General features: G+C 39.7%; 3 protein-coding genes across 10 annotated transcripts; 1 reads left to right on the top strand and 2 right to left on the bottom strand.

Moving 5' to 3' along the window:
- The first annotated feature begins 411 nt into the window (after nucleotides 1-411).
- On the top strand, nucleotides 412-9,801 carry LOC142858530 (leukocyte immunoglobulin-like receptor subfamily B member 3). Its single transcript, XM_075987904.1, has 15 exons — nucleotides 412-680; nucleotides 978-1,262; nucleotides 1,403-1,705; nucleotides 2,398-2,694; nucleotides 3,006-3,290; nucleotides 4,019-4,321; nucleotides 4,930-5,226; nucleotides 5,450-5,752; nucleotides 5,871-5,935; nucleotides 6,829-6,979; nucleotides 7,293-7,368; nucleotides 7,449-7,486; nucleotides 7,730-7,782; nucleotides 8,985-9,125; nucleotides 9,216-9,801. Exons 1-15 carry the CDS (start codon nucleotides 491-493, stop codon nucleotides 9,324-9,326), a joined length of 2,898 nt encoding a protein of 965 aa, XP_075844019.1. The 5' UTR covers nucleotides 412-490; the 3' UTR covers nucleotides 9,327-9,801.
- Nucleotides 9,802-31,630: 21,829 nt separating this feature from the next.
- Nucleotides 31,631-61,034, bottom strand: LOC142831877 (leukocyte immunoglobulin-like receptor subfamily A member 5). 7 transcript variants are annotated; one of them, XM_075942306.1, is made up of 8 exons: nucleotides 60,826-61,034; nucleotides 60,639-60,674; nucleotides 60,174-60,458; nucleotides 59,750-60,052; nucleotides 58,143-58,430; nucleotides 57,704-58,006; nucleotides 54,796-54,846; nucleotides 31,749-31,977 (listed from the first exon to the last, which is right to left on the bottom strand). In XM_075942306.1, exons 1-8 carry the CDS (start codon nucleotides 60,857-60,859, stop codon nucleotides 31,862-31,864), a joined length of 1,416 nt encoding a protein of 471 aa, XP_075798421.1. In that variant the 5' UTR covers nucleotides 60,860-61,034; the 3' UTR covers nucleotides 31,749-31,861. The 7 variants fall into 7 exon arrangements, with proteins under 7 accessions (XP_075798436.1, XP_075798430.1, XP_075798421.1 ...); XM_075942321.1 differs by lacking the exons at nucleotides 54,796-54,846; nucleotides 57,704-58,006; nucleotides 58,143-58,430 and adding exons at nucleotides 35,281-35,494; nucleotides 35,635-35,919 and having other exon boundaries at nucleotides 31,631-31,839; nucleotides 60,826-61,021; XM_075942315.1 differs by lacking the exons at nucleotides 54,796-54,846; nucleotides 57,704-58,006; nucleotides 58,143-58,430 and adding exons at nucleotides 35,195-35,494; nucleotides 35,635-35,919 and having other exon boundaries at nucleotides 31,631-31,839; nucleotides 60,826-61,020.
- On the bottom strand, nucleotides 36,418-37,490 carry LOC142832148 (leukocyte immunoglobulin-like receptor subfamily A member 5). Of its 2 annotated transcripts, XM_075942430.1 has the most exons (4): nucleotides 37,292-37,490; nucleotides 37,097-37,132; nucleotides 36,632-36,916; nucleotides 36,418-36,510 (listed from the first exon to the last, which is right to left on the bottom strand). In XM_075942430.1, exons 1-4 carry the CDS (start codon nucleotides 37,323-37,325, stop codon nucleotides 36,446-36,448), a joined length of 420 nt encoding a protein of 139 aa, XP_075798545.1. In that variant the 5' UTR covers nucleotides 37,326-37,490; the 3' UTR covers nucleotides 36,418-36,445. The 2 variants fall into 2 exon arrangements, with proteins under 2 accessions (XP_075798545.1, XP_075798546.1); XM_075942431.1 differs by lacking the exon at nucleotides 37,097-37,132.
- Nucleotides 61,035-72,089: the final 11,055 nt, after the last annotated feature.

Genomic DNA, 72,089 nt, shown 5'->3' with positions numbered 1-72,089 from the left:
ACCATTGGGACTGAAGTAACTATAATTTGTGAAGGTCCCTCAAATGCCCAAGAATACCATTTCTATAAAGAAGGATACCCAGATTCTCAGGTACCAACAAGTCATAAAGACACAAAGGAAAAGCACAGGATCTTTATCTCATCAATTGAAAGTCATAATGCAGGCCAATATTCCTGTTCCTATAAAAGCCCTGCTGGCATATCAAAACAAAGTGATACCCTGGAGCTAGTTGTGACAGGTGAGAAGACCCTTCCTGAACACTGAGATCTACCTTTAAGAAAGGAATTTATTAACTGTGCAGTTCTTTTCAATCCCACAACAGGAGGAACAATGTTAGCCAAAATAATTCACTTAACAGGATTCTTCTTTCATCTTAGGAGTCCACTCCAGCAAAGTCACCCTGAATTCCCTGACCAGTCCTGTGGTGATCTCTGGAGGTTATGTGACCCTTCAGTGCTCCTCAGAAGAGAAATACAACAGTTTCATTCTAATGAAGGAAGATGAGAAATTCTCCATGGCCATGCCAGTACAGAACACAAACAGTGGTGTTTTTCAGGCCCTGTTCCGAGTAGATCATGTGACTCCCAACCAGAGATGGAGGTTCACATGCTATGGCTATTACCAGAACAGCTCCCATCTGTGGTCAGTGCCCAGTAACTACCTAGAACTCCTGGTCTCAGGTAAGGAAGCTCCAGAATATCCTTGAATGATAATTGCCCTGGAACAGGATCACTGGGAAGGACCTGATATGTGGTGGGTTAATGAAATCATGCTCCTGTGCTCAATGTCACAGAGCATATGATGTTGATATAAAAAATAGGGATGGACATAAGCAGTGGAAACACAGCAGTTGAAGGAAGAATGGGCTCCTCATATGTCCTTCTACTGTTGCAGACCTTCTTAAATATTATTTGAAAATTTGACATTCACTGTAACTGTTCAAAATGCCCAACTCCTTCTCACTTATTTTATTGCAGGGACCCTTCAGAAGCCCATCCTGTGGGCTGAGCCAAGCTCTGTTATCAACATAGGGAAACCTATGACTATCTGGTGCAAAGGGACCACGAAAACACAAGTATACTTTCTGCATAAAGATGGAAGCCCAGCTCCCTGGGAAGGACAACCTTTTCATAGGCCTGATACCAAGGCCATGTTCTCCATCACATCAGTGGAGAGGCATCATGCAGGGCAATATCACTGTTACTGTTACAACTCTGTTGGGTGGTCAGAGCACAGTGACACCCTAGAGCTGGTGGTGACAGGTGAGAAGACTCATCCCACCCCCAAGACCTGCTTTGATAAAAGGGATATGTTCACTTTGGGTTCCATTTCTCAAACCCCAGAAGAGGGGCAAATGTATACCTCAATGAGTTCACTGAATAAGCTTCCTCTTCTCACCTAGGAGTCTACCTCAGCAAAGTCTTCTTATCAGCCAAGAACAGTCCTGTGGTGAAGTCACGAGAGTATACAACACTTCAGTGCTCCTCACAAGAGAAATATTATAGTTTCATTCTAATGAAGGAAGATCAGAAATTCTCCAGTACCATGCCTTCACAGAAAACAAACACTGGTCTCTTCCAGGCCCTGTTCAGAGTGGGTCCTGTGAATCCCAACCAGAGATGGAGGTTCACATGCTATGGCTATTACCAGAACAGCTCTCATCTGTGGTCAGTACCCAGTAACAACCTAGAACTCCTGGTCTCAGGTAAGGAAACCCTAGAATTTCCTTTGAATGATAACTGACCTGATACAGGACCACAGGGAAGAACCTGAAGTGTGGAGGGTTAGTGAACTCATGCTCCTTAGTCCAATTTCACAGAATGTAGAAGACAACAGGATCTGAGGTGCAGAAAGAAGGGTGGATAATAACAGTGGGACTTAAGAGTCCATGGAAATCTTGAGTCCTTATGTGTCCCTCTGCCTTTGACAATAAGCTTAAGTGAACTTTGTGCAAGTGTCATAAGAGATGCATCTCATTTTCTTCAGCTTTGCGGGGACCCTCCATGAACCCACCATCTGGGCTGATACAGGCACTCTGATCACATCAGAGAGGCCTGTGACCATCGGGGTGTTAGGGGACCTGAGAAACACAAATGTGTGTGCTATGGGACAGACAGACCCAAAAGAATAACACAATAAGGCAAAATTCATCTTCTCATCTGTTACAAAACTGAAGGCAGGGTGATATTCCTGTTACTCTTACAACTCTGCGGTCAGGTCAGAAGGCAGTAACACACTGAAGCTGGTGGCGACTGGTGAGTGGATACACAGGAATCATATGGATCCCCAGATGTGACTTATTAGAAAAGTCTGTTATTGTATACCTACTCATTACTAAAGTCTTGGGGACAAATCAGACTGTGAACCCATTTAATATTCCATGTGTATCTTTTCTAGGTTTCTACAAAAAACCCACCCTGAATGCACTGCCAAACCCTGTTGTAACCTTAGGATCATCTGTGACTGCCTCATGTAGCTCAAATAATAATTATAATGGGTTCATTTTAATCAAGGAAAAGCAGTTCTTCAGCTTCATGGACTCACAGCGTGTATATACTGGGCAGTCTTCAGCCAGTTTCCAAGTGGGTCCTATCACACTCAGCAAAAGATGGAGCTTAAGATGCTATGGTTATTATTCAAGAAACCCTCAGCGCTTGTCAGAAGGGAGTGACATCCTGGAGATTCTAGTCTCTGGTGAGGAAGCCCAAGCCTCTCTATTGATTGACAGGGAACTTGAAACAGGATTCCCCAGGGAGACCTTAATGTGTGATCAGCACAGGAAGAGTCAGACCCATTATGCCACTGTTACAGCATGCAAACTGTGGGAGTCAAGACACAGAAAACAAAGAGTGGGGTTGTGAGAATGGAACTTGGGATGGTCAGGAGAGAGGCTGATATTCAGATGGCTTCATGGCTCCTTCTGTTATTCAAGGGTCATCTACAAGTTTCACATTCACCGTACAACTGTTTAAAGTCCCACATCCCTCTTGCCTACTTCTTTGCAGGGACCCTCCAGAAACCCACGATCAGGGCTGAGCCAGGCTCTATGATCACCTTACAGAATCTGGTGACAATATGGTGTGAGGGAAACATGGAAACCCAAATATGTTTCCTGCATAAAGAAGGACGCCCAGCACCCCGGGGCAGATTAACTGCACCAGTCACTGATCGCAAAGCAATTTTTTTCATCTCATCCATGACAGAGTATGATGCAGGGCAATATCGCTGTTATTGTTACAACTCTGCTGGGTGGACTCAGCACAGCGACACCCTGGAGTTGGTGGTGACAGGTGAGTAGATACCGAGGGTCACAGTCTTCACAGTTTCCTGTGGGGGCCACTGCAAGTTCTGCTGCTGGTAGGGAAATGGCCCACAGCAAGTAGAAGAAAATCTCAGTTCAGGCTGGCATAGTAGTTGTTGGTTCACAAGCTAAAAAGTCTGATTCCACATGGTTTATTGTAAGCATATTTAAATGCAGTACAATTTTGAAAAAGAGATTCCTGATGTAATTGAAACTCCCGTGAATAACTATGCACAATTACACCAAAGCTCAACTCAAACACATGTGACCATGAATATAGGTTCTATAGCTTAAGGGCCTTCAATCAGGTGCAGTCCCTGAGACAGTGTAAATATCAGCAGGCTATGAGGTACATGTGACATCTTCTCTAAGGATGGGCATTATTAACTAAGAGATAATGACAAAGTCTAGGGAGTAAGAGTCTAGGATAAACACTCTGGGGGATTTAGGTGGGTCTGGCTCTATAGATAGAAAGGTTACCTAATTATCAAAAACCTCCACTCCTAGCTTCTTGATGGAAAACAGCTATTTATTTTCTCCATTGGACCATCATCCTGCATGAGTAACATTCCTGGTGTCTCCCATATTATTTGTCAGCATGAGTACATTGGGCCCTCTACATTTTCCCTCAGGAAATAATCTCTCAAACATTTTCATTCACAGCCCACTTGCTGGAGACAAAGGTATCATTTCACAGACTGCATCCTTTTATCCTAGGTGTCCACCCTGTTAAACCTACTCTGTCAGTTTTTCCAAGTCCTGTGGTGACCTCAGGGGTGAATGTGACCCTCCAATGTGTCTCATCAAAAGGATATGATTATTTCATTGTGACTGGGGAAGATCAGAATTTCTCCAGGTCCCTCAAGGCACAGTATAGACACACTGGACAATCCACAGCTCTGTTTCCTGAGATCCCTGTGACATCCAGCAAGAGTCTGTCCTTTAGATGTTATGGATACTATACAAATGCCCCACAAGTGTGGTCAGAGGCCAGTGACCATCTGGAGATCCATGTCTCAGGTGAGGAAAAAGTTTCATTCACACAATTGTTTTCTGACATGAGAACCCTTTATCACCAGTTCTAGCCCCCTGAGGATGTTTACAGTTATAATGGCTGAAGGGAGTTCTTGATTATTATGATCCAGATCATGAGAGACCATGATACTGTCAGAGCAGGACATGAGGGTGATTTGTCTTAGTTAGGGTTTCTAGTGTTGCAATGGAATACCATAACAAAAAGCAAGTTGTACAAGAAAAGGTTTATTTGTATTAAAGTCTTACAGAACTGTTTATCCTCAAAGGAAATCAGTAGAGGAACTCAAGCAGGGCAGGAACCTGAAGTCGTGGAGAGGTGCTGATTACTGGCTTGCTCAGCCTGTTTTAATATAAAACCCATGATCATAAGCCCAGTGATAGTACCACACACAATGGGCTAGGCCCTCGTGTATCAGTCTCTACTTAACAAAATGTCATACAGGATGTGTAGCCTAATTTTGTGGAAGCTTTTTCTCAGCTGGTGCTTCCTCTTCTCTAATGACTCTAGCTTATGTCAGTTCACACAAAGCTAGCCAGCACAGGAATGTTTAGCAAGAGCCAGATGGATGACTATCTACATATCCTTCTTCCAGGGTTATCCAAGAAGCCCTCCCTGCTGACCCAGCAAGGACCTGTCCTGGCCCTTGGAGAGGATCTGACTCTCCAGTGTTGCTCAGACATGAGTTATGACAGATTTGCTCTGTCCAAGGAGGGTAGAAGTGACCTCCCACAGATGTCTGCCCATTTTACACAGGTGGAAGGGTCTCATGCCAACTTCACCTTAGGTTCTGTGAAATTCTCCACTGGTGGCCGGTATAGATGCCATGGTTCATACATCTCCTCTTCCGAGTGGTCAGCCCCAAGTGACCCTTTGGACATCCTGATCACAGGTGAGGAACATAGTGCATTCTCTCAGGGACCCAGACTCTGAACAGGCTCAGCTTTGGGGATGCCAGTGGTTGATGATCAAGATGATGAAGATTATCTCAGGAGGAATAGATCTTGGGATAGAGGAGTAGATGAATGGCATTCAGAGAAAACATAGAGACAAGGTAATGAATGAGGACCTCAGAACAATGACTATAACCCCTCACTCAGTCTTCCTCTCTCTAGGACAATTTCTTGTCACACCCAACCTCTCAGTGCATCCAGGCACCACCGTGTCCTCAGGAGAGAATGTGACCCTGCTGTGTCAATCATCAATCCCAATGGACAGTTTCTTTCTGTTCAAGAAGGGTGCATCCCATTCCTACATGCATCAACTATCAAAGTACCAAGATTCACAATATGAGGCAGAATTCCCCATGAGTGCTGAAATCTCAGCCCTTGGGGGCATCTATACATGCTTTGGTTCTAATAACTCGTCCCCTTACCTGTTGTCACACTCCAGTGTCCCTGTGGAGATCATAGTCTCAGGTGAGATGATTCTGTAATGTGTGAGATCAGATGGTAATACTGAATACTTGACCTTGGAAGCTCTTGACAGGGATGGGAATAGGGCTAATCATAAAGGGCTCCCTAATCAATGATACAGAGGCAAACTGGAATTCCTTAATTAATGCCCATTTCAACCTCTTCAGCAGGATTCAGAATGTTCAGGTAGGCAGCTGGAAGGTTATGGAGAGGGTTCAGTGTAGACATAAGACTGAGAAGAGTTGAGATAATTAGACCAGGTTTTGATTGAATACATCCAATTGCTAACATTTTCCTGGGGGCCCCAAAGCACACACCATAGATTTTCCTGTCTAGGGAGATTTTTCTATACCAGAATGGGAAAACTCTCAGCACCTGTAAGTCTTCATTTACATACCAGCTTGTATGTTGATCAGAATACTGGAATTCAAGCAGTGAGCACAACATGATCTCTATAACCAAAAAGACTCACAGGCTAGGATGTAATAAAGTCATCCTAAAAAAGAGTGATATTTGAGATTTTTCCTAGGAGAAGTATATAAATGAAGGCAGGATGTAACTTCGCATGATTTCCCTATCCCATCCATTCTTCACTTCACCCCATGGAGTCTGATTCAAACAAGTTATAGGGTAGTTACAGTCATTTCTGAGAGGTTCATATGGCCAAGCCCCTCTACTGTGTGATTCTACAAGTGTAAATAGGAGAGCCCTGGACTAGATGTTAAGTTTCTTTTAGTGCTGACTTTATCTGTGTCTTTCTCACAGGGAGAAATTCTCTAGAAACCACTTCTGCAACTGTCTTGCCCCATCTGACTCTGTGATGGTGACATTGTGTAGGGGTATGTGACACAGAGAGTTCAGGGTACTCAGGCTCCTTCCTTACAGTTCATGCAGCTTAGTTTCGTGTAGGGAATAAGGTTGGAGGCTGGATTTCTTAGCTTAAATCACACAGCATTGTGCCCTCCTGCTCTGCGACAAGCAGGTAAACTGACTGGAGTAATGGGAGTCAGTCTCACATTGCATAGCTATGAGAGTAAGCGATAGTGAATACAAAGACTCAGTATGGCCCTATCACACAGTTCCTCGTTCATTATGTGTCCTATATCCCAGGGCTGGCAAGATATTCGAAGATTTTGATTGGAGTTTCTGTGGGATTCCTCCTCCTGCTCTTCCTTCTTGCCCTCTTCCTTCTACTCAGACTGAGACACCAGAACAAATGCAGGAAGGGAGGTGAGTAGGGTGTGGGTGGTCTTGGTTTCAGGGAGTAGTGGGTACTCCCTATTGGATTTCCAAACAGGGGCTCAGTGCAGTCTTGGGAAAGTCCAGACAGTGACATGTCATCTTAGAAACACTTCTCTGAAACTCAAATCATCAATATGATCTTGAAACCTGTGAAATATCAGGTATCATGTGAGACATTCCATATCCTGAAACATATGAACACATACACATATGCAATGAGTTGTAAAGGCCCCTTCCTTCCTTGAAAGTGCTAGGTAAGGATGCTCCACCCTCTTGACTGAGACTCTTCTCTTTCTTGCAGTCCAAACAGAGACCAACTTGCAACATCCTGCAGAAGCTCCAGAGCCAGTGATCAGGGACAAAAGCATCCAGATGAGGTAACTCAAGGCTAGCAACCTAGACCTACAAACCTTCCTGACTAACCTCACTGCCATTTGACATTCTCCTTTCTCCCCAGCTCTAGACCAACTGCTGGAATCCAGGAAGAAATCTTGTGTGAGACAACTATGGTCCCTGGGAGGGAGATATCTGAGATCTCAGCATTAGACGGGTGGTAGAGGTTCTGGGTAACTTCTCTGAGCCACCAAGTCACTATGGACCTTTTCCCCCAAACTTATTATGGACCCTTCAACCACATTCCCTTTTTTCTGTTGCTGTCTGGGAGAGGCCAGGTAACTGGGGCAGTGAGAAGTCCCAGGAATTTGGCCATGGGAAGACTTGTGTGTTCTGTTATGACAGATGCTGCTGTGAAGGGCACAGAGATTACAGAGCATGTGAAGCTGGCCATTGTGGTAAGATTCTTTTCCTCACTGCTATGAACTTATGACTCAGTTTACCCTGGGATCAATCACTGTCCTTTTTTCAGTCCTCAGAATTATGCACAGCTGGCTTCTTGATTCCAGAAGCCCCTGTCCTCTGTGTACTATGACATCCTCCTTGCTTTGTTTAGTTTTGAGCATATGACCCCTACATTGTGACTCCTCAGCATCAGACTGTTTACTAGCAACTTCCTGAGTCTCAAGACAATGTGAGTGTCTGAAGCTGTAGCTTAATGGTAACGTGATTACTTTGGATGCATAAGGCTTAATCTTTAGCAATAAAACTAATAAGTTAACGAACAAAACACAAGAATATATAAAAACTCTGTACCTGACGATGTTTTTGTGTACATGTGTATAAACACAGACTATGATAAAAGTCAACATTTGATGGCTTCTTTTATTTTCTGAGACTGAACCTCTGAATGATACCGGAGCTCATTGATTGGCTAGATCATTTGTATTGAACCTTGGGCACCATTCTATCTTCCCCAGTGCTTGGGTTCTAGGCATGTACATTCTTGCTTGGCTTTTTAAAATTATGGGCACTGGGTAGCAAACTCGTTCAATAATGTTTGTTTAACAACCACTATGTGGCTTGACTCCTCTTCCTAGTTCTTGAATCTTATTCTTGACAAGGCTTACTGTGGGGATGGCAGATACAGCAGATAACAGAATTCCCCATTCACCAGGACAAACTCTTGGGTATAACAGGGAGAGCGAGCCTTGCAAATTTCTTGAGGGAAATGAATTAGAGGAAATTAGTTGAGGTTGATTTGATGATCTGATGGGAACAGATCATCAGTGTGAATTTTAAGGGAGGGCTGAAAAAAGCCTTCTGAGGAGAGTGTAGAGGCTACTACAAATATGTGATGGACTAGCATATCTCAGCAGGATGTGGCAGGTGCATATGTTATGTCAGAAGGAAAATCCTCTTTCCAAAAGTTGGAGCCCATTAAGTGAGGCCACCATCCAGGATAATACATCAGAAATTCAGGAAGGAAACTGTTAGGCACTTAGAGTCATTAGGAAGCTCCAGGAGACCCCACCAGCAATGGCATCGTTTGAGTTAAATGTCTATAGTCTTACTCTCCTAATCCATGGAAATTGAGTGGGAGTAGAGCATCTGGGGTACCAGAATACATTTCCTGTGATTTCCTTTCTCTTTGTTGCAGAGCCAGCATAAGGAAGATCACCCCAAAGACTTATATGACCAGGTTAAACCTTCCAGATTCAGAAGGGCAGAGCCTATCTCTCCTTCCCTCATGCCAAAGGGATTACTAGAATCAAAGGACAGAAATGCAAAAGAAGACCAAGTAAGAGATGATCCAGTGGGTCCTAACCTCTCCAGACCCCCAGGATCCCAGTGCTGAATATAGAACTTACTCTACCTTCTCCCACTCCAGATTGCTGCAGTCAAGGAGCCCGATGAAGTGACCTATGCCCAACTGCACATCATGACTCCTAGACAGAGGCAGCAGAATGTCGCATCTCTCAGGCAGAAAAGTTCAACTTGAGACACTTCTCTGTTCTTTAAACATTCAGGGAGATCTAGTCTCTATATTCAATGGAGGAAAGAGTACTCAGGGATGTCAAAAAATTATATCTGCCTCAGGTGAACAGCAATTTTGCAAATGTAACTTGGGGATTTTGGGAACTTTGGGGACTCACCTGATTCTGAGACAGAGATGAGCAATGCCCCAAGCATTTTATAAATAAGACAAATACTTGGTCAATACTCAATAGATAAAATGAAAGACAATAGGAGTGAAGGAAGTTTCTGGGTTTTTCTGCTTTTCTTTGTTTTCTTTTTACTTTTGAGATTATAATTGCAGCAATTCTTCCTTACCTTTCCTCCATACAGACATTCCCATAGACCCTTATAAACTCTCTTTCAAATTTATGACCCTTTTTCATTAATTGTTATTGTATATACATGTAAAAATGTATACACAAAGTTCAAAAATATTTTCTCTGAATATATACCTATGGTCAATTATACCTCAATAAAGCTGTAAATTGAATGATGAAATAACCATAGACCATTGTGCTATGAAAGTGGAAAATTCAGAACTAGTAGGAATAAGCAGTAATAAGGGTCCCAAGTAGTGACTGGAAAGACCAGGGACAAGAACTAAAGACAATAAAAGAAATAATTGGACTAGAGGTTCTTGAATAAGCCAATGTCTCAAGCCAAGCAAATATACTAAGAACTACTCTGTCTTGTATACTATTTGCAATGGGAAAATGGTCAAGGTTAGCAGAGAGACAATCATACAATATTTGAAAAGAGAACTTGGAAAACCTCAAGCATATTCCTAAGGATGATAACCATAACCAAGAAGGCAGAATCCTGTCCTCAGAAGCTGCAACATCCACTCCTGAAAAACACTGGCCCAAACATTACACTTGTCTCCAAGTCTGATCTTGGACAAGAACACAGAACTAAAGTTACCATTGTCCTTTCATCAGATCTTCTTAGAAAGTCTTGGGTTATTATGATTTCCTGTACAGAACAGTAAGTAGATCAAAAAAACTTTCTAAATCTATGACTTCATCATTACATTGAGGATATACAAAGAAAATAACAACACATTTCAAATTAGAAATAAGGATATAAATAATACACAAAGCATTTACCAGTTAACGCATGGTGGAAATCCCAGCTAATTACAAGGCTGAAGCAGAGGAAACATAGTATATGCCTCTCTGATCTATATAACAGTATGAGAGGAAAATTTGCATGCTGACATCGATTCTTTATGTTTCATAGATGGAGCCTTGTTAGTTCCTTACTACTATGTAAAGGCAGAAATAAAGAAAATAAAGACTTCCTAAAACTATAAAAATGGGTGCGAGACATACCCAAACCTGTGAGACACTATGACAGTGATGCTAATAGGGAAGTTCACAGTATTAAATGCCTTCATAAAAAATTGCAGAGATCTCACATTAGTAACCTAACAGCACACCTGAAAGCTCTAGAACAAAAAGAAGCAAATATACCCAAGAGAAATGAAAGCACAAAATAGTCAAAATCAGGGGTGAAGTTAATAAAGAACACTGAGAAAACTACAAAGAATTAACCAAATAAAAGCTTAATCAATAAGATAGACACAGCCTTATAAAAACTGAGAAAAAGAAAGAGAAAATACCCAAATTACCAAAATCGTAACAACAGACATAAATATGACTAGCTCATGCTTCAAAAACATGTACTTCACGAAATTGGGAAATCTAAAAGAAATGGGCAATTTTCTTGATAGATACCACTCAGCAATCTTAAATAAAGATCAGATAAACAAATCAAATAAACCTATAACTGATGTGGTATTCCCCTCTGTATGCTGTGAATACCATTGGTGAAAAAAGAAACTGCCTGAGTCTATAGCAGAGCAGGGCAGAACAGAGGAAGGGGAAAACTAAAGTGAGTACTAGGAGCAGGAAGGTGGCATTTGGAGAGAAGCCATGTAGCTCCGCCAGAGACAGGCACTGGTTGGAATCTTGCCAGTAAGCCATAGCCATGTGGCAATGCACAGATTACTAGAAATGGTTTAAATTAAGATGTAAGAGTTAGCCGGTAAGAAGTTAGAGCTAATGGGCCAAGTGGTGATTTAATTAATAAAGTTTCTGTATGGTTATTTCTATTCTAGGTGGCTAGGATGAACAAACAGCCTCCTACTATATTCCCCCAGGGAAATACAATCAGTTATCAAAAGTCTCCCAACCATAAAATGAAAGAAAGAAAGAAAGAAAGAAAGAAAGAAAGAAAGAAAGAAAGAAAGAAAGCCAGGCCCTATGGTTTCAGGGCATAATTCTCCAGACTTTCAGATAAGACTTAATGTCAGTACTCTGCAAATTATTCTTCATAATAGAAACAGAAGGAACTTTGCAAAATTCATTTTATGAGGCCACAGTCATCCAAATATTCAAGCCACACAAATACCCAACAAAGACAGATAATTACAGACCAATATTCCTCATTAACATAGATACAAATATATTCAATAAAATAAAAGCTAAACTACAAAACACATCAGAAGATAATCCATCATGATCATGTAGGCTTCATTCTATTGATTCAGGGATGTTTCCACATACAAAAATCTGTCAGTATGATCCTGCATATGAACAAACTAAAAGAAAAGATATACTCATCTCGTTAGATGCTTCAAAAGGCTTTAATAAAATCCAACATCCCTTCATGATAAAGTCTTTGAAAGATAAAGGTTATAAATGACATACTTAAACATAATAAGGATAATATACAACAAGCCTATAGTCAAAATCAAAATTCAATGGAGAAAGCTCAAACAATTCCAATTAAATCAGGAATAAGACAAGGTCCACTCTATCCATATCTATTTAATGTAGTACTTGAAGTTCTATCCAGAGCAATAACACAACTAAAAGAGATCAAGTGATACAAATTGGAAAGGAGAAAGTTAAATTCAAAATTTACAAATGTATACTATCATATGATAGTATATATAAGTGATACTAATCATTCTACCATGGAAGATCTACAGCTGATATACACTTTCAGTGAGGTGGAGGAACAATTTTAAAAAGTTAGTATCTCTCCTATGTGCAAATGACAAAGAGAATAAAAAAGAAACCAGGTTAAAAAAACAATAGCCAAAAAAAACCAAAACAAAACAATAGCCACAAATAATAAAAAGTTTCTAGGAGTTGCATTAACCAAACAAGTGAAAGACCTGTATAATAACAAATAAGTCTTTGAAGAAGAAAATTGAAGATATCAGAAGATAGAAAGATATCCCATGTTCATGGATCTATAGAATCAACATAGCAAAGATGGTCATCCTATCAAAAGCAATGCAATGAATCAACACAATTTCCATTTAAATTCTAACACAATTATTTGCAGAACTTGAAAGAATAATACTCAACTTTATATGGAAAAGCAAATATCTCAGCCTAGCTAAAATAACTCTATAAAATAAAAGAACTTCTTGGAAGTATCACCATCCCTGATATCAAACTGTACTACAGAGCTGCAATAATTAAAAACCTGCATGGTATTGGCATTAAAACACACACATTGATGTAAGGAATCAAACTGAAGACCCAGATGTAAATCTACATACCTAAGGACAATATATTTGTGATTAAAATATCCAGAAATATACAATGACAAAAAGAAAGCATCTTCAACAAATGGTGCTGGTCTAACTTAATTTTGGCATATAGAAGAAGGCAAATAGGTCCATATATATCACCCTAGATAAAACTCAAGTGCAAGTGTATCAAAGACCTTAACATAAATCCAGATACACTAAGCCTGATAGGATAGGAAGTGGGAAATATCCTTTAACTCATTGGCACAGGAGACAACTTCCTGAACAGAGCACCAATTGTGTAGGCACTAATAGAGACAAAATTAGATCACTGTTTAGAGGTTTTTTTTTTAAATCTGAATCTGTCTTTAATGTATATCTCTATCTTTTTCTGAGCACATGAGTCTTTAATCTGCTGAGTGATATGGCTAGGATTAAAGCTACAGCTTTGGTGACTGTCTTCACCTCATTCCTTAGCTTTCAGAAAGTAGTTTAATGATGGAGGTACTGGCAGGAGTCATGTTATTGCTACAACTCTGTGGAATTTTGAGGTCCTGCCACACTACCAAGAAGCATGCCACCAGCTGCTCATAAACACCATTTAAGTGTTTGGTTACAGGGCCTCTTAAAAGAACTGTGAGGCTTTTGCTGCTAATATTTAGTCATGAAAGCTCTCTTAAAGGAGCAACGCCTCTGCTTGCCACTAGCAAACAGAGCCAACCATAGAAAAGATGGTTACCACGAAGCTGTGCTTCACTCTGTTCTTGTCTGTCTAGAATCCGTCTTTCTAGAATCCACCCCCCATTTTTTTAGAACTTTCTCAGACTTTTTATGTGAAAATTCTCACCATACATTTGGGTGCCATTTGTAGATGGAAGTTTCTGTCCCTCCACCCACCCCGCATCCTGCAGCTGTTCAGACCCAAAGAAACACACAAAGGCTTATATTAATTATAAGCTCTTTGGCCTGTTGTTCAGACTTATTACTAACTACCTCTTATGACTTAATTTAACCCATAATTCTTATCTATGTTTAGCCATGTTGCTTGGTACCTTTTCTCAGTGCAGAGTCCTTATCTTGTTTTCACTGTGTCTGGTGGGTGACTATGTCTCTTCCTTTTATCTTCCCAGAATTCTTTTATTCTGGTTATCCAGCATATACTTCCTCCTTGGTTACTGTTCAATCAGCTTTTTATTACACCAATATGAGTGACAAATCATTGCAGTGTACAAAAGCGTTATACCACAGCAATAGCCAGAACCTGGGAACTATCTAGATGTCCCTCAACTGAAGAATGGTTACAGAAAATATGGTGCATTTACATAATGGTGTATTACTCAGCTGTTAAAAACAATAACATTTTTCTCCACTCCCCTGCCTTCTTCCCCTTCCTTTCTACCCTCTCCCAAGACTCACATGTTCCCAATTTACTCAGGAGGTCTTATCTTTTCTCATATATATATATATATATATATATATATATATATATATATATATATATGTCTCTCTTAGGGTCCTCATTGTTGTCTAGGTTCTCTGGAGTTGCAGACTATAGGCTGGTTTTTCTTTGCTTTATGTCTAAAAGCCATTTATGAGTGAGTACATATTATATCTGTCTTTCTAGGTCTGGTTTACCTCACCCAATATGATTTTTTTGCTAGATTTGGAAAAAATGTGTCACTCAATAAGGCAATAAAAAAGAAAAAAGCAAACAAAAATAATATCATGAAATTTCCAGGCAAATGAATGGAACTTTAAAAAATCATTCTGAGTGAGATATTACAGAGCCAGAAAGACAAGCATGGTATGTACTCACTTATAAGTGAATATTAATTTCAAAGGAAAATATAATCGTGCTACAACCCACAGACTCAGAGAGGCCAAGTAACAAGAAGGGCCTTAGGTGGAAGCAAGATTATGCCTAGGAAGAGGAAATAGAATAGATTTGGTGGGAGGCCTGCTGTTGGGGGTTAGGAAGAGGAGGGCTCAACTTGGGGAGATGGAGAAAATATTGGGACAAATAAGCAGAACTAGGGGAAATTTCATGGGTAAAGTGGAAAACTCATGCAATGGAAACTCCATGAAATCTACAATAACCCTAACAATGACTCCTAGTAATGGGGTACATGAAGCATAAACCAGTCATCTTTTGTAACCAGGCAAGGCCTCAAATAGAGTGACGGGACACCAACCCAACCACAAATCCTTTGATCCAGAGTTTGCCATGGCTGCAGAGTATTCTGGAACTGGAGTCGAGCAGAATCTTCATCAAAGACACTAGAAAGACTTCATCAAGCTGCCAATGGAGGCAGATGCAGAGTCCCACTCTCAAAAATTATACAGAGTTCAGAGAGTCCTGTGAAGGAAAGGGAGGTAAGTTTGGAGGAACCTGAGTGTTCAGGGACACCATGAGAACACACATGGCCAACAGAATCAATTGTCTGGGACTCATGGGGCACTTACAGAGATCAGTTAGCCTGTAGGGGACTAACTGAGGCCCTCTGCATATATATTATATATGACTATCTTGTTGCTTTTAGGATTCCTAAGAGTGGGAGCAGGGGTAGTTACTGACTCTTTTTCCTACTTGTGGTATCCTTTACCTCCTACTGGGTTGCCTCATCCAGCCTTGATATGATGGTATTTGCCTGGTCTTATTTTAGCACATTATGCGATGTTTGGTTGATATCCCTTGGAGGTTTGTTCTTTTCTGAGGAGAGATGGAAGAAGGATGGATATGGAGGAGAAGAGAGGTTGATGGGATAGATTTCAGGGAGGGGAGAGGTTGGGAGAGGGGAGAGAGGAAAACTATAGTCAGGATATAATAGGAGAGAATAATAAAAATATTAATATAATAATTAACAATCTTCTACAATCTTCTACCTGTATATAATGTATTCTTTTAACTCTCTCTCTACACTTTAAAAAGAACTCATACTCTTTTGAAACCTTGTCCCCTTTTGATGACTAAAGAAACTTTATTCTTGGTACCCATCTTGGTTCCCACTAGTAATTTGTCATTGACCCAGTTCATTGAGAAGTTCACAATAACCCTGACACAGTGTCTCCCACCCAGAAATGTACAGTCATGACCATCTATGATATGACTAATTTATCTTTGAATTCTATAATCTGCTTATACAGACATCAAGGATTATTCTGCAATTGCCTCGACTACCTAATCTCTTCAGAGCAAAACAGCTCCTGGCTTGATTGTAGAGATAATCAAATCCTTCCTGTAGTTTATATCTTTAAATTCTTCCATTGCTACCCTTAACAAGGTACTCTCAAGTCTGACTCAGAGATTAATGTACTGGTAATGGTCATCAATAAAAATTGCAATGACAGTTAGATGAAGTCTATGATCTTTTTTCAAGGTTTGAGAGTTCATAACCCAGCAAGGTTCCTGGAATAGAGAAGACTCATAGACATGGGTACTGGGTAGGTTCTGATTTATCTGGAATTCTGTGGACCCTGTTACCATAAGTGCCACAAATTAAATGTTGCTAGTAGTAGTTAGGCTCCAGAGGTAGCAAATTTAAGGTGGTCATTTTAGTCTCCAGGAATCCCAGACTACAAAATGAAAGAAAGGATTGCTGGTCAATGTGCTTCTGAAGCTCTTTGACTTCTGACTTCTTGAGCTGTTTGTTCTGCTTTGAAGTCTCGACCTCTGGAGAGACAAAGGTGAGAGCAAATGAGTAGACCCAATATATAGGGCAGAGGAAATGACCAACTGTCTTCTAGTTCTGGTGTATGAATGAAGGTTGCCATCCCTTATTTGAGTTCCTCTGGTCTTGCCCCATTGCATTGCTGTACTGTTTTGTTTGTTGTTGTTGTTCTTGCTGTTTTCTCATTATTTTATGTTGTCTGTTGGACTTTTGTTTGTTTGCTTTTTGAGATAGAATTTCTCTGTAGCTTTGGAACCTGTTCTGAAACTAGCTCTTGTAGATCAGACTAGCCTTGAACTCACAGAGATCCACCTGCCTTTGCCTCCCAAGAGCTGGTATTGAAAGTGTGTGCCAACAAGAGATGGACTGTTAAGAGTCATTATTCCCTTAAAAAGAAGGGGATAGACAAGGTCATTGGATCTTCACCTAAGTATGTAGTCCTCCTACCTGATTGTATGTAATTTGGTTCTGATTAGTTGAGGTTTCAAGATTTTCTGAGGAAGCTATGAAATACAGGCTAAAAAGCAAGATGTTATAAATATAGGGTAAAGGCTCCAGGTATTGTCTAACACTATTCTCAGAAAAAACTTCTTAGGACAAATGGCAAATTTATTTATTACTGTTACTTATGTTCTTTAAAAGTTCTACTAAAAATGACTTAAACACAATTATGGTGGAAACAAGAAATACTAGTACTTGTAACTTGAATCTCTTATAAATCTGAACCATTAGCTCTATTAATAAGTTACTAGAATTAGTTATAATTTGCTCAATTTTAATTTTCTTCTTAACCACTTACATATATATGTCTCTCTTATATATACTTTTCTCAATATTTTTAATTTTTCTCTTCTATGTTTTACATCCCTTAACTCTTTTCAAACATTAAGACTTTTAGTCATGTTTTTTATTTTAATTACTCTTGTGAGTGAATTAGTTCTTTTTAAAATAAGAGCAGTGTGAGAGACTATCCACATGATAGTTGCTAGAAGTAACATTTAGGCCATAAAATTCAGCATATAGACAACACTGATTGACTAAATTAAAACAAAGACCCAATTCATCAAATTTCATCATTTTGGGGTAGATATTAAATGTACTAACGTTGCCATTTTTTATTTCTAGAGTTCTGCTTCTGGCTAAGTGTTCCTCTAACTAAAGTATGCCAAAGCAGGATATAGGTTTTATACTTTAAAGCTCATACTGAGAAAAGCTTGAGCTACATTGGGATCACAAACACCCAGTGTAGTCACAGGCCAGAAAATAAGTTTCTATTGGCTTGAACTTGTGTCTCAGTTGTCTTCTCTTTTGGATACCCTACACTAGTATATATGAATGAAATTCTCAAAGAATAGAAACACATGTTGAAATTAAGTAAAATTATGTAGTAGAGAAATATAGTCAAAAAGTACAATATCTTAAGAATAGACTCTCAGACTTAATCAGAGAAACCTCACTGTCAAGCAAACAACCATGAAGGCGGTGATTTTGTCATTACAAGGTCCTGAGAGGACATGAAAATTGAGTGCTCAGCTCTAAACTGCACATTTATGCCTTCCCCTATAAAGCTCAATAAACATTGCTGGAGAAGGAACTAAAAAGTTTTAAAAGAGAAGAGATAAGAAGGACTTTGAAATATCATTATAACATACAACCATTTTAATCACTAGCTCTCAACAGCTGCTGATGAGTGCAGAAGATCAACAGGCATGGCTGGATGGAGGAGGGTTGCAGAGGATCCTACATCTCACTGATAAAATACTTCCTACCTTTAGATAGCCTTTATGGAGCACCGGAGAACATGTTTTGACTTGAGAATGGAGTGCAGGGAGTTCTGTCAACTGCTGGTCTCTGATCTGAGGAAGTAGTGGGGAGAATTTTCAATATAATCTCATAGTAGGTAAATCCCTCCCTATAAGGAGTACAGTAGGCCTAAAATAAAACAAAGGGAAAATCTATTCATCTTTCATTGTACTGTAATGAGTGTTAAGGATTTTTTAATGTTGGTTTACTTTTTAATACCTGCCCTGAATTATAAAGTCTATATGTATAATAAAGTTTATGTCTACATTTTTAGCTATTAATTGGGAGATTTTGCTGTAAAAATCTGGACTTTCAAAGGCCTTATTGTTAGGGGAAGGCCAAATCAGCAGACCAGTTCCTGAAGGAGTTTTTAAGCTACCCTTTGAACAGTTCTGCTTGAGGGACACTTCTACCCACTTGGAAAAGTTATCTATAAAATGTAGCAAGTACTCATTCCCTCCCTTGGCAGGCTGGGTCTTTATGAAGTTAGTTTTCAAGAGTTTTCTCAGGCATTAGCCTCTCATTCAGACTTCTTCCTAGGTAAAGACTTTCTGTTTTGGATTTACATGAAAATAAACCTGGCATCTGGCTGGGACATCCCATGCCAGGCTGTCCAGTCTGGGTATAGCATACCTTCATCTGATCATTTAGAAAGTTTCAAGGACCCAAGTTGAGTAATATGTCAAAGGTCAGTTATCATCATGCTCATCGTTCTGGGAGAATGATCTTTCTCTTTGGCTTCCACCAACCCATCAGTTCAAGCTTTCCAATTATGTTTAGATCTGCATGTACTTTTGGTTTTCCTATGGAGTCTTTAGTAGCACCAGTCCAGGCTATGTCACCAGAATTTCTATATATGCTACTAGTCTTCGGGCCATTTGTCAGGTTACAATGTCAGCAATCTAGTTACCTTTGGATTTAGGGGTGTCTTTGTTATAATATTCTCAACATCAGAGGATAACAATTAGAAGGGGAAGACAAATAGCTTCTCAGAGGGCCAAGATTTTTTGTTTTTAATGCCCTATCCCACAGTGGTGAGAAGGCTCATTTCTCTATAGGTCATAATGTGGACATATGTGGTAATAAAAACATAGAAAGTGCCTGTGTATATGGCGATGTATTTTTCTTTTCTCCATCAGAGAACATGGGTCAGCTCAACCAGTTTTGCACTCTGTACTGAGGTACCTTGTTTGTGGTTCTGACCCAGAATTAATTCTTTGTTTTTCTGAATCAGTCTATCAGTAGCTGTCATAGCTCTTAGACAGCTAGGCCATTCTATGACTACAGGGTATAATCATTTGGTAAAATATGTCACAGGGTATTATCATGACCCCAAAGTTTGGATTAAAACACCTTTTGTAATGTCTTTTGTTCAATGCACAAGCAATGAAAGGGTTTTTGAGACATCTGGAAGTCCTGGGTCTGAACCCACTCTCAGAGTTGTTATTAAAGTCTCAAACATCTTTTGTTTTCTCTCAGTCTGTGTTATAGGTTCAGTGTCCCATTTTGTGCTCATGTATAGAAACCTTGCCATTTCCGCCAAATCTTGTATCCAGATGCTGAAATATTCACTTGTACCTAGGACCACTTGAACTTGTCTCTTAGTCTTTGGATTTAGAATCAGAGTGATGACAGCAATCCTACTCTGATACAGGCTTCTTTGCCTCTGATCAACTGGTATCCAGGATAGTAACCCCATTTTTTTACAAAGTTGAACTTCCTTAGCATTCTATAGCATAAAATCTGTAACTCTTACAGAAGCCCCCCCCCCCAGCCACTGTTTTCATAATTTACTGTAGTTTTAGAGTTTAGGATGATTCCATTTACATATTGTAAGAATATGGTCCTGGAAAGCCACTGAAGGGGAAGGGCAAGAGGTCAGAATTTAGTATCTCATCAAACAAGGTTGGAAAATTTTTAAGTCCTTGTGGTGGTCTGGTCAAGTAATTTCAGCATTGTAACTTTCCTTTGGGGCTGCCCATTTAAAAGAAAAGATGGAATGAATCACTCCTGAAAGTAGTAAGCTGAAGAATGCATCTTTCTAGTCCAAGGAAATGTACAGCTCCTTCCATGGAATAAGCAGACTCATGAGCATTAGAAGTCCTAAGCAGGAGAGGTGTGATCTGTTGTGATAGGCAAAGCGACAGGATGCCTATGTCTCTAATACTAGCAATATGGACTTCAGTTTCCCTTTTTGTTTCGAGGATAATTGGGTATTGTTTAATCTAGATGGAGATAGATGAACTGGTTAGTTTCACAATTGTATTATCATGGTATTGGGCCAGTCCAGAGGGTGGTTATTTTCTGTAAACACTCCTGGAAACCTTTGTTATCAACAAGCAAGAGTCCAACTGTATCTTATCATTGAATGCAGGACTTTCAGCAAAGATAATCTTTTGACTGAGGGCAAGACCCCAATGTTTTGATGGGTATCTGTAAATCTAACTGCATTTCATCATCTGAAAAGGTCACAGTGGCTTTCAACTTACGCAAAAGCTCTTATCTCTCAACACCTTTGGTCTTAGTTGTTAAAAACTTTTAAAGCTGCCTCCAGTAAGTATGGCCTATTTATAGTTTTAAATCTCTGTAAATCTTTAACTTGTTTTTTAATATCTGTGGATTACTAGGTGACAAAGAACTCTTTTTAGCAGCTATCTTTAATCCTTCTGAAAAGTACCTAGCCAAAACAATTAAATCTCCTTGGTCAGTGTCAGAAAATCCATTCCATTCAGGATGCATTGCCGGGCCACAATTCCTCCCTCCTGCCTAGCCTAGAGGCAGTTTTTCTACTTTTTTTTTGCCAAAGAATGGTGGGTTTTTAGTTTTCAAATTATAGGTGTCGTAATATAGAAAACATAAATCATAAAAGAGGAAGGAGTGGAACTTCCTCTTTATTCTTCCCAGGACTATATAGGAACTTCTCTGTGCTGATACAGAAATGCCCTGTCCTGGCCCCTGGAGTGAACTTTACCCTCCTGACATGAGTTATGACTGAGTTGCTCAATACTTTCCATGAGATCTATCTACACCCCTACATCCTGATTCAAATTTTTCAAATTAATTTTGAGAAGAAGATAAAGAACTTGCTGCTTCAGGCAAATGTGGTTCCTGCAATGATATTGACAAGGGAAGATCCTAGGTCTGATAGGAGGAGTAACACGTGGGAAAATTTGGAAATAAGGAAAAGGTGTTCTTACTGGACTACAGTTATTTCTAGTTTTTGTGAGACTGACATGCAATCCCTCATCCAAATCCTAGGTGGTCACTGAGTTCTCTAAGAAAACATCAGGGGATATTCAGGTCATAAAAGGGGTCTCTTTTTGGGGGGAGGCTGTTGCCCAATAAGTCACATTTCTTTAGGGAGATGTATCCCACACTGTGGATACCAATTCACTTGGCTCTTCCTGAGCTCACCTGTACTCCATACTCAATGTGTACTCAAGGTAGTAGCTGTGTGTCTGTTGACTCCAGTGCCCCTGGGAACTGTCTCGTTTGTCTTTAGTGAAAGCCACCTTGCTTCCACTCTGCATTTTTCTGTTTAAGTTTGTATATTGTTGTTCCTTCTCTAAAAGTTGCCAAAAATATACTATTGAGAAATTAGTTTTAGGATACAAAGATATTTACTCTAAAATTTCTGTAAATCAACTACTGTCTTAGAAACACTGGATCATATTTATATATGTTACAGGTGCAATTTTGTTTTGAAATAGAAGATTTTAATTCATTATTTAAAAAATTTATGTGTGTGGGTGTTTTGATTGCATGTGTGATTGTGTAATTCATGCATGCCGTTTAAAGAGAGGTCAGATGTAAGCATCAGACATCCTGGAACTGGATCTAGGAACAGTTGTGAATTGCTTTGTAGATGCTAGAAATTGAACCAGGGCCTCTGGAAAAGCAACCAGTACTCTTATCGACTGAGCCATGCCTCCATAAATTCTTTACCCAATATTTTAAATCCACAGTTACTAATGTATCCTGAAGCATTACATGTTTTAAAAATCCTATGCATCACTGGAAACATTTATGAATCTTGCAAGATTTTAAAATAATTTATAAGAGTCATATCTGAGTCCTTGACATTTTAAAAGTTAGTATACAGAGGACAGTTCAATGTCTGGGCATATTTTGTTTTGTGTTAATTTAGAGGTCTCTCCTTTCCAATGTCTTTTAAGTCAAGGGTTTCTTATTTAGTGTTCAAAGGCCTATCAATTACTGTAAGTGGATAACACAGCCTTTTAAAAGCAAACTTTACTTGACATATTAATCGTACATAGTGATGTGTTTCATAGAAGTAGAACATTTACTCTGACCATTCTCACTCTTTCTCCTTCTCTCCCACAGACAGCTTCATTTCTGCTTCAGTATAGATTATATAGACACACACACATATATATATATATGCATATGTATATATTGAATCATATGTGTACTAGTCTATCATTAAAAATACAGTTTAGTCATGAAGAATTACAGAATTATGTCAAGCATCTTGTTTCTTATGTATTTGATGTAATGGCGTCTGTTTCCAGGAAAGTAATTCTTTTATATGCCATTATTCATTGCTTCAAACACATGTGTTAATAGTTACATATATTTTATGAGTAGATACATATACATCTGTAATACATACATGCAATTATACATATATCTTTATATGTATTAATATTTACAAAACTTCATCCCTACTAAGATATTCCAGATAATTTGTATGACATTTCTTTTCAGCTGGTCTGTTAAAGTACATAACCACATGTTGAAAAACATGCTCATGTGTATGTACTTATATTTACTTGAATTTCATTGTATGTGCCCATGATCTGAGCTCAACCTGAATATAAAGTGCAAGGAAGCTACTTGGGCAGTGATATCAATGACTTCAGAAGTACAACTGAGAAAGAGGTATGTGAAAATCTTCTGTGATAACACCTATACCCAAACCCCTCCACTAAAGTAGCAGCATAAAAAGAAGCCTTGATAAGAACTTTCAAAAATTGTGATAGGATGCTGTGGTGTAGATTGCAACCATTGAAGGCTTCTGGTGGAGGTGCCAGTTGAGAAGTACTCAATATTTTTTTTGTCGGGACTGGTCACTGGGAGTTGGACCATGCTCCAGTGAGTGTATGGACAACACAAATTGAACTTATCTTTTTTAATTATTATTTTGTTGGGGAACAGTATGTCAAAACAGCAGGGGAAACAGACATGGAAGGACTGGGAACCAAGTCTGGTTAGATTGTATGAGGCAAAATTCTCAAAAATCAATAAAAATAGGTGAATTGAGACCAGCACCGGACTGAAATCTCAAGGTCCAAATCAGGAACAGAAGGAGAGAGAGCACGAACAAGGAACTCAGGACCGCAAGGGGTGCACCCACACACTGAGACAATGGGGATGTTCTACTGGGAACTCACCAAGGCCAGCTGGCCTGGGTCTGGAAAAGCCTGGGATAAAACCGGACTCTCTGAACATAGCGGACAATGAGGAATACTGAGAACTCAAGAACAATGGCAATGGGTTTCTGATCCTACTGCACGCACTGGCTTTGTGGGAGCCTAGGCAATTTGGATGCTCAACTTACTAGACCTGGGTGGAGGTGGGGGTTCCTTGGACTTCCCACAGGACAGGGAACCCTGATTGCTTTTCGGGCGGGGGGGGGACTTAATTGGGGAAGGGGGAGGGAAATGGGAGGCGGTGGCGGGGAAGAGACAGAAATCTTTAATAATTAAATAAATTAAAAAAATAAAACAAAGAGCTGGTTCTTTGAGAAAATCAATAAGATACATAAAGCTTTATCCAAACTAATCAAAAGGTGGAGAGAGAACATCCAAATTAACAAATTCAGAAATGAAAATGGTGACATAACAACAGACACTGAAGAAATTCAGAGAATCATTTTGTCATACTACAGAAACCTGTACTCCACACTATTGGAAAATATAAAGAAATGGACATTTTTTAACATAAATAATACCATATACAAAAATTAAATCAAGACCAGATGAACTATTTAAATAAACTGCAAGGAAATAGAAGCTGTCTTCAAAAACCTCCCAACCAAAAAAAGCCCAGGGTTGGATGGTTTTAGTGCAGAATTCTACCAAAATTTCCAAGAAGAGCTAATATCTATGCTCCTCAAAGGGTTCCACATAAGAGAAACAGAAGGGACATTACCAAACTCTTTTTATGAGGCTACAGTTCCTCTGATACCAAAACTACACAAAAACTCAACTCAACCAAGAAAGAAAATTACAGACCAATTTCATTCATGAACATGAATGCAAAAATACTCAATAAATATTAATAGAATTTCAGTTGAATCCACGAACACATAAAAAAAATCATCCACCATGATTAAGTTGGCTTAATCCCAGAGATGCAGGTCTGGTTCAACATATGAAAAAACTATCAATGTAATACATCATATAAATAAACTGAAAGGTAAAAACCATATGATCATCTTTTTGGATGACTAAAAAGCATTTGACAAAATCCAACACCACCTCATGATAAAGGTATTGAAGATATCAGAGATCCAAGGAATATATCTAAACATAATAAAAGCAATATATAGCAATATGACAGCTAACACAAAATTAAACTGAGAGAAACTCAAAACAATTCCAGTAAAATCAAAAACAAGACAAGGGTGTCCACTCTCTATATATCTCTTCAACATAGTTCTTGAAGTCTTGGCTACAGCAATATGATATCAAAAGGAGATCAAGGGAATTAATATTGGAAAACAAGAAGTCAAAAGTTTCGTTATTTGCAGATGATATGATAGTATATATAAGTGACACCCAAAACTCTACCAAAGAACTCCTACAATCTTCAGCGATGTGAAAGGATACAAGATCAACTCAAAGAATCAGTAGTTTTCCTATACAGAAATGATAAAGAAGCTGAGCAGAAAATCAGAGAAACATTACCTTTCATAACAGCCACAAATAACATAAAATATGTTGGAGTAACAATAACCAAAGAAGAGAAAGACCTATTTGACAAGAACTTTAATTCTTTGAAGAATGAAATGGAAGTAGATACCAGAAAATGGAAAGATCTCCCATGCTCTTGGATAGGAAGGATCAAAAAAGTAAAAGTGGCAATCCCATCAAAAGCTATGTATAATTTCAATGCAATCCCCATCACAATCCCAAACAATTCTTCACAGACCTTGAAAGAACAATAATCAACTTCATATGAAACAACAAAAATCTCAGAATTGCCAAAACAATCCTGTACAATAAAAGAACTTTCAGAGGCATCACCATCCCTGACATCAAGCTCTATTACAGAGCTACAGTAATAAGAACATATTGTTATTCGCATAAAAACAGAGACATTGACCAATGGAATCAAACTGAAGATCTGGATATTAATCCACAAACATATGAACACCAGATTTTTGACAAAGAAGCTAAAATTATACAATGGAAAAAAGAAAGTATCTTTAAAAATGGTGTTGGCATAACTAGATGTCAACATATAGAAGAATGAAACTTGATCCATATGCATTGCCATGCACCAAACTAAAGTCCAAATGGATTAAAGACCTCAATATGAATCCAACCACACTGAACCTGATAGAGAAAATGGGAAGTAGTCTTCAATGCATTATCACAGGAGACCACTTCCTATATATAACCCATAGCACAGACCCTGAAAGCAACAATAAATAAATGGGGCCTTCTGAAACTGAGGAGCTTCTGTAAAGCAAAGGACACAGTCAATAAGACAAAAAGCCAGCCTACTGAATGGGGAAAAATCTTCACACAGAAGCACCCACAATGATACAAGGTATTGTCATCAATTTTGGTATCTCATCAAATAAGATCACTTCCTATGTATAACCCCAGCAGCACAGACATTAAGGGCAACATTGAATAAATGGAAACTACTAAAACTGAGAAGCTTCTGTAAAGCGAAGGACACTGTCAATAAGACAAAAAGGCAACCTACTGACTGGGAGAAGATCTTCACCAACAAAGGTCTGATCTCCAAAATATATAGAGAACTCAAGAAACTAGAGTTTAAAATGCTAATTAACCCAATTAAAAAATGGGGCACTGAACTGAACAGAGAATTCTCAACAGAAGAAGTTCAAATGGCCAAAAGACACTTAAGGTCATGCTCAACCTCCTTAGCAATCAGGGAAATGCAAATCAAAACAACTTTGAGATATCATCTTACACCTCTCAAAATGGCTAAAATCAAAAACACCAATGAAAGCCTTTGCTGGAGAGGCTGTGGAGGAAGGGGTACCCTCATCCATTGCTGGTGGGAATGCAATCTTGTGCAACCACTGTAAAAATCAGTGTTTCGGTTTCTCAGGAAATTTGGGATCCACCTACCCCTGGACCCAGCAATACCACTCCTGGGAATATACCCAAGAGATGCCCTATCACATGACAAAAGCATTTGTTCAACTATGTTCATAGCAGTTTTATTTGTAATAGCCAGAACCTGGAAACAACCTAGATGCCCTTCAATGGAAGAATGGATGAAGAAAGTATGGAATATCTACACATTAGAGTACTACGCTGTGGTAAAAAACAATGACTTCTTGAATTTTGCATGCAAGTGGATGGAAATAGAAAACACTATTCTGAGTGAGGTATCCCAGACCCAAAAAGATGAACATGGGATGTACTCACTCATAATTGGTTTCTAGCCATAAATAAGGGTCACGGAGACTACAATTGGTGAACCTAAAGAAGCTAAATAAGAAGGTGAACCCAAGGAAAAACATATAGTTATCCTCTTGGCTATGGGAAGTAGACAAAATTGCCGGGAGAAAAGTGGGATCTTGGGGGTGGGGTGGGATGGGGGTAAGGGGAGATGGGGAGAGAAAAATGAGAAGGGAAGGAGGGAGGGAACTTGGGGAAACAAGAGGATTGGGAAAAAGGAAGGTTGGACAGGGGAGCACGTAAGCACAATTCTTAGTTAAGGGAGCCACCTTAGGGTTGGCAAGAGACTTGACCCTAGAGTGGATCCCAGGAGCCCATGGTGATGTCCCCAGTTAGTCCCTTGGGCAGCTGAGGATAGGCAACCTGAAATGACCCTATCCTATAGCCATACTGATGAATATCTTGCATATCACCATAGAACCTTCATCTGGTGATGGATGGAGATAGAAACAGAGACCCACACTAGAGCAATGGTCTGAGCTCCCAAGGTCCCAATGAGGAGCAGAAGGAGGGAGAACATGAGCAAGGAAGTCAGGACCACGAAGGGTGCACCCACCCACTGAGACAATGGGGCTGATCTATTGGGAGCTCACCAAGGCCAACTGGACTGTGACTGAAAAAGCATGGGATAAAACCGGACTCTCTGAACATGGTGAAAAATGAGGGCTGATGAGAAGCCAAGGACAATGGCACCGAGTTTTGACCCTACTTCATGTTCTGGCTTTGTGGGTGCCTAGCCAGTTTGGTTGTTCACCTTCCTGGACATGGACGGAGGGGGGCAGACCTTGGACTTTCCACAGGACAGGGAATCCTGACTGCTCTATGGACTGGACAGGGAGGGGGGAGGTGTTTGGGGGAGGGGGAGAAGGGTGGGATGAGGGGGAGGGAAATGGGAGGCTGGGAGGAAGCGGATAGTTTTTTATTCCTTTTCTCAATAAAAAAAAGAAAAATAATAATATAGGACCCAAATAAAGAAGATATCATGAACTTTGATTGTAGAACATCAAGAAATCAAGCTGGAAATGAGTTGGAATTTTTCTATTTTCACTAGACTCATAATCGGAATGTGTTGTGTAGACTGCCAAGGGAGGAAAGTCAACAATGATCCTGCCTAGCCAGGCGTTGGTGGCACACGCCTTTAATCCCAGCACTCGGGAGGCAGAGGCAGGCAGATCTCTGTGAGTTTGAGACCAGCCTGGTCTACAGAGCTAGTTCCAGGACAGGCTCAAAAGCCGCAGAGAAACCCTGTCTCGAAAGGCCAAACAACAACAACAACAACAAAAAAACAATGATCCTGCCATCTGTGAAGACTGTGACCTAGAATAGATACTGTCAAGGCTCCATCTGCCTACTGGTGCAGCAGTGATGTGACTGTGTAGTGATGGCTCATTTGTGTTTTAATAAATAAAGCTTGCGTGGGAAGTAGACAAAATTGCCGGGGAGAAAATTGGAATCTTTGGGGTGGGGTGGGATGGCAGTAAGGTGAGATGCAGAGAGAAAAGGGAGAAGGGGAGGATGGGGGGAACTTGAGAAACAGGATGATTGGGATAAAGGAAGGTTGGATAGGGAAGCACGGAAGCACAATTCTTAGTTAAAGGAGCCACCTTAGGGTTGGCAAGAGACTTGAACCTAGAGTGGCTCCCAGGAGCCCAAGGCAATGTACCCAGTTAGTTCCTTGGGCAGCTGAGGATAGGGAATCTGAAATGACCCTAGCCTATAGCAATACTGACAAATATCTTGCATATCACCATAGAACCTTCATCTGGTGATGGATAGAGTAGAGACAGAGACCCACACTGGAGCACTGGACTGAGCTCCCAAGGTCCCAATGAGGAGCAGAAGGAGGGAGAACATGAGCAAGGAAGTCAGGACCACGAAGGGTGCACCCACCCACTGAGACAGTGGGGCCGATCTATTGGGAGCTCACCAAGGCCAGCTGGACTGTGACTGAAAAAGCATGGGATAAAACCGGACTCTCTGAACATGGTGAACAGTGAGGGCTGATGAGAAGCCAAGGACAATGACACGGTGTTTTTATCCTACTTCATGTTCTGGCTTTGTGGGAGCCTAGCCAGTTTGAATGTCCACCATCCTAGACCTGGATGGAGGCGGGAGGACTTTGGACTTTCCACAGGGCAGGGAACCCTGACTGCTCTTTGGGCTGGAGAGGGAGGATGAGAGGTGTGTGGGGAGGGGGAGAAGGGTGGGAGGAGGGGGAGGGAAATGGGAGGCTAAGAGGAGGCAGAAACTTTTTTTTCCTTTTCTCAATAAAAAAAAATTAAAAAAAAATAAAGCTTGCCTGAAGCTCAGAGAGTAAAACAGCCATACTGGCCAGACTTACAGACCGGGCAGTGGTGACACCCTCCTTTATTCCCAGTAGCCACACTAGTTTGCCATAGAGAACATGCAGTAATGGTGCACACTTTATCCCTAGAACTAGGGAGGAATATAAAACAGGAGGAGACAGCTCTTACACACAGTTTCATTCTGAGATTCCTGGAGGAAGGATCATCATTTCGGGTTGAGGTAGAGGTAAGAGCCAGTGGCTGGCTGTTTTGCTTTTCTGACCTCCAGGTTGGACCCCAATTTATATCTCTAGGTTTTTATTAATTGTACTACATGACTGTTTTCTTATGTTTTATGAAATATGTTCAACAGAATAGCATTTTTGCATTGTACTATAATACTGGGTCAAAAATTCACAGCAGGAAGAATTATACACGCTTGTGTGGAATCTGCTACTCTTATTTTGCTAAATTCACATGGTGTCATACGGCATTAGTTATGTTTATATGTATGGATTAGTACTGGGCTCAGTGTTAGTCAGATATTTGTGTATGCAATTGTCAATAGTAAATTGATAGTACAAACTTGTAGTTTGTAAATGTTGAAATTGGTGACCATGGAATGCTTTGACTTAATCAGCACATCTGTATCCCCCTCTCCATTTTTCATGGAATGCTAAAGAAGAAAGGTGAGGGAAGAAGAGTAGTGCTGTCAAATACCATCGCCTGAACACATGTCACAGTGTAGTAATGTGCTCATAGTAAGTGTGGTTGCCTGTAGAAAACAGGCATAACCCTGAGTGGTCAACATGCAAATATTGTTAATGAGGGGGTCAAGGATCTCTCTGTGTTACATTTCCTGCTACTGGGATAAAATACATAAGTAGGAAGTGGAAGCAGCTTAATGCAGAAAATACTTATATAGCTCACATCTCCGGGGTATAGTTGATTAAAAGAGAAACCAAGCCAATAGAACCTTAAAGCAACTAGAAGCATTATATCCACACAAGAAGCATAGAAGGATGAATAAATACTTGCTGGTGCTGAGTTCACTTTCTTCATTTTATACACACCATTATCTCCTCATCCCAAAAATAGTTCCTACCACAGTTAAAATGGGACTTCCCACATCAATCACCTTAATGAAGATAATGCCTAAGAAACATATACATATTAAAAGTTCAAGAGCAAAAAAAAAAGTTCAGGAGCCATGAAGTTCTGACCAGGCTCACATACCTCTGTGCTGACTTGATCATTTTAAGTCCTCATGTTCACCATCTCCTTCTTGACAGTGTCTTAGTTTTATCTCCATTAGTCTCTGCATCTTCAGAGCCCCAAGTACATACTCCAGTTTTCACACAATTAATGAGAATGAGGGAATGTAAAAATGGAGTGTACACAACTGAGCTTAACAAAACAGGTGGGATGTATAAGACAAGTGTCTTCTCTTCATGGATCTCAAATATTTCAAATAATTAATTAAGGACTAAGCAAATATATTTTATTGTGAGAATGCAAAAATTTATCAGCATTTGGTGGTGTTCTTCCTCCTCACACAGAAACATCAAAGAGAGTAAGGGGCCATGTCTGCTGTTTTCACTGCTCCTTGTTGCTCGCATTATGGAACTAACTGACCTTGGAATGCAGGAAGAAGCTGGGACATCAAGGTATCCACTCAAGGGATTATACACATCAATCAGCAAATGTCATAGAGCAGCCCTTATTTAAGAAAATATTCTTGAAACTACATTAAGAGTGTCCCACCAGATAGTTCCTTTAAACATTAGAGAGCAACGTTTTTATAAATTAGCAGAAAACTCACAATGAGTGTGGGTGGTAGGATATCTAAGTAAGAGTACAGAATTTGGGAGCATCATTTATAGTCCGTTATTTTAGAATACTGGAACCTGAATTTGTGTCCAATAATTTTTTTCTTGTTCTTATTGAGTTAAATTCCATATTCAGAGTAGTAAAAACTTCCACCAGAGCAGATGTTCCTAATAGGGAATATGATGATTTATAATAAAGTAAAGTATGAAAAGAAACTGGGGAAAGCAGAAGATATATAAAGATCAGGACCAAACCTCACTAAAGGGACAATAAGTTCCCCTCTAAAAAAGAGTCAAAGGAAAAATTCTTCGAAGTCCATAGTAAGGTAGAGGGTACGAGCCTTAATGTGGTGATGGAAGAGCTCTCCAACCCAACATTTTGATCCTTTCCTGCATCCAAACAGATGTGATTCCTGGATCTTTTTTCACAAGTGATACCCATTTTAAACATTAAACTTTCTTGTAAAAAAACACTAAAGATTAACAAATTTATTTTTCAGAGATAGTAATGATGCAAGCCTGTGGCCATCTCTCGTCTTCACTTCTAGGATGCAATCAAGGTCCTCTCTGGCTGGGGCAAGTCCCAAACAGCAAAATCCCAAGAACTGTGAGAATCAAACCGGAAATGCCCATCCGAATGATGTTCTCCACTGTGTGATCTTGAGGCTGTGAGACTGGAGATTGTGGACAAACAGGTCAGGACCATACAAAGCCACCATAATATATCTGCTTTTCCACTCTGAGTGGCTCCCTCCTGTGTATGCAATCTGACCTTCGGTGTCCATGCCCAAACCAGAATTTTCCTAGCCCACCTATTGTACATTCTGACATGTTTTGTGGTTGGCGGTTGGTATCAGGCACTTGTGAGTTACAAAGGCATGATCAATGTGTGAAGTGCTCAAGAGAACTGATTCTTTTGTGAAGCTGTGCATTTTTATTTCCCAGAAATGCATATTATACTAATGACAGCTATAATAAAGATCTAAAACAAACCATTTCTCTGCTATATCAAGCTTTCTCCTGGGCTTTTGCTTGATTACTTCAGCCTGACTGTGCTCTGAGTTCAGAACTTGTGGCCAAAGTACTTCTTTGGAATCAAGGGTATTGTTTTTCAGAAAGCTAAGATGAAAAATTATAGCCTCCCAGTTTAAAATAAAGAGGCTTTCCTATGATCCCAGCTCTGCTGTAGTATAGAATCCTGGAAGCTAATTCCCCTGGAAATTGGTTTGCACTCATTCACTCATGGTTTCCCAAGATGCAGACACCGTCTGGTCCTCAGGCAAGTCTGTCAAAAACTGGTCATTGATATCACTTAATGTCAATGGACAAAACTCTCCTATAAAAAGGCATAGGCTAAGAGATTGGAGACGAAAACAGGATCCAACATTCTGCTGTTTACAAGAAACACACCTCAACGACAAAGACAGGTACCTACTCAGAGTAAAGGGCTGGGAAAAGGCTTATCAAACAAATGGACCTAAGAAACAAGCAGGTGTGGCCATATGAATTTCTAACAAAGTTGACTTCAAACTTAAATCAATCAGAAGAGATGGAGAGGGACATTTTATACTCATAACAGGAACAATTCATCAAGCTGAAGTCTCAATACTGAATATCTATGCCCCTAATATAAAAGCACCCACGTACGTAAAAGAAACATTACTAAAACTCAAGGCAGCCATCAAACCACACACACTAATAGTAGGAGACTTCAACACTCCTCTCTCACCAATGGACAGGTCAATCAGACAGAAACCTAACAGAGAAATTAGAGAATTAATGGAGGTAATGAATCAATTGGACTTAACAGACATCTATAGAATATTCCACCCAAAGAGGAAAGAATATAACTTCTTCTCTACAGCTCATGGAACCTTCTCGAAAATTGACCACATACTCGGTAACAAAGTAAAATTTCGCAGTTACAAAAAAATATTAGTAACCACCTGTGTCTTATCAGATCACCATGTATTAAAGTTAGAATTCAACAACAATGCTACCCCCAGAAAGCCTACAAGCTCATGGAACCTGAACAGTCAACTACTGAACCATACCTGGATTAAGGAAGAAATAAAGAAAGAAATTAAAGACTTCCTTGAATTCAATGAAAATAAAAAAAACAACATACTCAAACTTATGGGACACTATGAAATCAGTGCTAAGAGGAAAGTTCATAGCATTAAGTTCCCACTTAAAAAAAAAAGAGAAAGCACATATTGGAGACGTAACAGCCTACCTGAAAGCTCTAGAAAAAAAAAGCAAACTCACGTAGGAGGAGTAGAAGACTGGAAATAATCAAACTGAGGGCTGAAATCAACAAAATAGAAACACAGAGAACAATCCAAAGAGTCAGTGAAACAAAAAGCTGGTTCCTGGAGAAAATCAACAAGATTGATAAACCCCTATCCAACCTAATCAAATGGCAGAGAGAGAATATGCAAATTAATAAGATCAGAAATGAAAAGGGGGACATAACCACAGACACAGAGGAAATTCAGAGAATCATTAGATGTTAATACAAAAGCCTGTATGCCACAAAACTGGAAAATGTAAAAGAAATGGACACTATTTTAGGTAAATACCATATACCAAAGTTAAACCAGGACCAGGTGAACAATCTAAATAGACCGGTTAGTCGTGAAGAATTAGAAGCGGTTATCAAAAACCTCCCTACCAAAAAAGCCCAGGACCACATGGCTTCAATGCGGAATTCTACCAGAACTTACAAGAAGACCTAATACCTGTACTCCTTAATGTATTTCACAATACAGAAAAAGAAGAGTCAGTACCAAATTCCTTTTATGAAGCTACAGTCACTCTGATACCAAAACAACACAAAGACTCAACCAGGAAAGAGAATTACAGGCCAATGTCACTCAGGAACATTTACGCAAAAATCCTCAACAAAATACTGGCAAACTGAAGCCAAGAACACATTAGAAAAATTATCCATTATGATCAAGTAGGCTTCATCCCAGAGATGCAGGGATGGTTCAACACACAAAAATCTATCAATGTAATCCATCATATAAAAAAACTGAAAGAAAAAAAAACATTTGATTATTTCATTAGATGCTGAAAAAGCGTTTGACAAAATTCAACATCCCTTTATGAAAAAAGTCTTGGAGAGATTAGGGATACAAGGGTCATACCTAAATATAATAAAAGCTATATACAACAAGCCGACAGGTAACATCAAATTAAACGGAGAGAAACTCAAAGCCATCACACTAAAATCAGTAATACGACAAGGCTGTCCACTCTCTCCATACCTCTTCAATATAGTTCTTGAAGTCCTAGGGATAGCAATAAGACAACATAAGGGGATCAAAGGGATTTGAATTGGAAAGGAAGTAGTTAAACTTTTGTTATTTGCATATGATATGATAGTGTACATAAGTGACCCCCGAAACTCCATCAAAGAACTTTTACAGCTGATAAACACCTTTAGTAATGTGGCAGGATACAAAATCAACTCTAAAAAATCAGTCACCCTCTTATACACAAAAGATATGGAAGTAGAGAGGGAAATCAGAAAAGCTTCACCTTTCACGATAGCCACAAACAGCATTAAATAACTTGGGCTAACTCTAACCAAGGAAGTGAAATATCTATTTGACAAGAACTTTAAGGCATTGAAGAAAGAAATTGAAGAGGATACCAGAAAATGGAAGGACCTCCCTTGCTCTTGGATTGGGAGGATCAACACAGTAAAAATGGCAATTCTACCAAAGGCAATTTATAGATTCAATGCAATCCCCATCAAGGTCCCATCAAAATTCTTCAAAGATCTTGAGAGGACAATAATCAACTTTATATGGAAAAACAAAAAACCCAGGATAGCCAAAACAATCTCCTGACCCTCCCAGGTTCCATTCCTATTATGCTCTCCCCTCATTTTCTATACAGTGACTCTCATGGTCTGCATACTGTGTCAGTTGACTCAGAAACACATCATACACCATGGTCTAAACTGGGATCCTGTGTCTACTAGAATATGATTCTACAGAGACCCTGAGGTACCTTCACCTGAGATCAGAAGTTCCAAAAGGTCACTCCCTTCTGACCACACCTGAGGATTACTTCTGTAAGAGCCATAACATCTGAACATCCACCTTTGGCCGAAGGCCGTTGGTTTCACTTGGAACTCGGCAAAAAATAACCCAGTGTCTTTATCTTGTGAACGCTCACTGTGCAAGAACTTCTGATCATCCTTAGTTAAAATGAAGCAGTTGTATGAATGATTTGAGGTACAAGAGAGTGTCACAGTCATTCCTACAGTCACAACGGGATCTTGCAGTGGCAACAGTATGGGTTTGTTGTAGACTCCTAAAAAAATACACACGGAAAATTAAAATGGACCACACAGTCTAAATTGCCGCCCACGGCTTTCCATCTATGGGAAATAATGCTACAGCAGTCTTTCTTGAGAGTGACTTCTGGGGAAAGGATTTTTGAGTTTCTCTCACCTGTCACCACCAGCTCTAAGGTGTTACTGTGTTCTGTCCATCCAGCAGAGGTGTATGAGTAGCAGTGATATCTCCCTGCATTCAGTTCTGTCATAGATGAAATGGTGAGTTTTGTATTATAATTGTTGACTATTTGGTTCTTTAGGTCCTGAGGATCTGGGCTTCCCTCTTTATATATCACAAAGATTAGGGTTGGTAGTGTTGCCTTACACCAGATGGTAACATAACTCCCTGAGGTGATCACAGAGCCTGGCTCAGCCCATATGGTGGGCTTGTCAAGGGTCCCTGCAAAGAAGTAGGAAGAAAGGAGGTGCACCTGTCACTAAAATGTTACAGAGAAAGTCACAATTGCCCCTGACACATAAGCTGATCTGCAATAGCAGAAGTACACATAAAGACCACACATTTCCATGGATCTTAGATTTCATTATTAGTATCTCCCATGGTGACCAGCTGTATCAGAAATTGAGTCCAGTAGCCCTGGTTGTCAATCACCCAGCACAAATCAGGTATTTTCCAGGGACCCTGTGTCAGTTGTAATTATACTCAAAAGAACGTACTGTACTTCCTTACCTGATACCAGGAGCTCAAGTTGGTTACTGGGCACCGACCACAGGTGAGGGCTGCTCAAAATATAACCATAACATGTGAACTTCCACCTCTTGTTGGGGGTCACCGGATCAACCAAGAATGGGGCTCCAAATATGTCAGAGTATATTTTCTGTGAGGGTTCAGGACTCGAGAAGTTCTCACCATCCTTCATTAGAATGAACATATTATACGGCTCTTGTGACTCACACTGAAGTGTAACTCACCCTCCTGAAGTCACCACAGGGCTGGGAATGGCTGACAGAGCGACATTGCTGAGGTAAACTCCTAGGAGAGCAGAGCAAGGCTGTTAGGAGAACTTATATGAGAAACATGGTTCCCCACTTCTCATATTTGAGAAAGGAGCCCCCTTAAGGCAAATCCAGGGGCTGAGGGAGGGTTCTGTTACCTGTCACCACCAGCTCCAGGGTGTCACTGTTTTCTAATGAGCCATTGGTGCTTGTATAAGAACACCAATATTGGCCTGCATTGTGCCATTGAACCAAAGATATAGAAAACTTGGCCTTATTCTCAGTTTCTAGAAGGGCTGTTGGTTTCAGGTAGTCTTGACTTCCTACTTTGTAGAGACGATATTCTTTGGCCTCTGAGGGCCCTTCACAGAAGAATGTCACCTGGTTCCCAGTGGCTACCACATTTCCTGGCACTGCTCTCAGTGTAGGTTTAGAGAGGCCTCCTGAAAGAAATTGACAATTGTTTCCCCAGAACTCCCCTTCTGATACAGTCTTCTTACCCAGAACCTTTTAGGCATACCCAACATCAGGCCAAACCAGCTGTTCTCCATCTGCTCTGCTCATGAGTTCCCCTTGATCGCCCCCAAAAATGTCCAAACTAGGACAGCTGGGAAGACACTTACCTGCTGATGCTGGGTTCCAGAGGTTCGGGCTCAGTCCTGGAAGAGAGTGACCGTGAGTGTTTACATTGAAACATGAGCACGACCTCCTTTCCCAGTGCCTTCTGGGGCTGCTGACACATCCCAATATCACAAATCATGATTGTGAGGTGGATTCCCTCTCAGAGAATATTTCTCCCTCCCCAGGTGGTATCTCACCAAGAAACAGCAGCACAATAAGAAATGGGGTCATGGCATCTTCCAGTTGCTACAAGTTTGCAGATAGATGATCTCCTTTCCAAACACACTAACACAAATTGTGTGGCCTTTACAAACTGGTTTCTGATTTCTGTCATGCGAATGTCATATTAGCAGCCCCTGAAAAAGCAGAACTCTTCTAACCAGCTGCCTGACTCTTCCCTTCCTGGACTTGAGGGGTTGGGCTAAAGATTTTGTGGCTTCTGTCTCTCTGTGGTTCTTTAATTTTGGGGGTTTTGTGTGTGTGTGTGTGTGTGTGTGTTTCTGAGACAGAACCTCTTAAACCTCCTGGTGGTCTCAGATTCATCCTTCTTTCTCAGCATTCTGTGTACTATATTACAAACCCAAGTCTGACTGTGGCCTCTTCCTGCAACACATCTCCACTGTAAACACCTGCATCTGGCTAAATGCTCTCAGTCACCACAGACCAGGACTTAACACAACATAAGCCTGATGGTTTCCTGACATAGCACCTTTACTTGAGGGATATAGTGGTTGTTTTTTTCTCTTAGCTCTTGGTTCTCCTCCTTTACTCTTTCATACACACCAATCTCATGGTTGGTTACCTAGCATGCCTGGAAGATGCTTTGGGATGTTGTATGAACATTACCTAGAGATACAAGAACAATGCCTACACCAGCCACATGAAACAATGGTAACAGAAACAAAGACAAGAATCCATACTAATCTAGCTGGTGAGACAATGAGTTATATTAGGGCTCTGTATAAAAATGTCTACAATCTTGTGATTTTTGTGTTTCATATATTTGTTTATTTCATTTTTTGTTTAGACGGGGTGTTACTATGAGCTCCAGCTGTACTGGAACTCACTCTGTAGACCACACTAGCTGTAACAACCATTCTCACACCCAATTGTTAAGAACAGTGTCTTCCACTATGGCCAAAAATATTGGAAACATCTCAGTGATTTTGTCCCTGGAAAAAAAGCTTTGCCTACAAATTATAACTGCCTATAGTTCTGATTCTTTCTTGTTCAACAACAAGAAAGAATACTGATGGGACCAATGTTCTACAGGTCACTTGTGTGTAGTAACAGTTACAGAGACTTCAATAGGACCAGAGTATTGCCATGGTGGAGAGCAGTGTTCTACAACAAAGAAAGATGCAGGATGATGCTGCTGGGATCATAGAGAACAAAAGGAACACAGTGAGCACATGGTCGTTTATTTCTCCTGTATGAACATAGAGAAGACATGCATGGAAATGGAGAAAGAAATGTGCTGTGCTCACAGCATTGATTTGATTCTATTCTGCTAAATAATAATCCCTCATGGGTTGATTGCTCTTTTCCTATCACCATACATGTCTAACATAGGAACAAATTCTCACCATTCTCTTTTCTCTTGTGTTCCTCTTTTATTGTTCAGAATCCTTCTGCTTTTTGTAAAAGCTGAATTTGATTTAATGCCTGTTAAATCACAAATGTCTATTCCAAATTAATGTTATTGGCACCTCAACTCTGAGCCTCAGCACCATCCTGATTGTCTAATATCAGTGTCATTTTCACCATATTCATAAGTTCATGATCGCTTGTGATTTGGATGTACAAGAAATGATTAACCTTCAGACAGTTTTACAATGTAGTTGGAATGCAAGGGGGATTTGGTTATGTAAATGTTATGGTTAAACGGCCCCGCTCTGCTCTCATGTTTTTCATATGGTTAATATATTTCATCTAAACTGTGAAGGTCATCAAAATCAAACTTCCCCAAAATGAAAGTTCCCAAAATGCAGACAGTTCCTTATTCAAGAAAGAAGCTAACATTGTTCAGTGCTTTAACCTACCCTTGGGAAGGATCATTGCAGGGGTAGTATTTCCTTCATGGTGTCTGAGGCAGGATCAGGGCTCCAAGACTGTTGTTGCTCTGTGCTATATCTGCAAACATATTATGCAAATACTTTGTATTGTTGTCTGCTGTCCACATTAACGCTAAAATAGATTAATTCCTACATTTATTCACAGGTTTATTGTTTCATGTGCAGGTATTAGTTTTGTTGTGGGATATTATTTCACTGTGTTACAAAGTTTTGCTTTGATTGGTGTAATTAAAGGCTTAATGGCCAAAAGCTGGCAGGAGGTATAGGTAGGACATCAGGGCAGAGAGTGAACTCTAGGAAGAAGAAAGGCAGAGTCACCAGACACTAGACACTGACAGAACACTGGAACAGGAAGATGGACGAAAGATTATGCCATGATAGCTAGGTAAGAGAGATAGGTAGGATTTCTGGGGGAAGAGAGAAGAAAGGGAGAAGGATCTAATCATGCAGAGTGTGCCATAGAGATTCTAGAAGACTTAGAGCAATTCAGAGGTGCAGAATAGAAAAGAGGTAATTAAACCATGCAACATGACATAGATAAATAAAATAGGTTAATTTAAGCTCTACAAACTAGATAGAAACAAGCCTAACCTATATGCTGATTTTTCATAATTGATAAAAGTCTTTATGTCATTATTGGGAGGCTGGATAATAAGTCAGAGAAAGACTCCTTACAAATGGCGGCCATTTTGGGGCTAAGTATTTCCACATAGTTCTCAAAAAAGATTTTAAAAAATACCAAACATGGAACCAGATGTCACTTCTTATTTCCACGATCTTAAGTGGCCACTGCCTGGCGGCTTGAGCCAGCCAGCACCATGTATGGAGATTCATGATAGTTTTAAGGCTTGTGTGTTTTTTTTAAAAAAAAGATAAGACACCAAAAAGAGAAGTAACACAGGTAATCCAGCCTTTCAGACTGTCTCTGTTGCATTTTCCTCAAACTTCTGCTTCTAGAACAACTTCAGATCAGCTAGGTGAGAGGGTTCAGCCTCACAGACAACACAAGTCAAATGTAGGATAGATCCTACACTTCCCCATCACACTGAGATAGACAATAGCTAGTAGCTGTCTCAGGACTTGACCGTTATCTTAATTTTCTTTGGGATCCCTAAAGATCCATCATCTCCAGAAAACAGGAAGCCATCTAGAGAGTACAATGCCTGTATTTCCAAGAGGTGGGGTTGGTGGTTTCTGGTCCTTCAGTGGTTTGTGTATGTTTGACATCATTTTGGGGGTTGGGTGTAAACTGTTACTGGTCATGGTAAGGGAGGAAACTAAGTAAGTGATGTGTATTCAAAGATCACTGTCTGAAACAAAAAAATAGCAGTATATGTCAATAACAGGATAAAAGGGTAGATTACTGAATATACACTTAGACTAAAAAGCAAACACTAGTCTCAAATATTTTACATTGGTATGGACTTTTATATATTGATAGAAATTTAAAATTACCTTGCTATGTTGTATATACATTTCTACTCTTCTTTAAGGTATTGTACCTATGCAACACATTTAAAAATGTAATGAATAGTTAAGAGATACAAGTTAATAGTTAGCCATATATAATAATAATCAGACTTGTAGTCATATTAAATATGTCTTAAAGTTAACAAAGATATATTTTAAATGGATAGTTGGTCTTCAAACACTTCAGAAATCTAAAGAATATGTCATTTAAGATGTTTTAATAACCTAAGGCTTTTTATGACAGTGGGACATGTGTGCTCCTGGAACTATGAGTTTACTTTTAAAAAGGATGAAGAGCATAGAAGAACCTACATACGGAGTTTGAGTTTTATTGTAACAAGATATCCACTCTGTAAAAAAGCCATTGTCTCATCTGCTGATGGTATGCTATCCACATTGGACAAGCAGGACACAAAAGAAGGCAACTGCCAAAATTTGCCAATACAAGATAGGATGGTCCTTCAAACTTCCTGTTTCACAGAAAAGTCTGTCACATATTCTAAAACTGCCATCTGAGGATGGATGCCCCAATATTGAAATGGGATCTTGGGGTGACTGTCTAGGAAGCCAGATATCTCAAGTTTCTATAATTTTGGAGTTATTTGTCCTGCACTTTCTATTTACTCAGGTAACATTTTATTCTTCTTGGGTTTCTAATGAGGATTGGAAGACCAGATAGTTATATGTATAGTTTTCCTTGCTAGCGAATTCAGAAAAATATAACTTACATAAAAGTTGAAAAGTTTATAAGATTGAAAAACAAATAAACCTAGCTCCTCTAGGATCACAAACTATTGGCTCAATGTCCTTTGTTTATGGCTAGAATCCAATTATGAGTGAGGACATACCATGTTCCTCTCTTTGGGTGTGGGTTATCTCACTCAGTAAAGTGTTTTCTATTTCCATTCATTTGCATGCAAAATTCAAGATGTCATTGTTTTTTACCGCTGAGTAGTACTCTAAAGTATGTTTGTGCCACACCTTCTTTATCCATTCGTCTATTGAGGGGCACCTAGGTTGTTCCCAGCATCTGGCTATTATAAATAGTGTTGCTATGAACATAGTTGAACAAATGCTTTGTAGTATGATTGATCACCTGTTGGATATATTCCCAAGAGTGGAATTGCTGGATCCTGAGGTAGGTTTACTCCCAGTTTCCTGAGAAACCGCCACACTGATTTCCAAAGGAGTTACACAAGTTTGCATTCCCACCAACAATGGACGAGTGTTCCCCTTACTCCACAACCTATCCAGCATAGGCTATGATTGGTGTTTTTTTATTTTAGCTATTCTGTCAGGCATGGGATGGTATCTCAAAGTTGTTTTGATTTGCATTTCCCAGATCGCTAAGGAGGTTGAACATGACCTTAAGTGTCTTTTGGCCATTTGAACTTCTTCTGTTGAGAATTCTCTGTTCAGTTCAGTGCCCCATTTTTTAACTGGATTAATTAGAGTTTTAATGTCTAGTTTCTTGAGTTCTTTATATATTTTGGAGATCAGACTTTTGTCTGATGCGGGGTTGGTGAAGATCTTCTCCCAGTCAGTAGGTTGCCTTTTTTTCTTAATGACAGTGCCCTTTGCTTTACAGAAGCTTCTCAGTTTCAGAAGGTCCCATTTATACATTGTTGCTCTTATTGTCTGTGCTACTGGGGTTCCACATAGGAATTGGTCTCCTGTGCCCATGTGTTGTAGACTACTTCCTACTTTCTCTTCTATCAGGTTCTGTGTGTTCAGATTGATATTGAAGTCTTTAATCCATTTGGACGTAAGTTTTATCCATGGTGATAGACAAGGATCTATTTTGATTTTTATACAGGTTGACATCCAGTTATGCCAGAATCATTTCTTAGAGATGCTTTCTTCCTGTCTTTTTTCTACCAGGCATCTCTGCTTCAGTGCTGAGGAGTTCCATCTGGATGGGTGAGTGTGTGCTTTTCCAGGGCAAATTGTCCTGGAAGAGAGCACAATCCCCCTCCCCCAGCTCCTGCTGCTGGGGCATCTTCTTACACAAGACCCAGCCCCCCATCCCCACTGCGAGCATGCCCTGTTGTTTGCAAGGTCCTTGTCTCAGGAACAGTTTCCTCTTCCTGCACTAAGGCTACCCACACAGAGGAGTGAGTGCCTGCCTGCCAGGCAGGCCTGAAGATCCCTACAAGGGAGCGCAGGCATCATTAGCTTGTGCTGCAGGCTCTGCTGTTCTAATCGACCACACCCTGCCCTGCTCACCAACTTAGCCCTTTTGTCAGAGGTGTCTTTGGGCTACAAGGTGGCCCTGTTTCAGTGCTGAGGAGTTCCATCCAGACAGGAACAGTTCTTGCTTTTACACTGAGGAGATCCATCAAGAGAGTCAGTCACAGCAAAGACTGGACCAAGACACCAGGCCTCTCCCGGCTCCATTTCAAGGAAGAGATGGGCAGACGCCAATGTGAGAATTCCTCCAACAACCTGAAAAGCAACATGACATAAACAGAATCCAGGGATCCTGAAACAAGAAGATTTGAACACCCTACTACAGAAGAAATAGAAGAAATCGACTTTCAAGGGAACTATATGAAAATAATAGAGGACCTTAAAAAGGAGGTGGAAAACTGCCATAAAGAAATAAAAGTGACAAACAAAAAGGTAGAGGAAATGAATAAATCTCTCAAAGATAAGTAAGAAAAACAAGAAAATCAAGAAAAAGCAATCAAACAGGTAAGGAAAAACGGTTCAAGACTTGAAGAAAGAAATGGAGGTAATGAAGAAAACACAATCCAGGGGAAGACTGGAGATATAAAATCAGGGTAAATGAACAGGAACTACAGAGACAAGGATTACCAACAGAATACAAGATATAGAAGAAAGAATCTCAGACACTGAAGATACCATAGAGAAAATAAAAGCAAATCCAAAAAACTCTCATCATAAAACATTCAGGGAATCTGGGACACAATAAAAAGACCAAACCTAAGCATAATAGGAGTAGTAGAAGGAGAAGAAGTGCAGCTCAACGGTCAAGAAAATATATTTAATAAAATTATAAAAGAAAACTTTCACAACCTAAAGAAAGATATACCTATGAAAGTTCAAGAAGCATACAGAACACTGAATAGGCTGGATAAAAAAAATCCTCTCGCCATATGATAATCAAATCATAAAACATACGGAATAAAGAAAGAATATTAAGACCCGCAAAGGAAAAAGGCCAACTTACTTATAAAGGTAAACTTATCAGACTTACACCTGACTTCTCTATGGAAACCATGAAAGCTAGAAGGTCCTGGATATATGTACTGTAGAAACTAAGAGACAAGGGATGCAAGCCCAGACTACTATACCCAGCCAAACTTTTGTTCACTATAAATGGAGAAAACAAAAATTTCCAGGATAAAAACAAATTTAAACAATACATAGCCACAAACCCAGCCTTACAGAAAGTAATAGAAGGAAAATCACAAACCAAGGTGTAGTAATAAGAGCAGCGGGGCTGAGTTCCCAGCACCCCGGCCGCCTGCTCTGCTAGCTTATGCCCCGAAATAATTACACAGACACTGTATTCTTTTAATCACTGCTTGGCCCATTTCTATCTAGCCTCTTCTCGGCTAACTCTCACACCTGGACTAGCCCATTTCTAATATTCTATGTAGCACAGCTAGGTGCGCTTACCGGGAAGATACTAGCCTATGTCCATCCTGGGTCGGAGCTTCATCGCGTGCGTCTGCCTGGGAGCTGGGAACATGGTGTCTCTCTGAGGCATCTCCTCCCGAGAAGAGAGCTGTGGAGTCTGAGCTCACTTCCTCTTCCTCCCAGCGTTCTGTTCTGTTTACTCCTCCCACCTATCTTCTAACCAATGAGGGCCAAGCAGTTTCTTTTTATTTAACCAATGACCTTCCTCTATCACCAAGGAATTCAACAATGCCCACAATAACTCATACATCTAGTGACCCTTCACCAGCATAACTCGAAGAAGGGAAACACACAAACTCTACCAAAAAAAATGACCAGAGTTAACAACCACTGGTCGTTAATATCAATGGACTCAACTCACTTATAAAAAGGCACAGGCTAAGAGATTGGATATGAAAACAGGATCCAACATTCTGCTGTTTACAAGAAACATACCTCAATCACAAAGAAAAACATCAACTCAGAGTAAATGGTTGGGAATAGGTTTATCAAGCAAATGGACCTAAGAAATCGGCAGGTGTGGCCATACTAATTTCTAACAAAGTTGACTTCAAGCAAAAATCAATCAGAAGGGATAGAGAGAGACATTTTATACTCATAACAGGAACAATTCATCACGATAAAGTCTCAATCCTGAATATCTATGCCCCTAATATAAAAGCACCCACGTATGTAAAAGAAACACTACTAAAACTCAAGGCAGTCATCAAACCACACACACTAATAGTAGGAGACTTCCACACTCCACTCTCAAGAATGAACATGTCAATCAGACACAAACCTGACAGAAAAATAAGACAATTAATGGAGGTAATGAATCAAATGGACTTAAGAGACATCTATAGAACATTCCACCCAAAGAGGAAAGAATATACCTTCTTCTCTACAGCTCATGGAACCTTCATGAAAATTCACCACATACTCGGTAACAAAGCAAACTTCCACAGTTATAAAAAAAAATTAGTAAACACATGTGTCTTATCGGATCACCATGGATTAAAGTTAGAATTCAACAACAATGCTACCCCCAGAAAGCCTACAAACTCATGGAAACTGGACAGTCAACTACTGAACCACACTTGGATCAAGGAAGAAATAAAAAAAAGAAATTAAAGTCTTTCTTGAATTCAATGAAAATAATGACTCAACATACTCAAACCTATGGAACACTATGAAAGCAGTGCTAAGAGGTAAGTTCTTAGCACTAAGTACACACTTAAAGGAAACAGAGAAAGCACACATTGGAGACTTAACAGCCCTCCTGAAAGCTCTAGAAAAAAAGAAGCAGACTCACCTAGGAGGAGTAGAAGACTGGAAATAAACTGAGGGCTGAAATCAACAAAATAGAAACACAGAAAACAATCCAAAGGATCAAATAGCTGGTTCTTGAAGAAAATCAACAAGATTGATAAACCCCTATCCAAACTAATCAAACAGTAGGGAGAGAATATGCAATTTAACAAGATCAGACATGAAAAGGAGGACATAATCACAGACACAGAGGAAAATCAGAGAATCATTAAATCTTGCTACAAAACCCTCTATGCCACAAAATTAGAAAATGTAAAAGAAATGGACAATTTTTTACCTAAGTACCATATAACAAAGTTAAACCAGGACCAGGTTAACAATTTAAATAGCCCTGTTAGTCATGAAAAATTAGAAGTTGCTAACGAAAATATCCCTACAAAAAAATGCCCAGGTCCAGATGGTTTCAATGCAGTATTCTACCCGAACTTCCAAGAAGAGTTAATACCTATACTCCTTAATGTCTTTCACAATATAGAAACAGAAGAGTCATTGCCAAATTCCTTTTATGAAGCTACAGTTACCCTGATACCAAAACCACACAAAGACTCAACCAAGAAAAAGAATTACAGGCCAATCTCACTCATGAACATGGACGTAAAAGTCCTCAATTAAATACTGGCAAACCATATCCAAGAACACACTAGAAAAATTATCCATTATGATCAAGTAGGCTTCATCCCAGGGATGCAGGGCTGGTTCAACATACGAAAATCTATCAATGTAATCCATCATATAAATAAACTGAAAGAAAAAAAACCATAAGATCATTTCATTAGACGCTGAAAAAGCATTTGACACAATTCAACATCCCTTTATGATAAAGGTCTCAGAGAGATTAGGGATATAAGGGTCATTCCTAAATATAATAAAAGCTATTTACAGCAAACCGACAGCTAACATTAAATTAAATGGAGAGAAACTCAAAGCCATCCCACTAAACTCAGGAACAAGACAAGGCTGTCCACTCTCGCCATACCTCTTCAATATAGTGCTTGAAGTTTTTGCAATAGCAGTAAGATAACATAAGGGGATCAAAGGGATTCGAATTGGAAAAGAAGAAGTCAAACTTTCATTATTAGCAGATGATATGATAGTGTACATAAGCAACCCCAAAAACTCCACCAAAGAACTCCTACTACTGATAAACAGCTTTAGTAATGTGGCAGGATACAAGATCAACTCCAAAAAATCAATCGCCCTCTTATACACAAAGGATAAAGAAGCAGAGAGGGTAATCAGAGAAGCATCACCTTTCATGATAGCCACAAATAGCATAAAATATTTTGGGGTAACTCTAACCAAGGAAGTGAAAGATCTATTTGACAAGAACTTTAAGTCTTTGAAGAAAGAAATTGAGGAGGATACCAGAAAATGGAAGCATCTCCCATGCTCTTGGATTGGGAGGATCAACATAGTAAAAATGGCAATTCTACCAAGGGCAATTTATAGATTCAATGCAATCCCCATCAAGGTCCCATCAAGATTGTTCATAGACCTTGAGAGGACAATAATCAACTTTATATGGAAAAACAAAAAACCCAGGATAGCGAAATCAATCTTATACAATAAAGGAACTTCTGGAGGCATTACCATCCTTGACTTCAAACTCTCTTACAGAGCTACAGTATTGAAAACCGCTTGGTATTGGCATAAAAACAGAAAAGTCGACCAAAGGAATCAAATAGAAGACCTGGATTTTAACCCTAATTCCTATGAACACCTAATTTGAGATAAAGGACCTAAAAGTTTACAATGGAAGAAAGAAAGCATCTTCAACAAATGCTGCTGGCATAACTGGATGTCACCCTGTAGAAAAATGAAAATAGATCCATATCTATCGCCATGGACAAAACTCAAGTCCAAATGGATTAAAGACCTCAATATCACTCTGAAGAGTACTGAACCTGATAGAAGAGAAAGTGGGAAGCACTCTACAACATATGAGCACAAGAGATTGCTTCCTATGTATAACCCCAGCAGCACAGACATTAAGGGCAACATTGAATAAATGGGACCTCCTGAAACTGAGAAGCTTCTGTAAAGCAAAGGACACCGTCATTAAGACAAAAAGGTAACCTACTGACTGGGAGAAGATCTTCACCAACCCGGCAACTGACAAAGGTCTGATCTCCAAAATATATAGAGAACTCAAGAAACTAGACTTTAAAATGCTAATTAACCCAATTAAAAAATGGAGCACTGAACTGAACAGAGAATTCTCAACAGAAGAAGTTCAAATGGCCAAAAGACACTTATAGCCATGCTCAACCTCTTTAGCGATCAGGGAAATGCAAATCAAAACAACTTTGAGATACCATCTTTCACCTCTCAGAATGGCTACAATCAGAAACATCATCAAGGATAGCCTTTGCTGGAGCTGTTGTGGAGAATGGGGTAGACTCATTCATTGCTGGTGGGAATGCAAACTTGTGCAAGCACTTTGGAAATCAGTGTGATGGTTTCTCAGGAAATTCGGGATCAGCCTACCCCAGGACCTAGCAATACCACTCTTGAGAATATACCCAAAAGATGCCCTATCATATGACAAAAGCTTTGTTCAACAATGTTCATAGCAGTATTATTTGTAATAGCCAGAACCTGGAAACAACCTAGATGCCCTTCAATGGAAGAATGGATGAAGAAAGTGTGGAATATATACACATTAGAGCACTACTCAGTGGTAAAAAAAAACAATGACATCTTGAATTTTGCATGCAAATGGATGGGAATAGAAAACACTATTCTGAGTGAGGTAACCCAGACCCAAAAAGATGAACATGGGATGTACTCACTCATAATTGGATTCTAGCCATAAATAAAGGACATTGAGCCTATAATTTGTGATCCTAGAGAAGCTAAATAAGAAGGTGAACCCAAAGAAAAGCATATAGACAGCCTCCTCGATATTTTTTTAAGTGATATCACCAAAGGGAAAGATCTTTATTAAGAAAATAAATTACAACATAAACAGGCATTTCGGAAAAGCATCCAACATATACAAGATTTGCTAGTCATCCAAAGTTTTTGTGGCTACGTTAACAGCTGGAGGGTATGAGCAGGACTTTGTTGTAATGAATAAATAGAAATTTGAAAGTGGAAGATAGGTGAGTTGCTCTTTATTACTATGGAAATATTCCTGTCTGTTTCCCAAGGTGTTTGAAGTCTCTAGAAACTTTGTTAAAAATGCAGCACCACAAAGGAGTGGGGAGATGGCTTTCGCACACTGCCAATCCCAATGCAAATTTGTGCCTTCTGAGGAACTACCTGGGAAGATTGCTGTTTCTCTCTAGCTTTAGAGGGGTATAATTGGTGAGCATCCCATAGTTTTATGGTGTACAATATGATGACTTAATTGAAAGAGAGAGGGGAGGAAGAGGGAGAGAATGAATATTACCTATCACAATCAAGCTAATTAAGACATCCTTCAGTTACCATACATCGTTAATACTTCCACCCATGGATGGTGAGGATACTGAAGGTCTACTTTGAGCCAATTTCAGTCACGCAATAATTATTTTTTTAATTTATTTATTTATTAAAGATTTCTGTCTCTTCCCCGCCACCACCTCCCAGGATGGCGGTTTCTCAGGAAATTCGGGATCAACCTACCCCTGGACCCAGCAATACCACTCTTGGGAATATACCCAAGAGAGGCCTTATCATACAACAAAAGTATATGCTCTACGATGTTCATAGCAGCATTGTTTGTGATAGCCAGAACCTGGAAACAACCTAGATGCCCTTCAATGGAAGAATGGATGAAGAAAGTATGGAATTTATACATATTAGAGTACTACTCAGCAATAAAAAACAAGGACTTCTTGAATTTTGCATGCAAATGGATGGAAATAGAAAACACTATCCTGAGTGAGGTAAGCCAGACCCAAATAGAGGAACATGGGATGTACTCACTCATATTTGGTTTCTAGCCATAAACCAAGGACATTGAGCCTATAATTAGTGATCCTAGAGAAGCTAAATAAGGAGAACCCAAAGAAAAACATATAGGCATCCTCCTGAATATTAACCTTCAGCAAGCGATGAAAGGAGACAGAGACCCAAATTGGAGCACAGGGCTGAAATCTCAAGGTCCAAATCAGGAGCAGAAGGAGAGAGAGCACGAACAAGGAACTCAGGACCGCGAGGGGTGCACCCACACACTGAGACAATGGGGATGTTCTACTGGGAACTCACCAAGACCAGCTGGCCTGGGTATGGAAAAGCCTGGGATAAAACCGGACTCTCTGAACATAGCGGACAATGAGGACTACTGACAACTCAAGAACAATGGCAATGGGTTTCTGATCCTACTGCACGCACTGGCTTTGTGGGAGCCTAAGCAGTTTGGATGCTCAACTTACTAGACCTGGATGGTGGTGGGGGTTCCTTGGACTTCCCATAGGACAGGGAACCCTGATTGCTTTTCGGGCTGTGGGGGGGACTTAATTGGGGGAGGGGGAGAGAAATGGGAGGCTGTGGCGGGGAAGAGACAGATAGTTGTTATTATTATATATAATTTTATTTTGTTAGAGTTGAAAGCCTTTCCTTTTTAGACAAATTGGAGAAATGGTGTGGGTCATTTGTGCACTGTGTGAAGATGTATTGCTATGATGGGGATAATAATAAAATTCGAACAGCAGGAAAGATAGGTTGGACTTCCAGGCAAAGACAGGAAGAGAAAATAATTGAGGAATGCAGGAGATGTCATCATGAGGTAGAATGAGTTGAACACACATAATGGGAGAGAGTTAAAATTCTTGTGGTAATATGTAATTAACACAAATATGGGTTTATTTAAGTTATAAGAGCTAGTGGGACATGCCTGTTGTATGGTTGAGCTAGCATAGTTAATAATCAGCCTCTACATGTCATATTTGTGAGATGACAGTCCAAAGGGAAGTCCAAATACACAGTTTCAGTTTGAAAGTCAAACTGTACCCACCCCTGGCAGAAGAACAGCCAGCACTTCATATAGGTAAACTAAAGTATTAGCTCCAACTCAATCTACTGATTTACAACAAAAATACCAATCTCAAGCTTTATTTTCCCCTAAATATGTATCTGCTCACTTTCTTTTTCTATAACTTGACCATTAACACTCTATCATTATAAAGAAACCTGGTTAACTTATCTGATAACTTTGGAAGATATAAGTTCAGCATCAGGTAACTTCACCTGCTCATCCTCTGATGATGACGATGCTGTTTTCTGAGCCACTAAATGCAGAAAAGAAAACTGTATTGTAGACATTGAATTGTGTTCGAATGTATTCCAATAAGAAGTCATTGGGGTCTCACGGAGTTACAGTAATAACTTAGAAGGATAATACTCATATGTATTTAGTGTTCTCAATTTAGGCATGATGTTAAAGATCTCTCCAGGGTATACACACACACTTGAAGTCCATATGTCCACATGTGAAACTTGACAGGCAAGCCCAGCGTATGAAACTATTCCCTGAGAGCTATGAACAAACATCTGTTCATGCTAGATAGGGAACATATGATAGATTATAGTGATTAAAGTGATTTAAGTGAGGAGAACACCAAAGTTGGGAGTGTTACAGAAACAGAAAGAACTAAAAGGTAGCTGAATCACTAAATCACAGAAAGGGTGATGGTTCACAAACACTAGAATCCTGGAGTGCCCTGAGCAACCTACAGTCAACAGGTTAGAGAGTAGCCTTTCAAAGTTAGCACAGAAACTGGAAGACAGCAACAGGGACATATCTCAGGAGAGGATTTTATAGAGTTAATAGCAGTAATAGTGGGGAAACAAGAGCTAAAGACCACAGTCTTCCTGGGTTGATTAAGGAGTAAATAGGACCATTACAAGACAGAAGATCATAGGAGAAGGAGATCTGGAAATGCTGACAAGACAGAACTGACCCACTGAAGGAAGTTTACCAATATCATGGTCTGGCTTGTGCTTTACTTTCCAGTAAGTTTCTTGCACTGACTTCCTCATTGCTAGAGAAGGCTTCTTCTCCTTATCAACCTTCTTCATCTAAACCTCCTCAATGCTTCTTCCTCATCCCTAACCTGCTGGTCACAGCTCCTTCTAGTGCACTGTAGATTCTATCTTAAGATTCCAGGTGCTATGGTCACTTGACGAATGTTACTAGCTTCCATTTAAGAAAAGGATAACACAAAACTATTCAACCTCAAGTAGACCATAAACTCCTTGCTCCTTCCACAAGGTAAGATCATGCTAATTCCCTTTCTTTCTGGGTTGCTGTAGGAATCTATCAGTCTGGTGAATTGGACGACTTTTACAGTCTGGCTTTCAATTCTGACTTTGAGAAAAAGTCAATAGAGTGGGTTAAGAAAACAAAGGTTTAATTAAAAAGCTTCGTAGAGGGCTGGAGAGATGGCTCAGAGGTTAAGAGCATTGCCTGCTCTTCCAAAGGTCCTGAGTTCAATTCCCATCAACCACATGGTGGCTCACAACCATCTGTAATGAGGTCTGGTGCCCTCTTCTGGCACATGGGCATACACACAGACAGAACATCGTATACATAATAAATAAATAAATAGATATATTAAAACAAACAAACAAAAAAAAGCTTCGTAGAAACACGGCATTTTATCATCTACATATATAAAATTTAAATAAAATTTAAAAAGAGTCGAAATAGTGGATAATTGCATAGATGGATAATTCCCAGAAGCAACTGGTTATTAAAAAGAACTTTCCCTATCAGGTATTTCAGAGTCAGAATTGTCAGTCAAGGGGAACACAGAAACACCTACAAAAATGGTACAAAGTACTGTGATCAATTTTGGTCTCTCATCAAATAATAAAGATATCATGAACTTTGGTTGCAGATCATTAAGAAATAAACTGGAAAAATGATCTGGAAGTTTCCTATTTTCACTAGATTCATTATCCAGAATGTGTTGTGTAGACTGCTAAGGGAGGAAAGTAAACAATGGGCTCAGTGTTAGTCAAACATTTGTGTATGCAATTGTCAATAATAGATTGATAGTACAAACTTGTAGCTTGTAAATGTGTGGAAAATGGGTGACCATGGAATGCTTTAATCTAATCAGCACATCTGTATACCACTTTTTATGGTTCAGGGAATGCTAAAGAAGAAAGGTGAGGGAAGAAGAGTAGTGCTGTCAAATACCATCGCCTGAACACATGTCACAGTGTAGTAATGTGCTCATAGTAAGTGTGGTTGCCTGTACAAAACAGGCATAACCCTGAGTGGTCAACATGCAAATATTGTTCAATGAGGCAGTCAGGAATCTCTCTCTCTGTTACGTTTCCTGCTACTGTGATAAAATACATAAGTAGGAAGTGGAAGCAGCTTAATTCAGAAAATATTTATGCAGCTCACAGCTCTGGGATACACTTGATTAAAAGAGGAACCAAGTCAACAGAACCTTAAAGCAGCTAGAAACTTTATATCTACATAGAAGAAGCAGAGAAGGATGAATGATTACATGCTGGTGCTGAGTTCACTTCTTCATTTTATACACCAGAATCTCCTTGTCCCCAAAATAGTTCCTTCCACAGTTAAAATGGGACTTCCCACATCAATCACCTTAATGAAGATAATGCATTAGAAACATATTAAAAGTTCAGGAGCCATGATGGTCTGACGAGGCTCTCTATACCTCTGTGCTGACTTGATCATTTTAAGTCCTCATGCTTACCATCTCCCTCTTGATAGTGTCTTAGTTTTATCTCTGTTGGTCTCTGCGTCTTCAGGGTCCCAAGTACATCCTCCAGTTTTCACACAATTGATGAGAACAAGTGATTGTAAAAAAGGAGTGTACGTACACAACTGACCTTAAGAAAACAGCTGGAATGCATAACAAGTGTCTCCTCTCATGGATCTCAAATATTTCAAATAATTAATCGAGGACTAAACAAATATCTTTTATTGTGAGAATGCAAAAATTTATCAACATTTGGTGGTGTTCTTCCTCCTCACACAGAAACAGCAAAGAGGGTAAGGGGACATGTCTGCTGTTTTCACTGCTCCTTGTTGCTGGCATTTTGGAACTAACTGACATTGGAATGCAGGAAGAGGCTGGGACATCAAGGTATCCATTCAAGGGATTATACACATCAATCAGCAAATGTAATAGAGAAGCCCTTGGAGTGGGGGGGGAGGACATTGGACTTCCCACAGGGCAGGGAAACCTGACTGTTTTTTGGACTAGAGAGTGCAGGGAAAGGAGTGGGGGGAGGACGAGAGGAATAAAAGAGGGGGAGGGAAATGGGAGGTTGGGAGAAGGCACAAATTTTTTCAATAAAAAAGAAAATATATTTGAAACTACATCAAGAGTGTCCCACCAGATAGTTCCTTTATATACTAGACAGCATCGTTTTTATAAATTAGCAGATAACTCACGAGTGTGGGTAGTAGGATACCTAAGTGAGAGTACAGAATTTGGGGGCATCATTGATATTCCGTTATCTTAGAATATGGGAATCTGATTTGTGTCCATTAATTTTTCTTGTTCTTATTGAGTCAAATTCCATATTCATAGTAGTAAAAACCTCCACCAAAGCAGATGTTCATAATAGGGAATGTGATAATTTATAATAAAGTAAAGTATGAAAAGAAACTGGGGAAAGCAGAAGATACATAAAGATCAGGACCATACCAAACTACAGGGACAATAAGTTTCCCTCTAAAAAAGAGTCGAAAGAAAAGTTCTTCAACGTACACAGTAAAATAGAAAGTACGAGCCTTAATGTGGTGGAAGAGCTCTCCAACCCAACATTTTGGTCCTTTCCTGCATCCAAAACACAAGTGATTCCTGGATCTTTTCACATAAGTGATACCCATTTTAAACATTAAACTTTCTTGTAAAAAAAAACACTAAAGATTAACAAATTTATTTTTTAGAGAAGGTAATGATGCAAGCCTGTGGCCATCTCTCGTCTTCACTTCTAGGATGCAATCAAGGTCTTCTCTGGCTGGGGCAAGTCCCAAACAGCAAAATCCCAAGAACTGTGAGAATCAAACCGGAAATGCCCATCCGAATGATGTTCTCCACTGTGTGATCTTGAGGCTGTGAGACTGGAGATTGTGGACAAACAGGTCAGGACCATACAAAGCCACCATAATATAACTGTATTTCCACTCTGAGTAGCTCCCTCCTGTGTATGTAATCTGACCTTCTGTATCCATGCCCAAACCAGAATTCCTGACCAACCTATTGTGGATTCTGACATGCTTTGTGGTTGGCTGGTGGTCTCAGGCACTCCTGAGAAACAAAGGCATGATCAATGTGTGAAGTGCTCAAGAGAACTGATTCTTTTGTAAAGTTGTGTATTTTTATTTCCCAGAAATGCTTATTATACACATGACAGTTATAATGAAGATCTGGAACAAAACATTTCTCTGTTATAGCAGGCTTTCTCCTGGGCTTTTGCTTGATTACTTCAGCCTGACTATGCTCTGAGTTCAGAACTTGTGGCCAGTGTACTTCTTTGGAATTAAGTGTATTGTTTTTCAGAAAGCTAAGATAGAATATTACATTCTCCCAGATTAAAATAAAGAGGCCTTCCTATGATCCCAGCTCTGCTGTAGTATAGAATCCTGGAAGCATATTCCCATGGAAATTGGTTTGCACTCATTCACCGACTAAGATCCCAGGATGCAGACGCAGTCTTGTCCTGGGGCACCATGAATATGAGTTGCACGAAATAATGACAGTCTGGGTTCTCCTCCTGCACTCATGTCACCCAGTTCCCATGATGTTTAACATCTCATTCTCTAATCATCACATCGTTAGTAGCACAAACAATGAGAGCACAAGAATTTAAAGATGTGCTCACAATGTCCATGAAGTAGATATGTTCTCATTCTACTAAATCATCAAAAGCTAAATCATCAAAGAAAATAGGACACCAACATGGAAGTAAAATATGTTACTTATACCTGTGTCTTGAGAAGTTTGGGACTCTAGATTAGAAACCAATACTGCCATGTTCCTAAACCAATGTGATTTCTGATTTCATTCTAAGTGTTTATCCTTATACCCACGAGTAAGTTTACCTCTGTCCCCTCATCAAAGATGCATATTTTTCTGCAGATGAGGATGATTATAATTCACAATTGGTCAAAACAGAAATAAGATGGCTTGATGTGCCCAGTCCAAATGGGTACTCCTACAACACAAACTCTGTACATAAATATAGGGAATATTGAGGAAGAGAGTAGAAAGGTTACAATAGCCAGAGAAATAAGATTACTGCTTCACAATAGAGACTTCAAGGCAAGAGAGGGAAGCTACACCCATGAAATGTCTAAATTATGGTTTCCTAAAGAAGACCAAAATAATGACCACCTGGATTCTGTAGTCTCTTGCTCTTCTGTATACCCTGGAGTCAGATCAAACTAACAAAATCAGAGAGCAACTAGTGGACAACAGGAAGTGGAGACAAACCACATGGTGAATCTGTGAGGTCTTCAGATAAAACATTTGGAGACAAGGCTAGAAAATGGAAGAATCAAAAGAAACTCAAGCTAGGCTGTAAGATATGCATTTATGTGTTTGTGTGTGTGTGTTTTGTATAACAATAACAATTAAAAATCAGTGGCCAAATATAAAATTTAAAAGGGTGTGAAAAACACTGAAAAACTGAGAGGAAGAATTGAAAAGGTTGACATGATTTAAATGTAACAATCGTATTAATAAGTTACACACACACACACACACACATATAACCATATAAAATTGTATAGATTTCTGCAATTATAAATGCATGTGAACATAACAAAATAGTATTATACAGGCATATGAATAAGTTTACATGGAACCATGCAATTTATACTCCTAAGGTTACAACACGGTTTTGCAGAGTCACCAGTATGGGTTGTTGTAGACTTCTAAAAGGCAAAGATTATGATTCTTGGTTAACAGTTATGAGAAAGGGTTTCTGGTGCCACACAGTTGAGTAAATGAGAATTCCTACCAGGAATCTTCTGGACTCCCATGCAGAAGGTGAGATGATGATTAATTGAGAAAGAACAGTTTACTTCTAAATCACTATCTAGGTCAATTCCTAGGTCAATTATCCTGTCTTAATTGAGCTCAAAGAGATCTGGGTCATCTCACCTGAAACTATGTTCTCCACAGGGACACTGGGGTGTGACAACAGGTAAGGGGATGAGCTTTGGGAACCAAAGCATATATAGGAACCCCTAAGAGCTGATGTCACAACACTCATGGAGAATTCTGACTGATTTCGAAACTGTGATTTTTGATGGAAATAGGGATGGGCTGCACCTTCCTTGAACAGAAGGAAAGTATCCACTAGGACTGATGGTTGACACTGGAGGGTCACATTCTCTTCTAAGGAAACAATAGTGCCTGGATGCACAGAGAGATTTGTTATAATTGCAGGGTACCATAAAGAGATGAAAATTAGTGAGTGAAGGACTGCAGGGATTGTTCTGAGTCCCCCTTTCAGAACCTAGTCTCTCTATATTTTTAACAGACAAGGCACTCCCTTGTCCCTAGACCTATTCCTCTGTGAAATGTTCATCATCATCTTGATGATGAATTCCAGGTCTCCTCCCAGCCAAACCTGCACTAAAATCCTCACCTGTGATCAGGATGTCCAGAGGATCACTGAGGGCTGACCACTCAGAGGAGGAACTGCGTGCACCAAAGCATGTATACTGACCACCAATGGAGGAATTCACAGAGCCTAAGGTGAAATTGGCGTCAAAATGTCCATCCTGAGACTGATGGACAGAGACCTGGTTAAGGTCACTTTCCCCCTTCTTAAACAGAGCAAATCTGTCATAACTTATCTCAGAGGAACACTTGAGGATCGGGTTCTCTCCAGGGGCCAGTATAGGGCCTTTGAGGATCAGCAGGGAGGGATTATTTGACAGTCCTGTAAGCAGGAGACTCAGGAAGCCAAACAGCTGGATCTTTCTATACATTCCACATCCCATCCTGCCCTGACAGTGCCATGGCCATTCATACTCTGGGCCTTAGCACTCAACAGTTTCCTTTAGCCACCATGGCTTTAAACCTTCCTTGAGGCAGCACAATGTATCACAAAGTGTTTCTGGTTCCAAAAGTTGAGTAAATGAGACTTCCTTACCTGAGACATGTATCTCCAAAGGGTCACTGGCCTCTGACCACACATGCGAGGTATTTGTATAGTATCCATAACATCTGAAGGGACTACTTGTTCTGGATGCCAAGGTGATCTCAGGAAACAGAGCTAGGGACTGTTCAGTGTCTATAAACTGTGCCTTTTGGGACCTGGAGAAATTTTGATTTGCCCCAGTCAAAATGAACCAATCATATCCTTTAGATGAGACACACTTAAGGGTCACGTTCCCACCTGAGATCACCACAGGGCTGGGCAAAGCTGACAGAGTAGGTTTACCATGGTGAACACCTAGGAGAGGAAGAGGCAGCCTGTTTAATGAAAGACAGCCCATAATGTCTCCAGCAGAAAAGCTGAGGAAGCACACCTATGGAAGATTATTTCCTGAGGACAGTGGCAAAGATAGTGATACTTAGTGTCCTCTCACCTGTCACCACCAGCTCCAGGGTATCACTGCGCTCTGTCCACTCTGCAGAGTTGTAAGAGTAACAGCGATATTTTCCTGCATGATGTTGTTCCATGGGTGCTATTGAGAACATGGCCTTGTTACCAGGATCTTTTGGGGTTTGACTGTCCCAGGGTGCTGGGCTTCCTTCTTTATAGAGGAAATACATTGGTTGCTTTCCCTTGGTCCCCTCACACAAAATGGTCACATTATTTCCTGAGGCAATCACAGATCCTGGCTCAGCCCTCAAGGTGGGTTTCTTGAGTCTTCCTACAAGGAAGTAGAAGAGAAGGAAGTGGGGCCAATCAAACAGTTTCAGAGTAAAAATCAAACTTGCTCCTTATCTTAAACTTTACCCCTAAATAGAAAAAGAACAAATAATGTCATAGGAAGACACATCATTCTCCTGACCCTCCCAGGTTCCGTTCTTATTATGCTCTCCCCTCATTTTCTATACAGTGACTCACATGGTTTGTATACTGTGTCAACCGACTCATGAATCCTAAATCCTCAAACACATGACACACCACAGTCTCCAGTGGAAACCTGTGTCTAGTAGAATATGATTCTAGAGAGCCTGAGGTGTCCTGACCTGAGATCAGAAGTTGCAAAACGTCACTCTCTTCTGACCACACCTGAGGATCACTTGTGTAATAGCCATAGCATCTGAACCTCAACCTTTAGCTGGAGGTCATTCAACTCAGTTGGAACTCATCAAGGTACAACCCAGTGTGTTTATCTTGTGAACTCTGACTTTGAAAGAATTTCTGATCATCCTTAGTTAAAACAAACCAGTTGTATGAATGCTTTGAGGTACAGAGAGTGTCACAGACATTCCTACAGTCACTATAGGGTCTTGCAGTGTCAACAGTATGGGTTTGTTGTAAACTCCTAAAAGAAATACACATGGGAAATTAAAAAGGACCACACAGTCTAAATTGTCACCCATGGCTTTCCTTCTATGGGAAATAGTGCTTAGCTGTGTTTCTGGAGAGTGACTTCTGGGGAAAAGATATTTGAGTGTCTCTCACCTGTCATCACCAGTTCTAAGGTGTCACTGCGTTCTGTCCATCTAATAGAGGTTTAAGAGTAGCAGTGATATCTCCCTGCATTCAGTTCTGTCATAGATGAAATGGTGAGTTTTGCATTATTATTGTAGACTATTTGGTTCTGTTGGTCTTAGGGAACATAGATTAGGGTTGGTAGTGTTGCCTTACAACAGATGGTAACATAACTCCCTGAGGTGATCACAAAGCCTGGCTCAGCCCATATGGTGGGCTGGTGAAGGGTCCCTGCAAAGAAGTAGGAAGAAAGGAGGTGCGCCTGTCACTAAAATGTCACAGAGAAGGTCACAATTGCCCCTGACGCATAAGCTGATCTGCAATAGCAGAAGTACACATGAAGATCACATATTTCCATGAATCTTAGATTTCATTATTAGCATCTCCCATGGTACCAGCTGTATCTGAAATTCTGTGACATTGAGACCAGTAGCCCTGGTTGTCAATCACCCAGCACAAATCAGGTATTTTCCAGGGACCCTGTGTCAGTTGTAATTATACTGAAAAGAATGTACTGCACTTCCTTACCTGATACCACGAGCTCCAGTTGGTTACTGGGCAGTGACCACAGCTGAGGGCTGCTCAAGGAATAACCATAACATGTGAACCTCCACCTCTTGTTGGGGGTCACATGATCGACCAAGAATGTGGCTCCAAATAGGTCAGAGTATATTTTATGTGAGGGTTTAGGACTCGAGAACTTCTCACCATCCTTCATTAGAATGAACATAATATATGGCTGTCGTGACTCACACTGAAGGGTAACTCGCCCTCCTGAAGTCACCACAGGGCTGGGAATGGCTGACAGAGCGACATTGCTGGGGTAAACTCCTAGGAGAGCAGAGCAAGGCTGTTAGGAGAACTTATATGAGAAACATTGTTTCCCACTTCTCATATTTGAGAAAGGAGCCCACTTAAGGCAAATCCAGGGGCTGAGGGAGGGTTCTGTTACCTGTCACCACCAGCTGCACGATGTCACTGCTTTCTAATGAGCCACTGGTGCTTGTATAACAACACCAATATTGGCCTGCATTGTGCCATTGAACCAAAGATATAGAAAACTTGGCCTTATTCTCAGTTTCTAGAAGGGCTGTTGGTATCAGGTAGTCTTGACTTCCTACTTTGTAGAGACGATATTCTTTGGCCTCTGAGGGCCCTTCACAGAAGAATGTCACCTGGTTCCCAGTGGCTACCACATTTCCTGGCACTGCTCTCAGTGTAGGTTTAGAGAGGACCCCTGAAAGAAATTGACAATTGGTTCCCTAGAACTCCCCCTTTAATACAAACTTTCTGATCCAGAACCTTTCACTCATCCCCAACATCATGCAATACCTGTTGTTCTCCATCTGCTCTGCTCATGAGTGCCCCTTGATCCCCAATAAGGAAGTCCAAATAGGACAGTTGTGATGAAACTTACCTGCTGATGCTGGGTTCCAGAGGTTTGGGCTCAGTCCTGGAAGAGAGTGTTTACAATGAAACATGAGCACGACCTCCATTTCCCAGTGCCTTCTGGAGCTACTGAGACATCCCGATTGCACAAATCAGGATTGTGAGGTTAGATTCCCTCTCAGAGAATATTTCTCCCTCCCCATGTGGCATCTCACCAAGAAACAGCACCATTATAAGAAATGGTTTCATGGCATCTTCCAGTTGCCACAAGTTTGCAGATAGATGATCTCCTTTCCAAGCACACAAACCCTTAGTGTGTGGCCTATGCAAGCTGGTTTCTGATTCCTGTCATGAGGATGTCATACTGGCAGCTCCTGAAGAAGAGGAACTGTTCTAACCAACGGCCTGACTCTTTTCTTCCCGGGTTGGGCTAAAGATTTTGTGGCTTCTATCTCTCTGTGGTTCTTTAGTTTTTGTTTTTGTTTCTGAGACAGAACCTCTTAAACCTCTGGAAGATCTAAGATTCCTCCTTCTTCTCCCTCAGCATTCTGTGTACTGGTTTTACAAACCCAAGTCTGACTGTGGTCTCTTCCTGCAGAACATCTCCACTGTAACCATCTACATTTGTTTAAATGCTCTCAGTCACCACAGACCAGGACTTAACACAAAATCATCCTGATAGTTTCCTGACCTACCAACTTCATTTGAGGGATATAGTGGTTGTTCTTTTTCTCTTAGCTCTTGGTTCTCCTTTACTCCTTCATAAATACCAAGCTCATGATCAGTTTCCTAGCCTGCCTGGAAGATGCTTTGGAATGTTGTATGAATGTTACCTAGGGATACAAGAACAATACTTACACACATCACATGAAACAGTGGTAACAGAAACAAAGACAAGACTCCATACAAATCTAGCTGGTGAAACAATGAGTTACATTAGAGCTCTGAAGAATCATGTCATCAATGTTGGGATTTTTGTGTTTTGTTTTTGTTTATTTGTTTAGACAGTGTGTTACTCTGAGCTCTTGTTGTAGTGAAGCTCACTATTTAGACCAGACTAAATTTAGACCAGATGCAACAACCAGTCTCACACCCAACTGTTGAGAACAGTGTGCTGTGCTATGCCCAGAAATACTGGAAACATCTCAGTGGTTATGTCCCTTAAAATAATTGCCTGCAACTTTTAACTGTCTATAGTTCTGATGGGAAAGGGTTGACCTTAGGATCCTCAACACCAAGAAAGAATACTGATGGGACAATGTTTTAAAGGTCACTTGTGTGTCAATAGGACCAGAGTATTGCCATGGTGGAGAGCAGTGTTCTACAACAAAGAAAGATGCAGGCTGATGCTGCTGGGATCATAGAGAACAGAAGGCACTGAGCACATGGTCTATTATTGCTCCTATATGAACATGGAGAAGACATGCATGAAAATAGAGAAATGAACAGGGTATACTCATGACTTCATTTGATTCTATTTCTGCTAAATAATCCCGCATAGTAAAAAAAAAATAATCCCTCAAAGATTGATTGCTCTTTTCTTACCAACATACATGACTAACATAGGAACAAACTTTCAGCATTCTCTTTTCTATTGTGTTCCTCTTTTATTGTTCAGAATCCTTCTGGTCTTTGAAAAGGCTGAATTTAATTTAATGCCTGTTCAATTACAAATGTCTATTCCAAATTAATGTTATTGGCATCTCAACTATGAGACCCAGCACCATTCTGATTATCTAATATCAGTATCATTTTTACCATATTTATAGGTACATGATTGCCTGGGTGTCTAATATCAGTATCATTTTCACCATATTTATAGGCACATGATTGCCTGGGATTTGGATGTACAAGAAATGATTAACCTTCACATTGTTTTACAATGGAGTTGGCATCGGAGAAATGTTTGGATACGTAAATGTTATGGTTAAGGGGCCCCTCTCTGTTCTCATGTTTTGCAGATAATTCATTGCATCTAAACTGTGAAGGTCATCAAAATCTGCAGCTGAAGAACAGAACTGAAAACTTCCCCAAAATGAAAGTTCCCAAAATGTAGACATTTCCTTATTCAAGAAAAGAGGCTAACATTTTTCAGTCCCTGAACCTACTCATGGGAAGAGTCATTGTAGGGGTAGTTTTTCCTTCATGGTGTCTGAGGTATAATCAGGGCTCCAAGACTGTTCATAGCTATGTATGCTCTCTGCTATTTCTTTAGACAGATATTGCAAATACTTCATATTGCTGTCTGTTCCCCACATTGACACTAAAATAGGTTAATTCATACATTTATCCACAGGTTTATTGTTTTATGTGTAGATATCAGTTTTGTTGTGGGATATTTTTACACTGTGTGACAAAGTTTTGCTTTGATTTGTATATTTAAAGTCTGAATGGCCAATAGCTGGCAGGAGGTATAGGTGGGACATCAGGGCAGAGAGAGAATTCTGGGAAGAAGAAAGGAGAGTCACCAGTCACACACTAGACACAGACAGGACACTGAAGCTGGAAGATGGAAGAAAGGCTATGCCATGATAGCTAGGTAGGAGAGATAGGCAGAATTTCTAGGGGGAGAGGATCTAATCATGCACAGTGTGCCATAGAGATTCTAGAAATCTCAGAACAAGTCAGTGGTACAGAATAGAATAGAGGCAACTGAATCATGTAACATGACATAGATAAGTGAAATAGGTTAGTATAAGCTATAAGAACTAGTTAGATTGATCCCAAATTTCCTGAGAAACCGAAACACTGATTTCCAAAGTGGTTGCACAAGATTGCATTCCCACCAGCAATGGATGAGGGTACCCCTTCCTCCACAGCCTCTCCAGCAAAGGCTATCATTAGAGTTTTTTATTTTAGCCATTCTGACAGGTGTAAGATGATCCAGCAATACCACTCCTGGGAATATACCCAAGAGATGCCCTATCATATGACAAGAGCATTTGTTCAACTATGTTCATAGCAGTATTATTTGTAATAGCCAGAACCTGGAAACAACCTAGATGCCCTTCAATAGAAGAATGGATGAAGAAAGTGTGGAATATCTACACATTAGAATACTATGCTGCGGTAAAAAACAATGACTTCTCGAATTTTGCATGCAAATGGATGGAAATAGAAAACACTATCCTGAGTGAGGTAACCCAGACCCAAAAAGATGAATATGGGATGTACTCACTCATAATTGGTTTCTAGCCATAAATAAGGGACACGGAGCCTACAATTGGTGATCCTAAAGAAGCTAAGTAAGAAGGTGAACCAAAGGAAAAACATATAGTTATCCTCTTGGCTATGGGAAGTAGACAAAGTTGCCGGGGAGAAAATTGAGATCTTGGGGGTGGGGTGGGATGGGGGTAAGGGGAGATGGGGAGAGAAAAGGGAGAAGGAGAGGAAGGGGGGAACTTGGGGAAAAAGGAGGATTGGGATAAAGGAAGGTTGGGTAGGGGAGCACCGAAGCACAATTCTTAATTAAGGGAGCCACCTTAGGGTTGGCAAGAGATTTGAACCTAGAGTGGCTCCCAGGTGCCCAAGCCGAGGTCCCCAGTTAATTCCTTGGGCAGCTGGGGATAGGGAACCTGAAATGACCCTATTCTATAGCAATACTGACGAATATCTTGCATATCATCATAGAACCTTCATCTGGTGATGGATGGAGATAGAGACAGAGACCCACACTGGAGGACTGGACTGAGCTCCCAAGGTCCCAATGAAGAGCAGAAGGAGGGAGAACAAGAGCAAAGAAGTCAGGACCACGAGGGGTGCACCCACCCACTGAGACAGTGGAGCTGATCTATTGGGAGCTCACCAAGGCCAGCTGGACTGTGACTGAAAAAGCATGGGTTAAAACTGGACTCTCTGAACATAGCGAACAATGAGGGCTGATGAGAAGCCAAGGACAATGGCACGGGGTTTTGATCCTACTTCATGTGCTGGCTTTGTGGGAGCCTAGCTAGTTTGGATGTTCACCTTCCTAGATATGGACGGAGGGGGGAGGACCTAGGACTTACCACAGGGCAGGGAACCCTGACTGCTCTTTGGACTGGAGAGGGAGGGAGAAAGGAGTGGGGGAAGGGAGAGAAGGGTGAGAGGAGGAGAAGGGTGGGAGGAGCGGGAGGGAAATGGGAGGCTGGGAGGAGGTGGAAACTTGTTTTTTTTTTCTCATTTTCTCAATAAAAAAAAGATTTAAAAAAAAGAAATAAAAGTGTTCAAAATCCAAAAAAAAAAAAGAACTAGTTAGAAACAAGCCTAATCAACATGCTGAATTTCATAATTGCTAAAAGTCTTTGTGTCACTTTTGGGAGGTCAGAGAAAGACTCTTTACAAATGGAATCCATAGTAAGACTAAGTATTTCCACATAGTACCCAAAAATGTTTTTTAAAAGTGCCAAACATAGAGCCAGATGTTGCTTCTTATTCCCATAGTCTTAGGTGGCCACTGCCTGATGGCGTGAGACAGCCATCACTATGTATGGAGATTCAAGATAGGTTTAAGGCTTGTGTGTTTTTTTTTTTAAAAAAAGAGAACTAACACAGGTAATCCAGACTTCCAGACTGCCTCTGTTGCAGTTTCCTCAAAATTCTGCTTTTAGAACAACTTCAAATCTGCAAGTTGAGAGGGTTGAGCCTCACAGACAACTCAAGTCATACTTCAGATAGGTCCTACATTTTCCCATCACACGTATACTAGACAATATCTTGCTCCCCCAGGACTTGACCATTATCTTAATTTTCTCAGGTTCACATACAGATTCATCATCCCTGGATAACAGGAAGCCATCTAGAGAACACAATGCCTGTATTTCCAAGAGGTGGGGCAGGTGGTTTTTGATCATTCAGTTGTGGGAAGGATGCTTAAAAAAAATCCCACACTAGCTCAGAATTGAAACATAGATGATTACTTATTTGGGGGTAAACACACAAATCAGAATTCTCTGCTTGAACAGAGAACAGATATTGAATTCAGCTACCCGAAAAAGTGGCCAGCGGAAGATGGGGTAGACACAGGCTCTGCATCAGATATATAGTATAAGAGGCAACTCAACAGTAGGCAAGTAATCATAAACAGTAAAACTTCCTACAGCATTCGGTAATTTGTGAATGTTTGTCATCATTTCGGGGGTTGGATTTAAATTGTTACTGGTCATAGTAAGGGAGGAAACTATGCAAGGGAGGTGTATTCAATGATTCTTTCTGAAAACAAAAAAGGCAGTATATAACAATAATAGGATAAAGGGGTAAATTATTGAATATACACTTAGACTAAAAAGCAAATAGTAGTCTCAACTATTTTACACTGGTATTTACTTTTAAATGTTGATACAAATTGAAAGTTACCTTGCTCTGTTGGGTAAATATTTCTACTCTTATTTAAGGTATTGTACCTATGCAACAATTTAATAATGTAATATATAATTGAGAAATACAGGTTAATAGTTAACCATATATAATAATCACACTTGTCATATTAAATATGTCTTAAAGTTGAACAAAGACATACTTTAGATAGTTGGACTTCATAAATCTACATAATATTACATTTAAGATATTTTAGTAATCTAAGGCTTTTCATGACAGTGAGACATGTCTGCTCCTGGAAGTACCAGTTTATTTCAAAAAAGGAGGAAGAGCACTGAAGAACCTACATATGGAGTTTGGGTTTTATTGTACAAGATATCCACTGGGTAAGAAAGCCATTTTATCAACTGCTGACAGTATGATATCCAAATTAGATAAGCAGTACACAAAAGAAGGCAACTGCCAAAACTGTCAATACAAGATAGGACAGTCCTTCAAACTTCCTGCTTCACGGAAAAGTCTGTCAGATATTCTAAACCTGTCAGCTGAGGATGGATGCCCCAATATTGTAAAGGGATCTTGGGGTGACTGTCTAGGAAGCCAGATGTCTTTATTGTTTCTATAGTTCTGGAAGTTGTTTCCCCTGCACTTTCTATTTACTCAGGTAATATTTTATTCTTCTTGGGTTTTTCATGAAGATTGAAGGCCAGATAGTTAAAGTTTTCAGTTTTCCTTGCTAACAAATTCAGATGAAATAACTTACATAAAAGTTGAAAAGTTTGTAAGGTTGAAAATCATAAAAACTTAAATTGTTAATCTAAGAAGACATTTAAGTCTAAAAGGATATTTTAGGGTGGTAATATGAGTTATAATAGAAGATGGATTAAGTATAAAACATTGTAATCATCAAGACAAGAGAGATAATATAGTAATTTCTGCAAATTTTTTAAAAAACAAACAGACTTGATGTTGCAAATGTAATTCTTCCTTGATAGTTGTTTATTGATTGTTATTGAGCTCTACATTTTTCTCTCCTCCCCTGTTGCCTCTCCTCTCCTGCTTCAACTCTCCTCCAAGGTCCCCATGCTCCCAATTTAATCAGATCTTGTCTATTTCTACTTCCAATGTAGATTAGATCTATGTATGTCTTTCTTAGTGTCCTCATTGTTGTCTAAAATTTCTGAGATTGTGGTTTATAGGCTTGTTTTCCTTGCTTTATGTTTAAAAACAACCTATGAGCGAATACATATTATAATTGTCTCTCTGTGTCTGGGTTACTTCACTCAAAATAATGTTTTCTAGCTCCATTCATTTGCCTACAAAATTCAAGTTGTTGTTTTTTTTTTCTGCTCTGGAGTACTCCATTGTGTAAATGTACCACATTTTCCTTATCCATTCTTTAGTTGGGGGGCATTTAGGTTGTTTCCAGGTTCTGGTTACGACAAACAAAGATGCTGTGAGCATAGTTGAGAACATGTCCTTGTTGCACTATTGAACATCCTTTGGATATATACCCAAAAGTTATATGACTGGGTCTTGAGGAAGGTTGTTTCCTAATTTTCTGAGAAATTACCGCACTGACATCCAAAGGGGTTGTACCAGCTTGCATTCCCACCAGAAATGCAGAAGTTTTTCCTTTTCCCCACAACCTCTCCAGCATAAGTTGTCATCAGTGTTTTTGATCTTGGGCATTCTTACAGTTGTAAGACGGAACATCAGAGTTGTTTTGATTTGAATTTCTCTGATGCATAAGGATGTCAAACATTTCCTTAAGTGTCTTTCAGTCATTTTAGATTCCTCTGTTGAGAGTTCTCTGTTTATGTCTTTATCCATTTTTATTGGGATATTTGTTCTTTTTTGACCAATTTCTTGAGTTCTTTGTATATTTTGGATATCAGACCTCTGTCTGATGTAGGGCTAGTAAAGATCTTTTCCCATTCTGTAGGCTATCGTTTTGTCTTGTTGACTACATCCTTCACTTTACAGAAGATTTTCAGTTTCAGGAGGTACCACTTATTAATTGTTTCTCTCAGTGTCTGTGCTGCTGGGCTTATATTTAGGAAGTGGTCTGTGCCAATGTGTTCAAGTGTATTTCCCACTTTCTCTTCTATAAGGTTTAGTGTAGTTGGCTTTATGTTGAGGTCTTTGATCTATTTGGACATGAGTTTTGTTCATGGTGATAGATATGGGTCTATTTTCATTCTTCTACATGCTGATATCCAGTTATGACAACACCACTTGTTAAAAATGCTTTCTGTTTTCCATTTGATATTTTTTGATTCTTAGTCAAAAATCAGGTGTTTGAAGATGTGTGTATTTACGTGCAGGTCTTCCATTTGGTTCCATTAGTCCTCCTGTCTGTTCTTATGCCAATACCAGGCTGTTTTCAGTACTGTAGCCCTGTAGTAGAGTTTGAAGTTAGGGATTGTGATGCATCCAGTTCTTTTATTGTACAAGATTGTTTTTGCTATCCTGGACTTTTTGCTTTTCCATATAAAGTTGAGTACCATTCTTCCTATGTCTGTAAAGAATTTTGGTGGGCATTAGGTTAAATCTGTAGATTGCCTCTGGTAAGATTATCATTTTTACTATGTTAATTCTGCCTACCCAAGAGCATAGGATATCTTACCACTTTCTGGTGTCTTCTTCAGTTTCTTTCTTCAAAGATTTAAAGTTCCTGTCTTCCACATGTTTGTTTTTAGTTACTCAGAGGTATTTTATGCTATTTGTGGGTATTGTGAAGGATATTGGTTCTCTGATTTCTTTCTCAGCTCATTTGTCATCTGTTTAAACAAAGGCTCCTGAATTTTTTGAGTTAATCTTGTATCCTGCTACATTACTGAAAGTGCTTATTAGTTGTAGAAGTTCCTTAATAGAAGTTTTGGGATCACTTACCTAAACTATCATATCATCAGCAAACAGTGAGAGTTTCTCTTCTTCCTTTCTGATTTGTATCCACTTTATCTCCTTTTGGTGTCTTATTTCCTCTAGCTAGGACCTCACAAACTATATTGAATAGATATGGAGAGAGTGGACAACCATGTCTTGTTCCTGATTTGAGTGGAATCACAGGATTTAGTTTGATGTTGACTGTTGGCTTGCTGTATATTGCCTTTATTATGTTTAGGTATGTTTCTTGTATTCCAGCTCTCTCCATGCAGAAAACTCAAGTCCAAATGGGTCAAGATCTCAACATAAATCCTGCTTCACTGAACCTCATAGAAAAGAAAACGTGAAGTAGCCTTGAATACATTGTCACAGGAGACTGCTTCTTGAATATAACCCCAGTAACACAGACACTTAGATAGACAATTAATAAATGGGACCTCCTGAAACTGAAAAGGTTCTGTGAGGCAAAGGACACAGTAACAACACAAAACATATATCTACAGAAGAGGAATAAATCTTCACCACATCAGACACAGGGCAAATCTCCAAATTATACAAAGAACACACACAAGAAAAGATATCAAAATATCAAATAATCCAATTAAAACTAGGGTACAGATCTGAATAGAGGAATCTTAAATTGCCAAAAGGCACTTAAGGAACTGCTCAACATCCTTATCCATCAGGGGAATGCAAATCAAAATGACTCTGAGATATCATCTGGTACCTATCAGAATGGCTAAGACCAAAACATTCATTAGAGCTCATGCTGGAGAGGATGCAGAGTAAGGGAAACACTTTTCTACTGCTAGTGGGAATGCAAACTTGAACAGGATCTTTGGAAATAAATATGGCAGTTTCTCAGAAAATTGGGAATCAATTTATCTCAAGACCCAGCATTATCACTCTTGGGTGTATGTATACCCAAAGAATGCAGACTCATACCACAAGGACATTTGTTCTACTATGTTTATAGCAGCATTCTTTGTAATAGCCAGATCTTGGGAACAGTCTTGATGCACCTCAACTGAAGAGTAGACAAAGAAAATGTGGTATATTTACACAATGAAGTACTACTTAGTGGTAAAAACAATGACCCCTTGAAATTTGCAAGAAGTGGATGGAACTAGAAAAAAAATCCAGATTGAGGTAATCCAGACACAGAAAGACAAACATGGTATATACTCACTCATAAGTGGATATTATACATAAAGCAAAAAATAACCAGCCTACAGTTCACACAACCCCAGAGAAGACAGGAAAAAAAGAAGCCTAAAAGAGATACACATGGATCTCCTAGGGAAGGGAAGGTAGACAAGATCTCTTTATTAATGTGTCAGCATGTGGGGACAGGGGAGACTGGTAGGGGAGTGCAGAGATGAGAAGGGTAGTGGGGAGGAGAACATGAGAAATTGAAAAGATTGAGTTGGGTGATGCAAAGAGAAGGAGAACAAGGAAACAGATACCCTGAAAGAGGGAGCTAATATGAGGTGAGCAAGAAAACCAAATCTAGGAAAATTCAGAAGCTAAGAACCTAAGCAATTGTGAAGAGGGTTCCTAAAATGCCCTTCCCCTGTAATAATATTAATGGCTACCTTAATTGTCATCATAACAGATGCAGACATCCAAAGCTATGCACTGGGTCAGACTGCTGGAATCCAGTCATAATTGGGAGGAGCAATACTACATGAAAAGGGGCCAAGACCAAGATGAGAAAATCTACAGAAACAGCAGACCCATGCTAGTAGGACTGACAGCTGGGGAACCTGCATAAGACTGGACTAAGCACTCTGAATATAAGTGGCAGTTGTGTGGTTTGGGCAAATTGTGGGTCCACTACCAGTGGGACCAGTATTTATCCCTAGAGCATGAACTGGCTGTTTGGAGCCCATTCCCTATGGAGAGTTTTGTTCAGCCCAGTTATGGGGGAAGGTCCTTGGTCCTGCCTCAAGTGTTATGACAGACTTTGTTGACTCCCCATAGAGGAGTGGATGGGTTTGGAATAGGGAGGAGATGCAGAATGTGGATGCGGGAGTGGGAACTGGCATTGGTATGTAAAATAAGATTGCTTTAGAAATAAAATAAAAAGTGTTTAAGGCTAATATTCCACTGTTCCTCAGCCTTTTTGTTAAGCCAGTGTTTAAGAAAACTATGAAACAACCACCTTTAGTTGCCTTGGATTTTTCATGTCATAAACTTTTTTTGTCATAAACTTTTGCAATCTAAACTGATACATAACTTTAATCTTAAAATAGGCACTAATCAATGTCTCTTTCCCAAAGAGCAATACATGTGTGTTGCAATAATTATTTCTGAATATAACATTTAAGAAAAATTTGCCTTATAAATACCCACAAAAATGCTGAAATTAGAATGTGGATATACTCGACGATGGTGTGCTTTTAGTATTATTTTTATCTCAGTCAGTTGTGGCTCAGATGGAGTCTATACATAAGTTACTGGAGTTAGCAAAATAATCCCTTTTAAATATCTATTCAATATTTATCATTTAATAAAACAAAGACCAAAGTTCCTTTGTGTGGGTCAAATGAGCAGACATCAGGTCACACAGGGAAACAGATCATACAAGAGACAGGTTACAGAAAAGCCAGAAAATGTAAGCCACATAGAGACTGATGACCCAGGAAGAGAATTGAAATATATAAATTCAGGCTAATTATTAGTCAAATTCCTCCAGAAGTAGTCTTTGATTCCCTTCTTTTTTAAAAAAAAATAATTACTTTATTTACTAAATTTGTATTCTGACATTTTCACACATGTTTAAATGCTTAGTGACCACTTTTACTCCATTTATTTCCTATGTTCATGTATATTTATTTTGTGTTTTGACTCTCTGAGTTTAACCAGGATCATCTGTGTATGTTTGGGTTTGGAGCGCTCCACTGGAGTCTGGCGAACTCAGCAGTGTTTATACAACTGAAGAAAGGTAGCCACAATCAGTAACTGGTAAGGTCCAGTGAGCTCCTCTCTTCTCATGACTGATTGTTGATAGGCCTAAACTTATGCAGGCCCAGTGTAGTTTATTTCAGTACATGTCAGTCCATACTTGCAATGTTTGTTCAGTTGATATCTGTTTTTAATGTGACATGTCAGAATATTGGTGACTCTGAGTTAATCACTAGTATGTTTAACTGGTGTAGATTTTATGAGAAGTTACCAGTAGTTAGAAAATTTCTGCTAAGATATTGTTAGCCTCTGCTTCCTTTCTGGACAGATAATGAGAAATGATGGAAGCTAAAGGTCAGGCACATGCTAACTTCTCTGAATTGGCAAC

This window comes from Microtus pennsylvanicus, chromosome 1, assembly GCF_037038515.1.
Source record: "Microtus pennsylvanicus isolate mMicPen1 chromosome 1, mMicPen1.hap1, whole genome shotgun sequence".
Lineage (NCBI taxonomy): Eukaryota > Metazoa > Chordata > Mammalia > Rodentia > Cricetidae > Microtus > Microtus pennsylvanicus.
The sequence above is the reverse complement of the archived record's forward strand: the minus strand, read 5'-3'. Positions and strand labels throughout refer to the sequence as shown.

Bases quoted from the DNA above. Each gene is read 5' to 3' on its own strand.
- LOC142832148 (XM_075942430.1), bottom strand. From the start codon at position 37,325: ATGACCCCATTTCTTATTGTGCTGCTGTTTCTTG. The intron at 37,133-37,291 runs GTGAGATACCAC...ACTCTCTTCCAG, and splicing joins TATTGTGCTGCTGTTTCTTG to GACTGAGCCCGAACCTCTGG. The intron at 36,917-37,096 runs GTAAGTGTCTTC...AATTTCTTTCAG, and splicing joins CTGGAACCCAGCATCAGCAG to GAGGCCTCTCTAAACCTACA.
- LOC142858530 (XM_075987904.1), top strand. From the start codon at position 491: ATGAAGGAAGATGAGAAATTCTCCATGGCCATGCCAGTACAGAACACA. The intron at 681-977 runs GTAAGGAAGCTC...ATTTTATTGCAG, and splicing joins CCTAGAACTCCTGGTCTCAG to GGACCCTTCAGAAGCCCATC. The intron at 7,369-7,448 runs GTAACTCAAGGC...CTTTCTCCCCAG, and splicing joins GACAAAAGCATCCAGATGAG to CTCTAGACCAACTGCTGGAA.
- LOC142831877 (XM_075942297.1), bottom strand. From the start codon at position 60,859: ATGAAACCATTTCTTATAATGGTGCTGTTTCTTG. The intron at 60,053-60,173 runs GTAACAGAACCC...CTGCTCTCCTAG, and splicing joins CGTGCAGCTGGTGGTGACAG to GAGTTTACCCCAGCAATGTC. The intron at 58,431-59,749 runs GTAAGGAAGTGC...ACTTCCTTGTAG, and splicing joins ACTGGAGCTCGTGGTATCAG to GAAGACTCAAGAAACCCACC.